Source organism: Taudactylus pleione, unplaced genomic scaffold, assembly GCF_031769625.1.
Source record: "Taudactylus pleione unplaced genomic scaffold, aTauple2 ptg000085l, whole genome shotgun sequence".
Taxonomy (NCBI): domain Eukaryota; kingdom Metazoa; phylum Chordata; class Amphibia; order Anura; family Myobatrachidae; genus Taudactylus; species Taudactylus pleione.
The window spans coordinates 7,943,695-8,015,783 of NW_028284487.1; the positions used below are offsets into that span (position 1 = coordinate 7,943,695).

At 45.8% G+C, this 72,089-nt stretch overlaps 1 protein-coding gene across 1 annotated transcript; it reads left to right on the top strand.

The window, feature by feature from the left end:
• Positions 1–22,791: 22,791 nt before the first annotated feature.
• Positions 22,792–39,836, top strand: LOC148530738 (transmembrane emp24 domain-containing protein 10-like). The gene is made up of 5 exons (XM_088468432.1): positions 22,792–23,158; positions 29,316–29,436; positions 29,540–29,613; positions 36,154–36,280; positions 39,045–39,836. Exons 1-5 carry the CDS (start codon positions 22,982–22,984, stop codon positions 39,164–39,166), a joined length of 621 nt encoding a protein of 206 aa, XP_088324558.1. The 5' UTR covers positions 22,792–22,981; the 3' UTR covers positions 39,167–39,836.
• Positions 39,837–72,089: the final 32,253 nt, after the last annotated feature.

The following is a 72,089-nucleotide window of genomic DNA, read 5'->3' on the forward strand; positions in this document are numbered from 1 at the left end:
TGAAGGTTAATACACATTTGGGGAAAAATCCTTTTTCATCCCCGTACATCCCCTTATGGGGTAATCCCTGTTTTCCCCCTTCACTTGACATTCCTCTTTTTAAAATGTGGAATCAAAAGGGAATCATGTCCATCAAAGATGTATTTGATCCGGGTGGCAATTTGCTCTCCTTTGTACAATTACAGGATAAATATGACATCCCTCGTACACAATTTTTTATGTTTCTACAAGTACGTCATTTCATTCAATCCTTAGATAATCCTTTATGGATCTCAATTAACACAGATACAATGGGTCGCATTCTACTCTTATGTCGCTCAACCAAATTCAGAATAGCTCATTTATATAAATACCTGATTGAAATTCCTATACATGCTTGGGCACCAGTTGCGGAAGCTTGGCACACAGAGATACCCGAATTATGTGACTTGGAGCCATTTGTTGCGAATCTGGATTGTGTTTTACCCTGCCTTAAGTCAGCGAGACTTCAAGAAATTCATCTTAGAATTTTAAATCGTACATATATGTCCCCGGCCCAACGGAGACATTTTGTGCCACTGGAGGAGGGAAATTGTGTGAAATGTGACTGCTCTAATGCCTCTCTCTCGCATAACCTCTGGTACTGCAGAAAGATCCATAGATTTTGGAATAAAATTTTGTGTTATCTAAATAATACGATACATCTTAAATTGTCCAAAAATGCGGCAGCTCTTATTTTCGCAGAATTTTCAATATGGGAGTCTGAGTCCTCCTTGGGCCCATGGAAACCTGCTCTGAGAGTCATGGTTACAGTAGCTAAACAACTTATCCTTAATTACTGGATCTCAAAATCAGCACCTACACTAATGGAATGGAAAACTGCGCTGCTGGAGGTAATTTATGCGGAGAGACGTATGGCTATCTTTAACATCGAAAGAGGGGTACGGATTTTTTCCAAAAAATGGGAACCATACATACAATGTTTACCGGTCCAGATTCAGAATAACATATGGAAAGTCTTTGATCACACGGAATGGTTTATGCTAAGAAATATCACTTAAAATGCCCCTATTTGTGCTATTTATATGTAGCTCTCTGTGAATCCCCCCAGACAAGGTATCTCTCACCTTCTGTCAGTGATTCCCCCTCTATTTCTATTTCACCTTTCTTTCTTCTTCTGTTTCTTTTATCATTTTATTCTAACTCTCCCCCCCTTTTTTCTAATATAATTCTGCATTGATGTAGATTATATTGACGCAACGATTGACTGATATACCGAAGTTGATGTGATAATTGGTTAACTCAAAATTCAATTGCTGCTTACACTGGCTCTATAAGTTGCATAGTCTGAGTGACATTGATTGTATATTTACTTGCATTTCTATACGGTGTACTATATTGATTTTTTTATACAGTATTTGTAATTTTGTAATTTTCTACATTATATTATATTCAAGTACTTTGTTTCTTTGTACTTTGACATAATTTCAATCTATATTTGTACTATTTTCCAAAAAAAGTTTGAAAAGATTAACAGTAGTTTGTATATTGTTTGTTCCAAGAAACAGACTAGTCGTTTATCAGACAATTTTATTTTCTCTAATTCTTGGATTGTGCAATGTATAACTGTTTTATTGCTGTTCAATAAAAAGATATTTAAAAAAAAAAAAAAAACATGCTTAGGAAAGTGGTCGACAAGGATGGTAGGGATTGGGATTACTTATTGCCGTATTTATTGTTGGCCATAAGGGAGGTTCCCCAGTCCTCCACCGGGTTTTCACCCTTCGACTTGTTGTATGGGAGACACCCAAGGGGGTTACTAGACATTGCCAAAGAGACATGGGAGGGGCAGTCTAGTCCTTACAAAACGGTGATTGAGCATGTTTCTCAAATGCAGGAAAGAATTGCTGCGGTAGTGCCGATAGTGAGAGAGCACCTGGAACAGGCTCAACAGGCACAGCAGAGGGTATACAACCGCAATGCTCGGTTACGCAGCTTTGCTCCTGGGGACAGAGTGTTAGTGTTGGTTCCCACTGTGGAAAATAAACTTTTGGCTAAATGGCAAGGGCCCTTTGAAATCTTAGAAAGAGTGGGACAGGTCAATTACAAAGTTTACCAGCCGGGGAAAAGAAAGCCGGAACAGATATACCATATAAATCTGTTAAAGCCCTGGAAAGATAGAACGGTACTGTCGGCCGTCCGAGCCCCTCCAGTAAATCCAGGGCCCTTAGTTCCTGAAGTGACAGTGGCAAAAAACCCTGTCGGCAATTCAACAACAAGAGGTCAAGGAGTTTCTGATCAGAAATAGGGTGCTGTTCTCTGACGTACCTGGGAAAACCTCGGTCATTAAACATGACATCATCACTGACCCAGGGGTTAAAGTTAATCTAAAGCCCTATAGGTTACCAGAAGCACAAAGAGAATCGGTGTTGAAAGAAATTAAAAATATGCTAGAGTTAGGGGTTATTGAAGAATCACATAGTGAATGGTCAAGTCCCATTGTGTTGATTCCAAAGCCCGACGGGAGTGTGCGTTTCTGCAATGACTTCCGAAAGTTGAACAGTGTTTCAAAATTCGATGCCTACCCGATGCCAAGAGTGGATGAACTGATTGAGAGACTAGGGATGGCAAGGTATTTAACCACTCTTGACCTAACCAAAGGGTATTGGCAAGTACCGTTAACCGAGAGCGCCAAACAAAAGACATATTTTTCAGCGCCAGAGGGCTTGTTTCAGTACAAGATGTTGCCCTTCGGGCTACATGGGGCACCTGCTACCTTCCAAAGAATGATGGACAGGATTCTAAGGCCCCATAGACGGTATGTGGCTGCTTATCTGGATGACGTGGTCATTCATAGTCCTGATTGGCAGTCTCACTTACCCAGGGTACAAGCAGTGTTGGACTCCATCTATAAGGCAGGTTTGACAGCCAACCCAAAAAAGTGTTGTCTAGGCATGGAGGAAGTAAAATATCTGGGATACACCATTGGCAGAGGCCTGATAAAGCCTCAGCTCAATAAGGTTGATGCCATACAAAACTGGCCACGGCCTCTGAATAAGAAGCAGGTGAGAGCCTTCTTGGGAATTACGGGGTACTACAGGAGGTTTATACCCAACTTTGCCACCATGGCAGTCCCACTGACTGACCTGACCAAAGGCAAACAAAAAGTCATGGTGGAATGGAGTCCTGAGGCAGAAAAAGCTTTTCAGGAGTTGAAAGTAGCGTTGTGTTCCCAACCAGTCCTGATGACTCCTAATTTTGACAGGGAATTCATAGTACAAACCGATGCATCAGAAGTAGGTATAGGAACGGTCCTATCCCAGAACAAGGAGGGTGAGGAACACCCTATTTTCTATCTAAGCAGAAAGTTGAATGTACATGAGAGAAACTATGCCACAGTGGAGAAGGAGGCGTTGGCCATAAAGTGGGCGTTAGAGGCTCTCAGGTACTACTTGGTCGGAAGAAAGTTCAAATTGATCACTGACCATGCCCCTCTGAAGTGGATGTCTGAAAATAAGGACAATAATGCGAGAATTAAGAGATGGTTCTTGGCGTTACAAACTTTTATATTTTCAGTGGAACACAGGCCAGGAAGCCAGCTGGCCAATGCAGACGCGTTGTCACGCGTTCATTGTTTGGGGGCTTCAGTTGTTCCGCCCCACAGGTCGAAACAAAGGGGGGGCATATGTGATAGGATCACTGGTAAAGTGGTCTGTGGCAGGTACATTTGTCCCAGATTCCTGTCTTATGTGTTTTAAACCCCCAGGAGAAAGTCTGCAGTGTAGCAGGCTTGAGTCTCGGCTTTTTGAAAAGCCGGTTTGGGACCTGGGGGTTGTGGGTGAGAGGAGAGGGAGGGCTGCACCCATGGCCACTCCAGGTTTTGGGCCTTGCAGCCTGGTAACAGGCTTGTTAGGGTTTCCGCCTGAGAGTGGCCAATATAAGCCTAGTGTGTTTAGGGCTGAGTGTCTCACCTGGGAGAACAGGCAGGGAGTTTGCTCAGAGACACTTGAAAAACTGATCTGTGAGTATTGTGCCAGATAAATGATTTTGGTCTCCCACCTTTGGCTCAAGCTTGCATACATTTTAAACATGTATATGGGTCCTGGCTCAAAGATACAGGACCACACCCATGCAGTTTGAAAAGCAAGTGAGTGCCGAGTTTGTATGATATTTTTTATGTAGATGGTGTGGTCACATACCAAGGGCACCCCAGATGGTTGAGTGCCATGGATTAAGCCTGTCATATATATATATATATATATATATATATATATAGTGTTCCCTCTAGCTCCGGCGGCAGGCAGGGCGCCGGAGCTAGAGAGGGCAATCTTCTGCGCGCGCCTAAGGCGCGCGCGTGTCCGAAAAGGGGGTGTGGTTATGAAAAGGGGGCGTGTCTATAAGACGCGTCCCCTTTTCGTCATACTTGGGGGCGTGCCCGGCGCTTACGGACATGCCGGGCAGCCCCCAAGCGCTGCAGAAAGGGAGAATAGATGCCGGGCGCATGCGCCCGGTGTCTATTCTCCTGCGGTGACTGGGTCACCGCTTGTTTGTCCACCCGCGGGACACTGCGTCCCGCGGGTGAGAACGGCTCCCGCAGGCTGTTAGGGCAGGGCGCTTTTTGCCCTCCTCCTGGAGGGCAGGGTGCTAAAACAGCCTAGCGGGAATGCTATATATATATATATATATATATATACACACAGTCAGGTCCATAAATATTGAGACATTGACAGAATTTTCAGATTTTGGCCTCTATTCACCACCACAATGGTTTTGAAATGAAACAAACAAGATGTGATTTAACTGCAGACTTTCAGATTTAATTTGAGGGTAATTACATCCAAATCGGGTGAACGGTGTAGGAATTACAACGGTTTCAATATGTGCCTCCCACTTTTTAAGGGGCCAAAAGTAATGGGACTATCAACTCAAAAGCTATTTCATGGACAGGTGTGGGCTATTCCCTCATTATTTCATTATCAGTTAAGCAGGTAAAAGGTCTGGAGTTGATTCTAGGTGTGACATTTGCATTTGGAATCAGTTGCTGTCAACTCTCAATATGAGATCCAAAGAGCTGTCACTATCAGTGAAGCAAGTCATCATTAGGCTGAAAAATCAAAACAAACCCATCAGAGAGATAGCAAAAACATTAGGTGTGGCCAAATCAACTGTTTGGAACATTCTTAAAAAGAAAGAACGCACTGAAGAGCTCAGCAACACCAAAAGACCCGGAAAATAACTGTGGTTGATGACAGAAGAATTATATCCCTGGTGAAGAAAAACCCCTTCACAACAGTTGGCCAAATCAAGAACACTCTCCAGGAGGTAGATGTATATGTGTCAAAGTCAACAATCAAGAGAAGACTTCACAAGAGTGAATATAGAGGATTCACCACAAGATGTAAACCATTGGTGAGCCACAAAAACAGGAAGACCACATTAGAGTTTGCCAAACAACATCTAAAAAGCCATTACAGTTCTGGAACAACATCCTATGGACAGATGAGACAAAGATCAACTTGTACCAGAGTGATGGGAAGAGAAGGAAAGGAACTGCTCATGATCCAAAACATACCACCTCATCAGTGAAGCATGGTGGTGATAGTGTCATGGCGTGGGCATGTATGGCTGCCAATGGAACTGGTTCCCTTGTATTTATTGAGGATGTGACTGCTGACAAAAGCAGCAGAATGAACTCTGAAGTGTTTTGGGCAATATTATATGCTCATATTCAGTCAAATGCTTCAGAACTCATTGGACGGCGCTTCACAGTGCAGATGGACAATGACCCAAAGCATACTGCAAAAGCAACCAAAGAGTTTTTTAAGGCTAAAAAGTGGAATGTTATGCAATGGCCAAGTCAATCCCCTGACCTGAATCCGATTGAGCATGCATTTCACTTGATGAAGACAAAACTGAAGGGAAAATGCCCCAAGAACAAGCAGGAACTGAAGACATTTGCAGTAGATGCCTGGCAGAGCATCACCAGGGATGAAACCCAGCATCTGGTGATGTCTATGCGTTCCAGACTTCAGGCTGTAATTGCCTGCAAGGATTTGCAACAAAGTATTAAAAAGTGAAAGTTAGATTTAGGATTGTTTAGTTTGTCCCATTACTTTTGGCCCCTTAAAAAGTGGGAGGCACATATAGAAACCGTTGTAATTCCTACACCGTTCACCTGATTTGGATGCAATTACCCTCAAATTAAATCTGAAAGTCTGCAGTTAAATCACATCTTGTTTGTTTCATTTCAAAGCCATTGTGGTGGTGAATAGAAGACAAAATATGAAAATTCTGTCAATGTCCCAATATTTATGGACCTGACTCTCTCTCTATATATATATATATATATATATATATATATATATATATATATATATGTAGAAGCACTGGAGAAGTCTGGGATGGCATATACAGTATGTGTGTCCCAGATTCCTATCATATGTGTTTTAAAAATCCCAGGAAAAGTCTGTTATGCCAAACAGGCCAGAAGTACAAGCCAGATAATGGGTCCTGGGGGTGTGGATGTGAGAAGAGAAGGGAGGGCTCCATCCACAGGCCATTCCAGGTGTTGGGCCTTTCAGTCTGAGAGCAGGCTGATTAGTAGTTGCACCTGGAAGTGGCTCATATAAGCTGTGTTAGGTTTTGGTTCAGTGTCTCACATACCCTGGGGAGAACAGACACTGAGGTTTGTTCATAGACACTGAGGTTTGTTCAGAGACACTGTGTTATTTGGAATTGCTGTGTTTGCGGTAAGGCAGTAGTCCCTGCCACTTGTAGAGAGGGAATAACCTGTCTAGTTAGTGCCCAGACGGGCTAGGATTTATTTTCATGTTTTGTATATTTTGTTGTTTATATTGCACAATAAAACTGGTTCTGACCAGCTTGCACGAAAACCCTGGACTGGTGTGCTGTTTCCTGGCTGCTGTGTGTAAGGAGGCATCCATCTACCCCAGGAGAGGGACCCCTACCCCGATCATATCACAATATATATATATATATATATATATATATATACACATACATACATATACACCCATATATACACACACACAATCGCACAGCGGATAGTGTGTACATATCTTTAAATCGCATCGCCTTGTCACTTGGTCGCCTGGTTGTCCAGGTGTGTACCGATTCATACATTGCAGCAAAACAATATCAAGAACTCTCAATTTAATTTTTTTATTTTTTACTTACAGTATACTAACATGATAAAGTATAAAACACTATAATTATATGAATAAATCTTTTTCTAACAATATTATATAAGTACCAAGGCCAACCAACTTCTGCAATTCATTAAGACTTAAATGTTAAGTTCAGCAGAGTTCAAAATGTAGGGTAAAACACACCTTAATATACCCGTGCCAACAAAATAATCTCATGCCAAGCTGTTATACCCACCCAGTTGGTTAATTACAAAAGAACTGAGTGTGACGCACGGTTTAACATGCAGATTGAGTAATAGAAACCTAAAAGTATTGTGAGTCACAGCGTAATAATGCTGGGTTCCTTATATGAAAATAACGGATGTACTTTAGTGGGAATGTGCATCATACATATGGCGTGATGCATGTTTACATTTTGTAATAATTCTTCAATATCTCTATTCACATAAGGTTTGCTGTAAAGGTCTGAAAGAAGTGAATAATGGCTGAATGAAGCTACGAAATCCCCTTTCTTTGTTTGGTCTGAAATAATCTATTAGAGGAATGCTAAATCCAAAGATCTAACATGTTTAGAGCTCTATTCATTATCACTTAATTTGTACAAAAGCAGGGGAAAATGAACATTATCACTTAATTTGTACAAAAGCAGGGGAAAATGAACATTATCACCGGCTTTTGTAGAAATTAAGTTTATGGGCCATTAATCAAAAAGGTAATGCAGGAGATATCACAGATATATCCTGCTTACCTTTCTCCCCCGAAATGGCCCGATGTCAGGGGCGTGCTATAAGGGAAGGCATTAATGATTAAAATAATACAAATGAGATACTGCATTATATTATTCTAATCATCTTTACAGTGGAAATAGAGTAAAATTTGTTTGGGAGGCACAGAGAGCGGTGCCTCTCGCTGAGAATAGTAAAGAAGATGAAGCGGGGGACAGGGCCAAGCCATGGACAGTAAAACCCATTGAAAAGGGCAGGAGAATTAGCACCTATACAAGTGCCTCATTGACAGGGACGTGCTTTCAGCCCCTGTCAGTGGGGCAGATGTGATTGGGCATTAGATCCAGCATTGACAGTGATTGTATCTGACTGCCACTCAGGGCCGATACAAGGTTTTTTAACACCCTAGGCATAGCTTCAGCCCAGCGCACACCCCCCCTCTCTTCCCTCGGATAGCTACACAAGGCCTTATACAGTGCCTCCAGCAGTGGTCCCCTCTATGAATTGCCCCCAACAGTGCCCCTTATACAGTGCCCACAGTATTGGTCCTCCCTATGCCATGCCCCTTATACAGTGCCCTATATAGTGCCCCCAGTAGTGGTCCCCCTATGCTGTGCCCCCAGTAGTGGTCCCCCTATGCAGTGCCCCTTATATAGTGCTACGCCTATGCTGTGCCCCCCATAGTTGTCCCCCTATACAGTGCCCCCAGTAATGGTCCCCCCTATACAGTGCCCCCAGTAGTGGTCCCCCCATGCAGTGCCCCCAGTAGTGGTCCCCCCTATGCAGTACCCCCAGTAGTGTCCCCAATACAGTGCCCCCAGTAGTGGTCCCCTTATACAGTGCCCCCAGTAGTTGCCCCCCTATGCAGTGCCCCTTATACGTGCCTCCAGTGGTTGTCCCGCCTATGCACTGCCCCTTATACAGTGCCCTCAGTAGTTGGCCCCCTATGCAGTGCCCCTTATACAGTGCCCCCAGTAGTTGGCCCCACCTATGCAGAGTACCTTATACAGTGCCCCCCCCTAGACATCACTGCGGGAGCCGGAAGGCGGAGCTAATGAGTGAGCTCCAGCCCGGCTTCGGCAGTGGGTGCAGCAGCCAATGAGAGTCTGTTTGACACTCATCAGCTGCTAAAACAAACACACAGCCGGTGGCGGTGAGTTTGTTACTGTGTAGTGCGGACCTCTGTTACTGTTGTCAGTAATAGGTGTCTGTGTCGGTAAGTGGTGTCTGTGTCAATAAGTGTGTTTGTGTCAGTAAGAGGTGTCTGTGTACATAAGTGTGTCTATTAGTAAGTGGTGCCTGTGTCAGTAAGTGTGTGTCAATAAGTGCTTATGTCAGTAAGGGGTCTGTGTCAGAAAGTGGTGTCGGTCAGCAGGGCCGCAACTGGGGGGGTGGGTGGCTAAGGGGCCACGTGACCTGTGTGCCGGACTTGAGGGGGTGCCAGGAAGAGGCTGCCGGGAGGCTAGGTTGCTGCTCTTGTGGGTTTGGTGCCGCAACCTGGCCTTGAGAGGCACAGAGACACATCCGTCTAATGTGGTGCCGGTCGCAAGCCAATCAGTACTCGCGGACCGGTAGTCAATCAGCAGAGGCTGCAAGTCCGTGAGCTCCAACTGGTTCGCTAGCGGCGCCACATTACACTGATGGCAGTACTGACAGTTCCCAAGCATGTGGCAGCCCTGTCCCACCCCACCACAAGCTCACCCACCACACAGCCCTGGCAGATAAGAGAAGGGAGATGGGGCCATACTGTGGCTTAATGTGTAAGGGGCCTTACAATGGCATAATGTGTAAGGGGCATTACTGTGGCATAATGTATATGGGGCATTGCTGTGGCATAAATGTATAAGGGGCATTACTATGGCATAATGTATAAGGGGCATTACTGTGGCTTAATGTATAAGGGGCATTACTGTGGCATAATGTGTTGTAAGGGGCATTACTGTGGTAGAATGTGTTGTAAGGGGCATTACTGTGTTGCATAATGTGTTGTAAGGGACATTACTGTGGCATAATGTGTTATAAGGGTCATTAATGTGTGGCATAATGTATAAGGGTCATTAATGTGTGGCATAATGTGTTATAAGGGTCATAAATGTGTGGCATAATGTGTTATGAGGGTCATTAATGTATCACAAAACCACACACACTTTTCGTCCTCTGTTGTATTTTTTTTGGGGGGTGACAAATTATGGCCTTACCCCAGGTGACAAAAATCCTAGTTTCGGCCCTGTCTGTCAGTAAGTGGTATCTGTCAGTAAGGGGTATCTCTGTCAGTAAGGCAGTGTGTGTGTGTGTGTGCAGCTATCGCTATGGGGGCAGTGTGTGTGTGTAGCTGTGGGGGCAGTGTTTGTGCGGCTACTGGGGTCGAGTGTGTGTATGCGGCTATGGGGACTGTGTGTGGCTATATACTTTACATGCACACACACACATAACTGTTTGGAGGCATGTCACTGGTACGTAGCAGCAGCATGGCAAACACGGAATGAGTATGTAATGCCGAATGTCGGGATGCCTCCTGTCAGATTACCAACAGCGGCATCCCGATGGTTGGTATCCCGACAGACTGGGTGAGTATACTTACCCTCCCCCCCCAGCCCTCCCTTTTAGTAGCCTAATCCTAACTCTCCCCACATCGCACCCTAACCCTCCCCCCTTCATGCCTAAACCTAGCCTATTCCCCCCCAGTGGTGCCTAACCCTCCCCCCTAGGGGTGCCTAACCCTAACCTCCCCCCAAAAAACCTAAATCTAATCCTCCCTCCCCCTGCGGCTAACGCTAAGGGCAGTCAGGCCTACAAAAGGGCATGCAGGACCCCTCCTGGGTATAACCAGCCCTGGCGCCAATACCCAATGCCCAGTGGGATTGAGGGTAGTAGTAAAAAATAAAATATTCTATTATACATAGAATCCAAACAGACAGTCCGCTTTCCCACCACATATAATAAATGCCCCGATGCCTTCCAATATGAAGTAGAATACAAATAGAGGTAGAGGCGGCACTCATTGGTCTTACAGTAAAAAAATGACACTGTAAACACAGTCTCTCTCTCTTCCCCCCCACCAAGTTCTAGCAAGTTGCCAAACAAGGTTGCCAGTGCCTACTGCATACTTCTCTGCACTGGACCAGTGAGGACCTGTACTTCTTAAATTTCCTGCACAGAACCAGCAAGGACCTGTACTTCTCAAATTCCCTGCACAGAACCAGCAAGGACTTATAATTTGCAAAGAACAATGTCAATAAAGACAGTATACTACAGTAGTTTTAGACAAAAAACATACTTTAAGAAATTAATGCATAAACAGTTTCGTTCAGGCATCTTTTGTTACCACTCAACCTGAAGTACTGTATAGTTGCTGAAATAACTTGAATAACGACCTGGAACTACTTCCATATGGTAAATATAACCTACTGTCTGATTGCCTGTAATGCCTGGATAGCTGTTGCAAAAAATTATGCATACTAAGTACAGTATAGCAGCTCCATCTGCTGTCTGAATGCCAGTATTGCATTTGCAAAATATATGTTTGCGCAGTAGTCTTGCCAAAGCACCATTTGCCGTCTAAGGCCCGTATTCAATTAGAAGCGAAAAGCCATAATCTGCAAAAAAGTATCGCCGATTGCGACTTTTCACCAGGCGGAAACTTATCTCCGTATTCAATTCCATCTGCTTTTCGCGTATGCGGAAACGCAATGCAATGTAATAGGCGAAAAATATATTCTTCTGAATAGCAGGAGTAAATAAGTGCATTTTTGTTATTTTGGGGTGCAAAGGTGGGGAAAACACTCAGAACCCTTGGAACAGGCCCCCAAAGGATAACTGCGTAAAAAAAAATCCATAAAAAAAAGTAATGAACACCCCTAAAAAGTATTTTGAATTTGGGGGCGAAAAAGTACAAAGTGGGGGTACAAACTTAAAAAGTAGCGAAATACTTTTTGGGTGTCTGCAAGTATGAGGGAGGTGTTTTTTTGATTGCAGGTGTTTGCTTTAGGGGGTTGCAATCGGGAAACCGGCTGACGTGATCCCGACAGCCGACTTCCCGACTGCTTTTTCCCGGCGTGGGTTAAATGACAGGCGTCTATATCTAGACGACTGTAATTTTTCCGACGCCGGCAGACAGGCACCCGGCATCCCGATCAAAGGGATGCCAGGTGCTGAGCGGACAGCCGCGGGGGGGAGGGTTAGGTTTAGCGCACCCGGGGGGACTTAGGGTTAGGCACCCCCCGGTAGGGTTAGGCTAGGGGGAGGGAGGGTTAGGCACCCCCGGGGGGACTTAGGGTTAGGCAGCGGGGAAAGGGGGGGGTTAGGCACTTACAGGGGAGATTAGGGTTAGGCACTTGGGGGGGAGGTTAGGGTTAGGCATCCCTAAGGAGGGTTAGGTTAGTTATTACTTACCTGAGGACGATCGGGATTTCCAGCGCTGTCAGGCTGCCGCTGCCGGGATCTGTTCAGCTGTCGGGCTGCTGCTGCTGGGAATCGAACCGCCGTCCATGCAGCCGGTGGTATTTCATACCAATTCCGCTTAAGATGCGTTTTTTTTATAACTTCACTTGAGCTACTTTTAAATATGCTTGCACCCATTTTCAAGTACCCCAAATTTGACAGGAGTACTTATTTTCACCAAAAAAACCTGCTCAATGCTATTCTTCACCACTTGTGCAAAGACACTAATTAGAGGCAATTGTACCACCTTAAGTGTCCCAAACAGTTTAGGGCTAATCGGGCACTACTACATTGATCCCCAATGTTTGTGCATCTTTTTGGGGGTTAAGGCTGATTTCCCTGCTTCTGACACCACTTTTCGCCCGTTTTTTGGAATTGAATAGGGCGAATCGCGGGTACGCTCACGATAAGTTTCCGCAAGTAAAATACGCAATGTAGGCAAAAAATCCGGCATGCTAAACTTTATCGCGTACTCAAAACTAACTGAATACCGGCCTATATCTTGTATTACTTCCCCACTCTTTCGGGAGACTGGAAGCTCCACCCGAATTTCGGAAGCCTCCCTGCCGTTCCAGGAGAGTAGGCATGTATGCCTTCATCACTCCTGGTGGCACTACAGCAGTGCTACTGGCTGCAGGGTGGCGTTTCAGGCTCCCTGTAAGCCGCATGCAGGTAATGTGGGGCAGAGACAGTGCCACCCCCAGGGCCCTACACTATGGGCAACGGCACAACCTGCACACCCCTACTTACAGCCCTGATGCCTGATATTCACTGTCAACAAACTTTTTGCATTCTATATTTAAGAACAGTTTTGAAATGACACAGAATTACTGCAGCTATAATCAGTGCTGTGCATGTGCTGCTTTTACAGATGTAACATCGCGTGCGCAGCACAGATTACAGCTGCGGTAAGTTAGAGCAGGCAGGGAAAAGTATCTTTTTTCTGAAAAGCCGTCATCGCAGCTTTTCGGAATAGATAGTTATGGAGAGGAGGAATGATGATGAATTCCTTCGGTAATTAGGTAGAACTCCATGCGCATTCTAAACCTAATTACCTCCATCCATTTATTAGTAATGATGAATAGGCCCCTATGGGTGATATAAATATATATATATATATATATCTTGATGTGTGTGTGTATATTATATATATATATAAATATATATATATATAAGCCAGAAATCCACTGTACTCACCACTCCCAGATTTGGGGTGCAACCCTGCACTCACCATTCCCAGGCCTGGGGTGTAAGTGGCTAGTGACCACATTGCTTAAATTAATCAAAACAGAAAACTCTGCACTCACCATTGTTAAATCACTCACCATAATACATAAATAATGGGGTTTTGGTTCATGGATTGATCAATGCATTTATAAGCCTGCAGCCCCTATCACGGGACCCCATTTCTCTGCAGGTCCTACACTATCTGTCATACTTATGGATTGTGTAGGACCTGCTGAGAAATGGGGCCCCGTGATGTGGGCTGCAGGCTTAAATGCATTGATCAATCCATGAACCAAAATTTATGTATTATAGTGAGTGATTTGACAATGGTGAGTTCTGACTTTTGTTTTTTGTATATATATATATATATATATATATACACACATATATATATGTATATATAAAATAAGCGAGAAAGTGTGTGTGTCACGGTCTGTTTGTTCTTTATGCTTGCCCGGATTTTGTACCTAGCTCCACCAAATTTGGCATGCTGGTGTAGTTTGACACTATCCCATGAAACTGGGACACTTTTAAATTACACAGGCTCTGGAGCTGAGGGGCTGGCTTCATACAGTACACACACTGCAAAAGACAAATCAGAGGTGCTTGCAATTGTGTGTGGATTTAATGTACGTGACTGTCCCATCCTGCTTATTGCACCTATATTCTGCATAGAACTTCATGCTTGCAATTGTGTGTGGATTTAATGTGCATGACTGTCCCATCCTGCTTATTGCACCTATATTCTGCATAGAACTTCATGCTTGCAATTGTGTGTGGATTTAATGTACGTGACTGTCTCTCTTGCAAAGATTTTTATTTTATTTATTTTTTATTTTTTTCCTGTATAGTCTGTATTGGTCAGTGAAGCATAGTTTATGGTATATATCTGGCCTGGTTTATGCTCCAACTCAGAGCAAGTTATCTCCTTTGATCAGCAAACCAATTGAGTCAGCTGTAGCCTGTCCTAATCAAGGGATACCACTCCTTATATTCAGTCTAGGGGCAGCTGGGGTTAAAAGCACCAAGTGTGATTACATAACAGTTAATCAAACAGTTGAACAAACATTGACCAACATCTAAGGTCATTTCAGATTAAGAAACTGATTGCTTTAAAATTTGTCTAAAAAAAACAAACCTAAAACTCCCCATGTACTACACATTTCTTTTTATCAACTCCCTCCTTTGTATTTTCTCTAAGGATATAACATCCCTAACTCTCCCTGCATCTCCCCTCTCTGGGCACACTGCCACCCTATTGAGTCACTCACCTCCTCTAAAAACTAATGAGCTTTCTTTTCATCAAAAATTGACAATTACAGCCTCATTGTGTCACTATAAAAAACTTTTACACACCTACAACTATATCTACTTCTCCATCCTCCTGCTTTTATTATCTGGTGACATATCACCAAATCCAGGCCCCACACACATACAGCGGATTTACTATGGAATAAATATCCTGCAAACCTCACATGTCTCCCATCACCCTCCAAATCAATAAATGTGCCTTATAGAATTCACAATTGATCACAACTTATTATTTTACATCTGAACATCTCTTTACAATAACTACTTTCACCAATTTCTACATTTACCTGAGACTGCTGGTTCACACGTTAACCAAACTCTCTAAATAGCCCTTCATGAAGTCGCTTCAGCCACCCGTCAGACTTCACGTAAACTGATATAACAGCCATGGCTTTCCACAGACACCTACGAAAACTGCCTCTTAAAGTAGAATGTCAGTGGCGTAAATCTTAATTCAAACGACTTCCTCACATACTGTAAAATAGGAATCCAGTCATCTGTCATCCTAACCCTCTGTCCCATGCTTAGTGTCTACCCCATCTGTGTCACCCCTGTCTGTCTGCCCATCCCCTTTAGAATGTAAGCTCTCACGAGCAGGGCCCTCTTTCCTCTTGTGCTTATCCTTTCTTTACTTATACTATCTGCTCTATACTCAAAAGCACCTAACCCATGACTTTTGCCATCCTGCTGCTGTTGCAGCAGTGTTTATATACCATGTACTTGTCTTGTAGTGTCTTAAACTGTATGACACTGTTTTCTTGTTCTGCTCAACTGTTTATGTACTATGTTTATGTACTATGTTTGTGCACTATGTTTATGTACTATGTAAGGCGCTGCGGAACCCTTGTGGCGCCATATAAATAAAGGATAATAATAATAACTCCAAATTACTAATTATATATAAATATATATAAACAAATATATATATGTAAACAAATCCAGAGCACAGGACACCCCCAAACCAGCTTAGCCGAGCCACCCCAGGGCTCCGCTCTAATGAGAAAGGTGAAGTGTAAAGTAAGATAGGTAAGAGCAGCTACAGCTGCATATATAGAATGGAGAAGTGAAAATAAAATATAATAAACAAACATTAGAGCGATGCCCTGGCGTGGCTCGGCTGAGCTGGTTTGGGGGTGTCCTGCGCTCTGGATTTGAACCCTAGTATTTTAGGGACCTACCCTAAAGAGGTTACCTGGATCTGGTGGGTAGGCCCATAACCTTGGCCATGATTATGCTAAAAAACTCTTTTTATTGCATAATGTATTTATAATCAGTAATTTGGAGTTGTGCACCTGTGATTTGTCTGTTTCTATGCCTGCATTAATAGTCTCAACAGGTAGCACCTCCCATTATATATATTCAGGGTGTGCAGTCTAGGGTCCCTTTCCTATACACTTCATACACACACTATCACACTCTCATCTTCCAAAGTGCTGTGTTATATCACTTTTCCAACAGCAGCATACATGGAACTCGTAGTAATCCTTCTGTTTGTATGATACATATTGACATTAAACAGTGTGTATTATTAACATTTCACTCACTGTCCCATCCTACAGCAGCCGCCCCAGTGGTCTTAGCAGAGTACCTGGCAGGCTCATGAGCAGCTCAGCACTCAATACATTAAGATTGTGCCAGACAGCATAATCAATCCACAATCTTTGATCCTGGCAAAGCTTAGCATACGAAGATTACAAACAGCAGGGGAGATTGATCACAGCTACACAGTGCCACTGCGGGTGAGCCCCCTTCTGTGTGGGAACAAGACCCCAGTTCCGGCATTCCCCCGATGGCAGCCCTGCTAGACACGGTCTTTAATGTTGGTCTGCAGAGTGATTTCAGGGAATGATTCAGCTGCGGACACAGTAAGAGATCAAGCAGATTCCAGATTATTGGGAATCTGCGCATGCGCCTGACCCATGCTCCGCATTTACAGTACTGGTCTGCAATCCCGCACACAGTCCGGCAATAGACTGTCAGTGATTAACAGTCTGCTGCTGTTCCTGGGCAGGGAGGGGGCGGCGACTGCCTAAGTTTCCCAAAACGGAGGTGTGTTGCCACTGTTTTTATATATATATATATATATATATATATATATATATATATATATAGAACAGCTTCACAATGGGGGTAAGGTGCAATTAGGGAGATTGCTAGACTTTCAGGGAGACAGGGAGATTGCTGCTATTTCAGGGAGTCTCCGTGACAATGAGGGAGAGTTGGCAAGTATTTTTTGGAAGCTATAATGATTTCTGTTCTTTAAGTCAGTCTGCTCCTGATATACTCCATTCCAAATGGTATGAGAATACGCCTGCTGTCATTTACTCCTAATATCCATCGTTATCCAGGTTATAGGAGAGTACAGTGTAAAAAAAAGAAAGGCTGCAGGTATACGTCAGGGTCCAAGTGCTTATTTATTACATGTCATTATGAAATAGCAAAATGCAGTGAGTAAGTCAGTTGGAATTCTGTAATAAACTACCAGACTAGTCTAAACTTGTTCAGCATTCATATTGTTTCCCTCTGGTGGTGAAAAGTGCAAATTGCTGGTCGTTCACCTTTTCAGTATCAGTTTCAATTGAAAACATGGCTCAGTAACAAAAATGAGATTTCATACTGTCATCTGCATAGATCACACATGCCTACTCCCCCGGAAGTCGCAGGAGGCTCCCATTTTTTTAGGTAACCCCACGCACCCCCGCTAGAGTAGGCCCCGTGGGCAGGATGGAGAGTTTTACAGGGAATGTTCGGGTCCGCGAATAGGGGGTGGGGCTAAAATGACGTGAATCATGTCATTTAGGCCCGCCCCCTGCTCGCGGACCCGCAAATCGTGGCCTTTTTTCTGGCGGGGCCTCATGATGTATACAGTCCGGCCCTGCCCCCCAAAGATGTCACAGAATCTCCTCTCCGGGGCTTCTCCCGGGAAGGGGATTTAGAATGTCGGCAAGTATGGCATAGATGTAGCTGCTCAACAGAGCGACTGGAACAAGTCATGTGTGCAGGTAGGCTGGATTAAGTCCAGGCTTGCCTACCCTCCCGATTTGGTCGGGAGCCTCCCGAATATCGGGTGCTGCTCCTGAACCCCCGGAAAGGTAGGCAAGCCTCCCAGCTGCTGCCTGCTCCCCCCCCCGGACTACTAACAGAAACTCCCGTAGTGGCGGGGACGATGGCGCTTTTTGAGCTGAATTGCGTCATCGTGGCTCCGCTCCCTGCTGCACAATGCCTTTAATTTCTGCATTGTGAAGAGGGGGCGGGCCACAATGATGCGATCGTGCGTTCCCGCCCCCAATACAGAGTCATTGCCCGGCCACGCTCCCCGCTGTATGCAGACATTCCGCTCCCTCCTGGAAGTAGGGAACTGAATGTCGGCAATTATGATTTAATGTGCCCACACACATTCCGATATACTTACGATCCGACGATATGTCCAATTTCCATTGAAATTCTCCCCGGCAGCTCAGCACACGATATGCTGTCCAATCTTCATACGATCTCCTGCAGCCAGACTTTTTTATAGTGCATTGTGTCCTAGATTGTCAGATCTGTCGTACTGCACGGCAGATCTGAAGATGCGATGTGCGACCGGCGGGGGCGCGCATCGCGATTGGGGACTCACGATTTGGGCATTTTTTACCCGATCTGTCGTTCCAATGTGTCGGAATTGGCCAGATCGGGGAAAAAAAAATCGCTATGTGTGTGGGCACCTTAAGGCCTCTTGGGGTCCCGGGGCAACTAAGATGTGGGAGCTCCCACCAATATAATTGACAACCTGCCCACTGCCACTACTAGTATGTCCTTTACCTTGAAATATATGAAAATGGGTATAATGGAAGATTAAAAATATATAATGAAAAATAAAAAAATATTATTCTTTTATAATCCAGTAAGTGGGGAGTTTAGAAGGGGTTGGGTACAGGATACCAGTGGTCGGGATACCAACAGCTGCATCCTGACACTCTAATCCACCTTTCCCACGGCCTAACTCTAACCCTCCCCCCTGCAGTCTAACCTTAACAGGAGGTGGGGGAGAAATGCCTACCCTTCCGGGGGTGCAGGGGGTTACCCCCAAAAATTGTGAGCCTCCCGCGAATTCCGGGAGGGTATGCATGTATGCTTTTGGTGCCTTTATTAAAACTTTCTTCACACAGGGCCTGATTCAGAGGTGGACGGAATTGCAGAGCCGCACACAAGCAGCTTTGCAGTTCCGTCCATCTTAATGCAAATACAGGAGATGTCAAACACCACCTTGCTGCATTTTCTAGCACTATTGTGACCGGGGAGGCGGTCTGCAAGCATAATCACAGGACCCATTCTGCACATGACCTTCTCACCCATTCTTATTTTAGCCAGAAATAGCAGTCCTCCATAGCTTAGTGCTCCTGACCAGTGTGTGTGACTCCCATCAGCTCAGCCTTGCATGCCATTAGAGCTCAGGGTCCCATTCAACAATGAGACATAACCCCTTTAGCAAGTGCTGAAGGGGTTATGTCTTCTTTTTAGTATTTAACAAACAGCGGTAAACTAAGATTTCTGCGGTTTGTCACTGTATCACTTATGCCAACTATAGATGGTGAGGGCGATAAGGTCCCCATTGACGGCAATGAGGACACAGCAACAGCCTTTCTGTCTTCAGCAAAACCCTCCAGGCATGGCCGAGTGCCTGCCGGGTGAAAGTGTCATACGCATGTGCAGACTGGCCATCGCACATGTGCATGACATAGTAGCCTGTCACTGGCACCAATAGGCTACCAGCAACAGCGAGGAGTATGCAGCTGAGGAGGGGGGCGTCGCTGGCCCTCGCTGGAGAAGTAACGCTGGTATGTACTTAGAATTGTGATTAAAATCGCAAAAGACAGCTCTTCCAAAAAAGAGCTATCCTTTGCGATGTTTGGACTTCTGGGTTATGACTTGGGAGTCCTTCTGCGCATGTGTCGTATGAGGCGGACGCCTCGAGGGATGCTGGGAGGATTCTGATTAGATCTCTCTAGGTGCACAATGCTGAGAAAAGCCCATAGGCTTCTATTGGGCAACGATGGCATTGCCCACTGGTTACAAGCTCTGGAAAGTAGCGCATTCCGGAGCTTGGTACATATTGAACATGCAGCCAAAACTCTGAAAACTGCAGCTTTTTTCGGATTTTTGCCCACAGTTTACCTTTACTACATACCACCCAGGGGGTGAGTCTTTTTTAAATTGAATGATATTATGAAATTATGATGCAATGTCATAGGAAAAGTGTCACTGATAATTATATATTCTTATAAATAGAGCACCTGGTTTAGAGATGTACGTAAATCTGATGGTTTATGTACATGTCCAATGGTGAGGTGTGTGCACATGTGAAGGACCCGTTCTGCGCATGTGCTGAACAGGACATGCGCGATCACAAGCAGTTCCTCCAAGCAGGGCCGCCATCAGGGGGGACTGCCGGGCCTGTAGTCCCGGGCCCAGAGAGAGAGGGGGCACGTATGTCAGCGGTGTGGATCAATCATTAATTTACCGGAAGTCAGTGAGAAGAAACGGCGCAGGCATCATTCCAAATAAGTTACCGGCCGCTCGCCAGTTAGAGCTCGCTCGTGATTGGCTGCCGATCCGCGAGCTATGATTGGCTCACGGCCAACGCCATATTTAAAATGACACCGGCGCTGTTTCTTCTCCGATTGCCGATGCAATCCACAACGCTGACATCCAGGTGCGGTTTTCTCCATGCCCGACTGGCTGCCAGTGACAGGTAAGCATACTGCCCCCTCTACTTCAGCCATTCTTTCCAGCCCTGTGACCCCCCCTAGTCCAGCCAGCCTTCCCAGCCCTGTGCCCCCCCCTAGTCCAGCCAGCCTTCCCAGCCCTGTGCCCCCCCTAGTCCAATCTTCCCAATCCTGTGCCCTCCCCTAGTCCAGCCAGCCTTCCCAGTCCTGTGTCCCCCCCGGCCTTCCCAGTTCTGTGCCCCCCTACTCCAGCCATTCTTCCAAGCCCTTTGCCCTCCCCTAGTACAGACAGCCTTCCCAGTCCTGTACCCCCCTAGTCAAGCCATTCTTCCCAGCCATGCGCCCCGTAGTCCAGTCAGCCTTCCCAGCCCTGTGCCCCCCCCTAGTCCAGCCAACTTTCCTAGCCATGTGCCCCCCTAGTCCAGCCAGCCTTCCCAGCCCTGTTCCCCCCTACCCCCAAGTCCAGCCAGCCTTCCCAACCCTGTGCCCCAAACAAGACATACATACATATATGAATGCACAGATTGATTTCAAGTCAAAGAAAATGATAGAGTCAGAATCCTAACTGATCTTATGGTGCATACACACGGTCAGATTTTTCCTTCAGATATGAACGATAACGATTTAAAAATAGTTCAGTCGTTCATATCTGAAGGAAAATCTGACATATCTGACATACCTGAACGATCGACAATCAACGATGCGCGTTCCCGTTTGTCAGATAACGATATCTGACATCTGATGTGTTTGCAGTCAGACTTGGACGATTCCATTCATTTTAATGCAGTCAAAAATCGTTCAATCGTTCAAAACTTTGGTAAAATCGTTCATCTGACAAATCTGACCGTGTGTATGCTCCATTACTCTGAGATCTTAGGGGATCTGTGTGTGGAGGGAGACCACAGATCCTAGCACTCCTAGTTCTCATCTATTCCCCTGAAGAGTGAACCACGTGAAACAGGGGTGGCTGGCTCTTATGGTTCCACAGCCCCCTCTCCCCCCAGCAGCCCCCACCCTTCTTGGGCTCAAAAGGCACTGTCATTTGTTCTACACAGATCTGTGTAGATGTAAACCAGGACTTATATATAATAATACACACACTTTACCCAGGGCACACAAAGGGCCTGATTCAGAGCCGAACGCTCTGACCAGAGCGCTCGCTCTGAATCAGTGCCCTCCTCCATGAAAATGGAGCGGCCTCCTGGCCGCTCGCATAGCTGTGGGTGACCACCCACAGCATATGTGAGCGTCCATGATGATGGTCGCGATGGTCTTGACCATCAGGCTTGCGACGGAGACCCTGCGGTAGGGTCTTGCTGCCGCAAGCCCTGGAGTGATTTTGGCTCTGTCAGAGCCAAAATCACTCCCACTGACATCACTAGTGATGTCAGTAGGGCCGGCTTCAGACGGTAGGCGTTCCCATGGGAACGCCTCTGTCTGGCAGGCACGCCCACCAAAAGGGGCGTGCTGTCAATCAACATCGACAGCACGCCCCCTTTAGTGCGAGACCCGGAGCGATGGAGAGTCCTTCGCTCGCCGGGTCTCGTGCATGCGCACAACGGAGCTCCCTCCGTCGTGCGCATGCGCAGTGGGGGAACATCGACCCGCTTGCGAGCGTCCTTTGCTCGCAAGCGAGTCTGAATGACCCCCAAAGTACATAGTCATGACACGTGGCTTTGATGAATCGCCGTTACCCATGGCAATGGTCACACTGACAGGAGGTGACTTTTTCCCTCAAGACGCCTCCTGCAGCATTAGCAATTAGCATATGTATACATCGCTGCTGTGTCCAAAGACGCTGCAACGAGGTCTTCTGCGTCCATCTCTGAATCGAGTCCTCTGAATCAGGCCCAGAGCAGTGGAAAATGGAAAACATTTGATGATTATCAGAACCATCGGTCAGATGTTGACCCAGCGTTAGTGAGAATCCAATGTTTTCTCACCATCGCTTGGTTTTCCACCATATGTGCTTCCCGAATTTATTATTTTTTTTTTTAACTCTGTGTGGCTGTGCTGTCTGCTGCACTCACTGTGTGTGGCCTTGGGCTGGCTCTCCCCGCCTTTTGTTTCCATTTCCAGGAGACTGACACGGAGAGCACTGACTGAGCATGACTAGGGTGCAGCCCTCATCCCCGGGAGCTTAGGCATGCCCCCATAGTAATGGAACGGGGGCGAGCCAAAAAGCCACGCCCACCCCGCCCGGCGTAGGGGGAGCACGAGCACCACAACAATGAAACGTCAGTGCTGCAGACACAGATGGCCTATGGGCACCATGTAATTGAACGGCGTCAGATGTGATGGGCGGGGGCAGGATGGGAACGCTGTAGTGTTACACGACATCGGAAGTCGGGCTCCTGTATCTTCTATCTTGTTACCCTAGCAACAACCTGGCTGCTCCTCCGTTTCTGTAGGAGAGACTGTAAGTATGATCTGGTTCCTGCTCCTTAGCCCCATCTGCCTCCTCCTGCCCGGGGCCGGGGCCATCTCATTCTATCTGCCTGCTGGGAGCAAGAAGTGCCTGAGGGAAGAGATCCATAAAGATGTGCTGGTGACCGGGGAGTACGAGGTGGCGGAGCAGCCAGCACAGATCACACACCTCAAGGTATATATTATATTATACTAATCCCATGATGTACCATGCATCCAATCCCTGCTGTTGCTGGTAACCTATATACTCCCATGGTGTACCATGCATCCAATCCCAGCTGTGGCAGGTTACCTATATACTCCTATGGTATGCCATGCTGCCAATCCCTGCTGTTGCTGGTAACCTATATACTCCCATGGTGTACCATGCTTCCAATCTCTGCTATGGCCGGTTATTATATACTCCCATGGTGTACCATGCATCCAATCTCTGCTATGGCCAGTTATTATATACTCCCATGGTGTGCCATGTATCCAATCCCTGCTGTGGTCGGTTACCTATATACTCTTATGGTGTGCCATGCTGCCAATCTCAGGTTACTATATACTCCCATGGTGTGCCATGCATCCAATCCCTGCTATGGCCGGTTACCTATATACTCCTATGGTGTGCCATGCTGCTAATCTCTGCTGTGGCCGGTTACTATATACTCCCATGGTGTGCCATGCATCCAATACCTGCTGTGGCCGGTTACCTATATACTCCTATGGTGTGCCATGCTGCCAATCCGTATTGTGTAATGTTACCTATATACTCCCATGGTGTGCCATGCTGCCAATCCTTGCTGTGGAATGTTACCTATATATTCCATGGTGTGCCATGCTGCAATCCCTGCTGTGGAAGGGTATTATATACACCCATGGTGTGCCATGCTGCAATCCCTGCTGTGGAAGGTTAACTATATACTCCCATGGTGTGCCATGCTGCCAATCTCTGCTGTGGCAGCTTACCTATATACTCCCATGGTGTGCCATGCTGCCAGTCCCTGCTGTGGAAGGGTATTATATACACCCATGGTGTGCAATGCTGCAATCCCTGCTTTGGAAGGTTACCTATATACTCCCATGGTGTGGCATGCTGCCAATTGTGTTGTGGAGTTCTTTACAGACAGTGCCAGTTTAAGGTCCACATGGGCCTGGAGCTGAAACATAAGAAGGGCCTATTGTGTGCCGCTGCAGGGGGTGTGACAAGTGCTTTGGCGAAACCCATGTAAACGAACATGGGGGACATACAAACTACACACTGATCCACCATAACTCATAATTCATGACCTCTGTGCTGTGAGGCGGATGTAGTCGCCTCCCTCCCCGGTGCCTGACCCTAACCTCCCGCCTAGTGCCGAAACATAACCTTCCCATCCCCGCACCCTAAACCTAACCCTCCCCCCTTAGTGCCTAACCCTAACTTTCCCCCTAGTGCCTAACCCTCCCCCTAACCCCAATACTTACCTTTGGGATCCCAGTGGTCGGGATGCGGCTCCGGTATTCTTATAAGTGTCGGGATTCCGGCATCGGCATTCTGATGACCGGAATCCCCGCTGACAGGATACTGAACATATCCCTATATATACAGGCATACACACAAAAATTCACATATACATACATATATACACACCTATTATATATAAATATATACACACACACACACACACACACACACACACACACACACACACACACACACACACACACACACACGTGCATAAATATTGGGACATTGACAGAATTTTCATATTTTGGCCTCTATTCACTACCACAATGGCTTTGAACTGAAACAAACAAGATGTGCTTTAACTGCAGACTTTCAGATTTAATTTGAGGGTAATTACATCCAAATCAGGTGAATGGTGTAGGAATTACAACGGTTTCTATATGTGCCTCCCACTTTTTAAGGGGCCAAAAGTAATGGGACAAACTAAACAATCCTAAATCTAACTTTCCCTTTTTAATACTTTGTTGCAAATCCTTTGCAGGCAATTACAGCCTGAAGTCTGGAACGCATGGACATCACCAGACGCTGGGTTTCATCCCTGGTGATGTTCTGCCAGGCCTCTACTGCAAATGTCTTCAGTTCCTGCTTGTTCTTGGGGCATTTTCCCTTCAGTTTTGTCTTCATCAAGTGAAATGCATGCTCAATCGGATTCAGGTTAGGGGATTGACTTGGCCATTGCATAACATTCCACTTTTTAGCCTTAAAAAACTCTTTGGTTGCTTTTGCAGTATGCTTTGGGTCATTGTCCATCTGCACTGTGAAGCGCCGTCCAATGAGTTCTGAAGCATTTGACTGAATATGAGCTTATAATATTGCCCGAAACACTTCAGAATTCATTCTGCTGCTTTTGTCAGCAGTCACATCATCAATAAATACAAGGGAACCAGTTCCATTGGCAGCCATACATGCCCACGCCATGACACTACCACCACCACCATGCTTTACTGATGAGGTGGTATGTTTTGGATCATGAGCAGTTCCTTTCCTTCTCCAAACTCTTCTCTTCCCATCACTCTGGTACAAGTTGATCTTTGTCTCATCTGTCCATAGGATGTTGTTCCAGAACTGTAATGGCTTTTTTAGATGTTGTTTGGCCAACTCTAATCTGGTCTTCCTGTTTTTGTGGCTCACCAATGGTTTACATCTTGTGGTGAACCCTCTATATTCACTCTTGTGAAGTCTTCTCTTGATTGTTGACTTTTATACATATACACCTACCTCCTGGAGAGTGTTCTTGATTTGGCCAACTGTTGTGAAGGGGTTTTTTTTCACCAGGGAAATAATTCTTCTGTCATCCACCACAGTTGTTTTCCGTGGTCTTCCGGGTCTTTTGGTGTTGCTGAGCTCTCCAGTGCGTTCTTTCTTTTTAAGATGTTCCAAACAGTTGATTTGGCCACACCTAATGTTTTTGCTATCTCTCTGATGGGTTTGTTTTGATTTTTCAGCCTAATGATTGCTTGCTTCACTGATAGTGACAGCTCTTTGGATCTCATATTGAGAGTCGACAGCAACTGATTCCAAATGCAAATGTCACACCTAGAATCAACTCCAGACCTTTTACCTGCTTAATTGATAATGAAATAACGAGGGAATAGCCCACACCTGTCCATGAAATAGCTTTTGAGTTGATAGTCCCATTACTTTTGGCCCCTTAAAAAGTGGGAGGCACATATAGAAACCATTGTAATTCCTACACCGTTCACCTGATTTGGATGTAATTACCCTCAGATTAAATCTGAAAGTCTGCAGTTAAAGCACATCTTGTTTGTTTCATTTCAAAGCCATTGTGGTGGTAAATAGAGGCCAAAATATGAAAATTCTGTCAATGTCCCAATATTTATGCACCTGTCTATATATATATATATATATATATATATATATATATATATATATATATATACACACACACACCTTTCCTCAATGCGCAGGGCTTGCTTTTTTCATAATACCTGTACCCAGGTGTCAACTCAGTTGCTGCAGGTGGGGGCCAAGGGGGGTGAATGGACAGGCTTTAGATGCTAAGGGCACCGGAGCTTCTGGTGACGCTGGGAGAGGAACACTTTGGATGCGCCAGAGTTGCTTTAGAATGGCATGGGGCAGAGGTTCGGGCAGCAAGGAGAGTATGTGGAAGACCAAGAGGCAGAGCTTCAGATGGTCCAGGGCGGGAGGAGGACAGGGTGAACCGCCAGAACTTCGGATCCTTCAAGTGCAGTGCAGACAGTTTTGACAGGTATTTTTTTCCTCTCAACACTGTCTGCACTGCAGGCAGGTGCGGATTGGGGACTAAAAGTAGCCCTGGAAAAATCTCTGGAAGTGGCCTCACTTGGGCCGCACCCAATCTACTGTAGGGTGAGCCAACACCAGAGTCGGCGGGACTCCTACTTCACTATAACTGGAGACATCGATTAAATCATCAACATTAAACTTTCCTTCTGTGTTTGTTGATTGGGCTTTAAGATGTGGGTGGAGCCTGCATGGTTTTGAGATACAGTAGGCTGGTCTCTATGTGGATTATGTGCAAGCAAGTTTATATTGCATGGTTTCATTAAATCCTTACTTTATGGCATTAATCTGATTTTTATGGTAAATTTATGTGGGAATGACAATGGTTTTGCATTGTCATTAAAAAGAAAACAGGTATTTTATTCACGATGTAATGTGCAATCACATATGTGAGGTATGTTAATAGCAAACTTGGACAAGCTGTGACTTTTTGGCTAGCAGGGATTGCTGGGCCTTGCAGTTCCACAGCAGCTGGTGACCCACAGTTTGCCACCATCTACTTACCAGGAGACATTTGGTGCCTGATTCATAGGTGGATAAATCGCAATAGTGGCCGCTGGTGAAACACAGGGAGCGATAAAATGCAAAATGCTAATCTTTGCCTTCCCCATGTGCAACGAAGAGTACAAGTGCTGAAACGCCAGTTTTTTGTTTCTGTGGACAGTGCAACTGGGTCAGTGCTTCTGAACATCCTCCATCAACGCTTGTGACAGCCTAAGAGCTGCTCAGTGTTTCCTACTCAAATTTGTGTTAACGTGGCCTCTGTGGCTGTGGATCTATATTTGTAAATGCAGCTGCACTCACTGACATGTCCATGACACTACCGTAGCATGCCCATGAGACAGTGTTTATTTTTTTTTGCCAACACTTAAGGCCACCTCTCAGTCACCGCCCAGGAACGCCCAGAGTAGTGCGCCTCAAGCCCTATTGCAAGCGTCTCCGTATGCAACAGTGATGTCTGCATCAAGTCAGGGTAACACGCGCCCAAGGAGGTACTGGCGGGTTGCGCCAGAGTCCGCTACATGGGTATGATCACAAATGAAATGGGGAGGATAAGCATAAAATCGGTGCCATCTGGCATCCCAGGCATTGAGGAAGTGTGGCAAAAAAGAAAATGCACACTTTTTTTTACAATTGGTTATGTACGTTATTTTAATAATGAATACATCATTTAATTTCATGGATATATATGTTTAGTTGTATTATTCCCATGGTGTAAAAACCATATTGATATCAATAAAAATGATGCTCCACCCACCCCTGTAGTATATGCTGTTGTCTGAGAGACAGGGAAAACTTACCACAGTATATACACTATCACAGTTTAAAACGCAATGTAGGTTCAGTGTAAAAACGAATAATAGTACTATACTGCATACATTTTACTTGGCAATAAAAATACACAGAGAATGTACATCCATTTGCTGCCAGTCTGCCACCTGTCAGTACTTTTTTTGGCCCTCATGACAGTGAAAAATAAATGATTTGACACTTACCCCTGAGGCGCTGCGCTGATCGCTCTGCTGCTGTGGGCCGCGGCTCTCTGCTGTGTTTCCGACCCCTGTCTGAGCGAGCTGTAGCATAGTTCTCTCTAGGTGGAAAGCTGTGACTGGAGGAGCTCAGCCTCAGCATCGCGAGAGTACAGCCTCTTCTCGTGAAGCAGAGAGCTCCTCTGAGCCGCAGCTTGCTGACAGGTGCTGGCGGGTTGCCAGTGCCTGTAATAACAGAGTTGTGATGGGTCGCGGCCGAGCTACTGGGCGTGGGGCCACATACAGCAACCGGCCCCATAGTTCCATCAGCCTCCGGGGGGTGGGGCCACATACAGCAACCGGCCCCATAGTTCCATCGGTTGAATTTAACTTGCAATCCGCCCCTGACTGCATTGGATGCTGTGGGCCTGGAGCTGTAGCTCCACCTGTCCCATTACTAATCCGGCCCTGTTTACAGATAATATTTGTCCATTCACATCAGTTCCTGCCCCAGTGGAGCTTACAATCTATATTCCCCATCACATGCACACAGACATCCACACTACGGTTAATTTTTTTGGGGGGAGCCATTTAACCTACCAGTATATTTTTGGAGTGTTGGAGGAAACCGGAGTACTTGGAGGAAACCCACTCAAGCACAAGGAAAATATACAAACTCCACACAGATAGAGCTGTAGTGGGAGTCAAACCCACAACCTCAGTGCTATGAGGCAGTAATGCTAACCATTACACCATCTGTGCATGTACGGGATGCGGTTAAAATGCTGACTGAGGGGATTTCGACGGAGAGAATGCCGTTATCCCGGCCGCTGGAATTCTGAAGGTAAGTAGTGGGGTTAGGGGGAGAGTTCTCATCATGACGATGGGCCAATTTTTATGTGGAGGCCTGGAGCTGTAGCTCCATCTATCCCAATTGTTGATCTGGCCATGACACAATTATATTATTATAGACCGAATTGGCAAATATTTCAGCATATAATGTCTGATAAAAAGTGTGGTTATACAGTGTCCACAATATCAGGGTGTGTGCCCAAACTGTCTAATTGATGCCTCTTATTATTTTCCAGGTTACAGACTCGGCAGGACACATTCTGTATTCCAAGGAGGAGGCAAAGAAGGGCAAATTTGCCTTCACTACAGATGATTATGAAGTTTATGAAGTTTGCTTTGAAAGCATCAGCTCATCTGGTCAGTCCTCATCTTGTCACCCATGTCAGAGTTAGTCCTCTGTTCATCAAACGTATGATTGAGCTGTCGTGTTTACCCCGCAATTTATTTTCTGTATCCCCAGATGCAGTGAGATCTCCAGATCAGATAATTGTGCTGAATGTGAAACATGGTGTGGAAGCTAAAAATTATGAGGATGTAAGTGTTTGGCTTTGTTTTTTTTTTACAGTATATTAAAGCCTACAGGCATTCTTAGTACAGGTCATCCATGTCATGATATCTACTTTGTTTGCAGCGCGCATTATATACTGAATTCAGTTAGCTGTGAACTAGGTCATGTGACTGTGACTTTTTGCTGTTTATTTTTTTGTATATTCTGTTTTTATTAGAATATTTAGAAAAAAATTACAATTGATATAAACATTTCACATCTGATAAACCTGAAGCAGATAATAATTAAACATTCGTTTTCTTAGAAAAATCAGGCTAATAGCACAAATAACCAATCTATATCAGATATATAATATATCAAAAGAGAAAAATCACATAACAAACAAAAATAGATTATTAAAAGGAAAACAAATAAAAAGACAATCAATAAAAAAAAATAAAAAAACAGAGAGAAAGAGAAGGACAAGAAAAGAAAAGCAGAGAAGGGAAGAGAGGAGAAGAAAGAAGAAAAGGAGGGACTATCGTGTGTATAAGAGTAATAATAGTTGTTATTCTAAGGATCATAATTTATATTGTGGACGAGGTGGAAGACATATAATTCCTGTATGTATCTGAAGACTTATAGTCTAGCCAAGGAGACCAGGTATTAACAAATTCAGATGGCTTATCTAGAGAGGAATATAAAATATCCTCCATTGACATAAAATAATCAAGCCTACAAAACCAGTCTTTACGTGTAGGAGGAGTAGCAGATCTCCAGAGTACAGGTATCACAGCACGAGCTGCGTTACTCAGATGGCGAAGTAGGGATTTCTTGAACTGGGACAATGGGACCGACAAATGGTTAATTAACCAGAATTCAGGGCCTGTGGGAACGGGAAAGCCTAAAATTTGTTGGGAGATAGAGATAACATCGGACCAAAAATTTGATAGTGAAGAACAATCCCACCAAATATGTCGGAGAGAGCCCACAGCGGAAGAACATCTCCAACAAGTATTGGGAACTGATGGGAACATGGAATGTAATATGACAGGATGACGATACTATCGCATTAGAATCTTATATTGTGTTTCCCTAACGGTGATACAAATAGAGCTAGTGTGGGTTTTAAGAAAGATACTCTGCCAGTCCGAGTCAGAAAGAGTTAGATTTAAATCTCTCTCCCAAGCCTTAGCCCAAGGTGGAATACTAGACACTTGACTGGATAATAGTTGATAAAGGGCAGATATTGTATGTGTGTTGGATAGTGGGGTGACACACAATTTCTCAAAGTTAGTGAGGTCCCTTTTTGCTAAGGTAAGCCTATTATCTGAGGTAAGGAACTGGCGTACTTGCAAAAACTTCCAGAAATCCGACTGAGGAATGTTCCATCTCTCCCGGATCTCTGAGAACTGTTTAATGCCAGAAGCATTTACCAGCTGACCAACTCTGAAGAGACCCGCCTCGGTCCAGTTGGGAAAATGGGAAGGGTCAGTACCTGGCGGGAACCTTGGATTAGCCAGAAACGAAGTGAGAGGGCCAAAACGTGAGGAGATGTTAGGGATAAGCCTTAAAGTCTTCCATAAAGAAAGGGTGGGAGAGATAGTTGGGTGAGGAGGGGAAGAGTCGGCAACCATGGAACTATCTCAGGGTGTTGTTTCATGAAGCAGCCTTCAATGGCATTCCATTGTTTAATATCTCTGTCTCTGGTCCATTCAAGGATTCTTTTTAGATGGATGGCATGATAATAGGATTTAATGTCTGGGAGCTGAAGACCACCTAACTGTTTTGGGCGTGATAGTAAGTCACGTCTGATTCTAGGTCTCTTTCGGGACCAAATAAATTGACGGATCAGTAAAGTAAGTGATCGAAACCAAGATTCCGGAACAGCAATTGGCAACGTCTGGAGAACATAGAGCAGTTTGGGTAGTGTATTCATCTTCACCACATTAATCTTTCCTAACCACGAAAGCTGCTTCAGGTGCCATTGGGAATAATTCGAGCGGATTGAGGAAAGAAAGGGGAGAAAATTTGTTTGGAATAATTGTGACAGATTTCCAGTAAGTTTAATCCCTAAATATGTGATATGGGACGGGTGCCAGGTAAATGGGAAGGAACCTTGTAAACTCGCTATTGTAGGGGAAGGGGCAGATAAATTAAGGGCACTGGATTTCGAAAAATGTATTTTAAAATTGGATAATTTCCCAAACTTTTCAAATTCCAACATCAAGTGCGGTAAAGATGTGACCGGTTGAGAAATAATAGCTAGGAGATCGTCAGCAAATAATGCGAGTTCATATTCTATCCCGCCAGCCTGAACGTCTGAGATATGAGGGTTGGTCCTAATAGACCTCGGCAGAGCTTCCATGCAAAGCACAAAGATTAGCGGGGACAATGGGCATCCCTGTTGAGTACCATTACTTATTAAAAAGGGATCTGATAAGGTGCCATTGACCCTCACTCTTGCTGATGGAGACTCATATAGGGCTAAGATCCTCTGTATAGCGAGAGGACCCAATCCCACGTGAACAGACCTCATAAATAGCCAACTAATCATGTCAAACGCTTTTTCAGCGTCAGTTGATAGAAGAATGGTAGGTACATTTGTCTGCGACACTAACTGAATCAGGTTGAGAATTTTAGTTGTATTATCACGAGCTTCTCTGCCCCTGACAAACCCTACTTGATCGTTGTGAACCAATTGTGGGAGAAGTGGATGTAATCTATTGGCTATGAGTTTGGCGTATAATTTAAGATCAACATTAAGGAGTGAAATGGGTCTGTAGCTCGGACACAGGGAGGGGTCCTTGCCTGATTTAGGGATTACCGAAATATATGCTTCTAGAGATTGTCTAGAAAACTGAGAGTCTGTGGAAATTGTGTTTAAAGGCATTTAAAAGCATAGGGGCCAGTTTATCCTTAAAAGTTTTATAGTATGCCATGGTTAGACCATCTGGGCCAGGGCTTTTACCTGAAGGGGAAGAAGATAAGACAGAATTGAGTTCTTTCATTGTGAAGGGATGCTCTAGGGCGTCTCTATCTGAAGGAGACAAGGTGGGAAAGGTGGCTGTGGAGAGGTAGTCTAATATGTCTTGGGAAGAAACAGGAGGTGATGATGTAGAAGAGGAACCTGCCAGGTTATAGAGAGTCGAATAATATTGTCGAAAACAGGAAGCAATTTTAGATGACAATGAGTGAGATGTGCCTTGAACTATCTATAATAGTTGAGATAAATCCAGATGCTCGCTAAGTCCTCAGAGCCCGTGCTAAAAGCTTCCCTGGCTTATTACTCCACTGATAAAACCGGCTCTTACATTTCCGTAAAGATACTTTTTGCTGTTTAATTAGAAATCCAGATTAAGTTAACACAGGTCTCATTGAGCGTTAGCCCGGCTTTTAGCTCGTACATCCAGGCCAGATGAAGAGCAAGGAAAAATCCTAATTTTTATTTTAAAAGTATCCATGTTACACCCCTTGCACTGAGTAATAATGTATTTAGTAGTAGGAAAATATAGGTAATAAAGATATGTAATTTTCTCTAAATAGTAGAAGAATGGGTTAAATGACGTGGGACATGTATGTTGAGTTGTTTTGAACTTGCAGATGGGAGTTACAAGTGTTTTTTTGTTTTCCAATCTTTTATATAAACACTAAAAATCACTATAGAACAGTGTTTCCAGGGGAGTATCTATAATGGGTGCACCCATTTATTAAATATTTGGTTTTCTGGAGTCCCGCGTCGGCATAGCAACGCTGTACATATCACCGGCAAAATGTAGCAATTTTCCTGGCGTCATGCGCAGTAGGGAAATCGCCCGGGGAAATAGCTGCCTGCACATGCGCAGTAGGGAAATCGCCCAGGGAAATAACTGCCTGCACATGCGCAGTAGGGAAATCGCCCGGGGAAAATAGCTGCCTGCACATGCGCTGTAGGGAAATTGCCCGGGGAAAATAGCTGCCTGCACATGCGCTGTAGGGAAATCGCCCGTGGAAAATAGCTGCCTGCACATGCGCAGTAGGGAAATCGCCCGTGGAAAATAGCTGCCTACACATGCGCAGTAGGGAAATCGCCCGGGGAAATAGCTGCCTGCACATGCGCAGTAGGGAAATCGCCCGGGGAAATAGCTGCCTGCACATGCGCAGTAGGGAAATCGCCCGGGGAAATAGCTGCCTGCACATGCGCAGTAGGGAAACCGCCCGGGGAAATAGCTGCCTGCACATGCACAGTAGGGAAATCGCCCGGGAAAATAGCTGCCTGCACATGCGCAATAGGGAAATCGGCCAGGAAAATAGCTACCTGCACATGCGCAGTAAACTCTGGTACAGCACTAGAGTCTACCAGTGCCCGGAGTCTTCTGCTGCACTCAGCCGGGAAGAAAGGAGGGGACCCTGAAAGGAGACTGCACACGGGGTCCCTCCTTTCTTAATACGCCCCAAACACGAAGTGTTTCTCAAACTCATTCCTCAGAGAGCACTAACAGTACATGTTTTCCAGGTCTCCTCACAGCATCACAAGTTAAATAATTAGCTCCACCTGTGGATCTTTTCAAATGTGTCAGCCAGTAATGACTACAAGTGTGCATCAACTAGGGAGGATGGAAACCATGCACTGTTAGTGCTCCCAGAGGAATGAGTTTGGGAAACACTGCTATAGAGACTTTGGGCCTGATTCAGAGCCGGACGCTATTTGCGCTCGCTCGTTCAGAAAAAAGGGGTGGCTATTCAAATGAACCGTTCGCTCTTTGCGGTCTGTTCACACCTCTAGGTCTGAACGAGCGAACAAAACATGCGGTCGTTTTTTGGAAAACTACGCCCCCTGGCCGCTCGCATCCTACGTCATGTCCGCTATTTATTAGATTAATCGAGTACATCGACCAGCGTATGAATTGCTCGCTATTCTTGTGGTTGGTTTTTCCTACCGCAATCATGCGAGCAGTTCTGACTATAAAATAACCCAGTGACGTGGTCAATGACGCTGCTGTATTAATTATGCACACCCTTAAAACGCCCGTTTTGACCTTTAAGCACGCCTGCGTTCTGATCTCCACTCCCCGTTTTCAAGCACCTTCCCCCGTTACCACCCACATACGCCTCCTCCTGTCACTCATAATAGCAGGCATTCGCTATTTAGCGAACAAACGATTTTCGGCCGCACTGACTGGTTCGCGCATGCGTATTACGATCCGTACGCATGCGCAGTTGGACAAACATTGTTCGGAACGAACGAGCAGCCGCTTACGAGCGGCTCTGAATCAGGCCCTTTGTTTCTTCTCTTCTCTTCTTCTTTTTTTTTTAAAAAAAAACAAAAAACAAAAAAAAGTACAACTTTATATTTTGGAGGTCACAAGCATGACTTGGAAACACGACAAAATGTACAGTGCTGTCCATTTGTGTAACAGCAATATATAAACATGCAAAATAAAGTACTGTGGGGAAGTCAGGACACAGGGGAAAGGGGGAGGGAATGGCTGGGGTGGAGTGGGAAAGAAGCAGGCATGGAGTGAATCACAGGTGGTAAGACGTGGGGAAGGGAGGTTAGCCTCACAGAAGGGGGAAGAAGAGCCATTATGGAGGAAGGAGGGACAGTGTGGACGGCTTTCTCTGAGCTGCCAGGGGCCATAGTGTGGTGAAGAGATTGAGGGGTCTATTTACTAAGCAGTGTTAGGAGCCAGAGTGAAAAGTGATAAGGTGCCAGCCAATCAGCTCCTGTCATGTTACAGGCTGTGTTTTGAAAATGACAGTTGGGAGCTGATTGGCTGGCACCTTATCACTTCTCACTCTGTCTCCTAACACTGCTTAGTAAATAGACTCAGGGGTCTATCATGTAGGTAAGAGGTAATCTTTTCACAATAGTCATTTTATTGTATCACAAAATACTCTTGACAATCTTGTCTGCTGAAATACATTTGCTGGCTATTATTTTTTCACCATGCCTCCTACACTGTCCTGCTATTTTATGTTTCACCATTTTTTGGGGTACAGTGATTCCCCTACTCCTACAGTACATGTGCTTCACATAGGCCGCACCCTGCAAGGTTCATGTGCGAAATTTCTGTGCTGCTTGCAGGGTCGGACTGGCCCACAGGGGTACAGGGGAAACCCCCGGTGGGCCCCACTGCCTGAGGGCCCACCTCCTCCTCTAGGGAATCAGGTTCTAGACTGTGCACAGGTTCTAGACTACTGCACAGGACTATTGTGTATTTTTAATGCACTACTGTTATTAATCTGGTACATTATCATACATTCACTAGCAGTATTTACTAGATATATGTATAAATTTAAAGAGGCCCAGACCCACTCTGGAGGCTGGCTACACCCAAAAGTATGGGCCCCTATCACTGCATTCCCCCGGTGGGCCCTTCATGCCCCAGTCCGACACTAGCTGCCTGCGACTTGCCATTTCAGAATGAATGGCGCGGGTATCGGCACCGTGCTTAAGGAAAGTATTTAGCGAAATGCGCATTCATGTAACAGAAAATGTCACACTTTGAAACTCGCTGCTAGTTGAATTCGGCCTTATATGTCCAGTGAAGATAGTAGAGTGCCATGTAGTAACTACGTGCGGCTTTCTTCCTTTCACGTTTTAGCTGGCTAAAGCAGAGAAACTAAAACCGCTGGAGGTGGAGTTAAGACGTCTTGAGGACCTGTCAGACTCTATTGTCAAAGACTTCACTTACATGAAGAAAAGAGAAGAGGAAATGAGAGACACAAATGGTAAATGAATGTATAGGATTAGAGGCCAGTAAGGTAGGGACAGTAAATTGGTAGAATGTAGAGGATTGTTCAGGGTGCAGTTAACACTTGTTAGAGTATTTGGCAGATTTAGAGCTACAGGCTCCATTAATGTTACAGTAGGTTTATATTGTAGCAAAATTTTACTATTAATACCGTTTTTCAATAAAACTTTATTAACCATTGCAAATCCCCTCAGTTTGGTAGGTAAATACAGTACGTCCCTGTTTTATATACTTATGGCAATATGTGATCCCAAACTATTAACTTCCTGGGTGGTAAATATAAGTGGGATAAGGGTGAGTCCCAGTGTCTCTTACAGCAGATTTTGGACTGAGGCACAGAAAAATATACATATATTTAGGACTTTGTTACAATGAATAGATAATTCCCATCTCTAGCACATTCCCGCAATTTCTGCACCTAGTGTTTCTTAGGATAACTATTCATGTGGTCACTGGTCGTCTTTAAAAACATTTGCAACTCCAGTTATCTGCGTTCTGCTTTGTACCATTGTCTATTTGTTACAGTCTCGAAATGGCCACACATGGGGAGTGACTCTGTTTTACACTTCTGGTGGCCAAGCTGAATGGCTTTTTCATATGGGATCCAAGCCTAATGAGTGACTGACCCAATTATCAGCTGACCACATGTACCGTAAAGCCCAGTGAAAATCCATTGTTTTCTGTTTATTAATGACACTTGTCTGTGAGAGCTGCCTTGTCTTCAAAAATATCTAATTTGTGGCCCTTTCTCTGGTACTTAGGCCCCCATTTACTAATGAGTTTTATCACCAAAACGAGTGATAAATGTCACTGTGTATGATAAATGTTGCTCCAGCCAATCAGCTCCCAACTGTCAACTGTTAGAAAAATGACAATTAGGAGCTGATTGGCTGGAGCACCATTTATCATACACAGTGACATTTATCACTCGTTTTGGTGATAAAACTTGTTAGTAAATGAAGCCCATAATACTTACGAGATTCTCAGTCAGTATGATGCAATGGCTTCAGCATTACAGTATTAAACTCTTGAAAATAATTTATATACTTAAAACAAAACCTGTTGTGCAGGAAATGTTGCCAGCTTTGGTCAGTCTTTGGTTGAACGGGATAGTTTCAGCTATATAACCGTCTGTAGTTACACTCTTTATGTAAGCTGAAAGGTGCTCTGATGGCAAAATGTAACTTACAGATAATGGCACCAAAAATGATTTTTTTAAATCAACATCCAAATTGTACTGTTTGGTTCTAACACAGGGGTAAATGTAATAGCCCTGCCAGGTTGGGTTTGCCTTTTAAATGATTGCTCTCACCGTTTAGACTTGCCGGGAACTTGCTGATGCCTGCAGGTCTCAGGTTATTATATTTACCCTACAATTGGTGACTGAACAAGGCTATGACACTGCCCTGTCTGTCCTTATTGGAAGCTTACTGCAGTTCTGTATGCACCTTCCTTTCTGATCATTGTCTGTAGGGGACAAGCACTAGTGATAGTATTGGGGAGTTCTTCCAAACCGCGACTTCCTGGTTTGAAATCTTCACCACTCTCATAAGCTTTTCTCATAGGCGGGGAGGCAGATATTAGCTCAGAAACAATTGTGGAATTAGCCTATTAAGTGTTATTGCACTGTATACAATTATGTTCTCATGATAAATGTTAGATTTATATTCAAATAAAAGATTTATAAGTTATATTTTTATTGGATAGTTCCCCATGTCACCACCTTTTCACCTCTATCTTAAATCAGCATCTTTCTCTGCAATCTCACTGCATGCTATGGGCTTACCACGGAATAGTTATAGTATAACTATGTACTGACCAGAGGGGATCGTCCCATTCTGACCAAACCAATTTTCATGGTTTCCTCAATGCTTTGATTTTGGAAATAACTTTTTTTTTTTAAACCTTTATTTGGGTCAAATTGAAAATGACTAATGACCGGTTACAACAGGGGCAGAACTATGGGAGACAATGGAGGCGCCTGCCGCCGGGCTCCAGCTCTGAAGGGGCACCTCCTCCATTGTCCACATCATAATCACCCCACTTAGGGCTGTACCTGTGTTCCCGGAGTGTACCGTTACGGCCGCCCAATACACGGCACCCCTTCCCAGCACCTGAGAAGCCACCATACACTAGTGGAGAGCTCCATGTCAGACCATCAGCTGCTGCCTTCGTCTATCTATAGCCTGTCTGTATGTGAAATGCTACATTACAGTCAGCGGCTGAGACTGGGGGGCACCAAATTATAACTTGCCTCCGGGCATCTGGGATGAACTTACGCCACTGGGTTACAATATGGTTGTCATAATCAGCCATCATAAGGACGGTCTGGTTACGGTGCAGGTAAAAGCCTCTAGTTAACCTGTTATTGGAGTTTTCAGGTGGAAACAGCAGGGTCACTTATACTTGAGACATTCAGTTGACACCAAATCATTTGGCCATTATACTAGCTGGACAAATAGCATAATTCACAAAATGTCATCACACTATAAACTTTGTATTGATAAATTAATCAGTCACCATTGATGGATGGTCCCTGGAGCATGATCTGTCCTAGCAGGCCTTTACAATATAGTACAATGCACGCATAAATTACAAGTGTAACACCATATTTAATGCTGAAACTGTGCATTTATGGAGGCTGAATTGTACATCATGCTGGATCAGAGCGGTAATGTTTTATACGCCCATGTCCATTGGTTCTGTGTCTATCCACACTGACCACATGTTTCTCTCCTCAGAGTCAACCAGCCTCCGAGTCCTCTACTTCGGTGTGTTTTCCATGTTTTGTCTTGTTGCTCTTGCTACCTGGCAAGTCTTTTACCTAAGGAGATTCTTCAAGGGTAAGAAACTCATCGAGTGATTTGTGGAGTCCGATGAGATCTTAATACCGGGTACAAAGATCTGAAGTGCAGGTTCTTCTTATATGAATTGGGGTTCTTTATAGTCATACATACATTACCTTTAATTAAAGTGAAGATAATGGGAGGGGGGTGCTTCGGGAAACCAGGTGCACAGATAGCGCCAGAAAAATGTGTAAATTGTAGCGGTCTGATAATACGTTACTTTATTTAGTGCAGTGGAGTTGCTCTGGCTACGTCATCTGTTTAGCACATACATCAGTTCCCTAGTTTCACGTAGGCCAGGGAGTATATACTGAAATACGTGAGATCCCTAGTTATGTAAATTTGCAGTGAGGTCAGAATAGTCTGATCTGTTACAGAATAGACATGCGACACCTGGAATCTTTCCCTCCTTGGGGTATTTATAAACCAGTAATACCAGTGTCCCACTTGGGAGAAGTGGGAAAAAATGGTGCTTCTAATATTGACATGCCCTTGTGTAATGTGCTGTGTTTTTTACAAGAACCATCTCTATAATGTATTCTCGCTTCTGTGAGGCTGAAATACACAAATGATAGGGGACGATCATCCAGACAACCTACAATAAAATCTGCCTGGTATTTTCAGTGAACTTTATTTGTTATGAGCTATTTATACTGTACAATAAAACGGTTTCTTTTCTGAGCTGCATCTGCAGAAAACAGCCCTTGTGTTATTGCTCGGTGAACCCTGTTAAACATCAGTTACTTATGTTTTAAACAACAATCTGCATTTCATGTAACACGTGTGATCTGTAGCTATGGACACAAGATCAGCTTACTGCTATCATCCTACCAACAACTAGTAAAGTATGCTTTTTTATGTCTGTTTTTTATTTTTTAATTCAGATTTTTAATGAAGATCTAATGCTGGGCATACACTATACAATTATCTGTCCAATCTGGCTGGCTGGAATGAAAATCTGCAATGTATGGGAGCCAATGACCATCGACCATATGGTCTTAAAAACTGGAAAATGGGCAAAAATGATTGGTTAAATCAAATGAAACCAATTTGACCAATCATTTTGTCCATTTTCCAGTGTTTACGACCATATGGTTGACTGTCATTGGCTCCCATACATTATCAGATTTTCATTCCAACCAGACAGATATCTGACAGATAATTGTAGAGTGTATGCCCAGCATAAGTAAGATCACAGAAAGAAACACAATTACAAATCCATACAAAGCAACAACTAACAGTGCATAACATGGAATGTGAAAACTTTATCGTAAAATAGACTTATTATAGCACAAACAATTATAGAAATGGAGCAATAATCGCCCACAGAAAAATGGATTTTTACTCATTTAGTCTGTTCAGTTATTTTTCTCATACCTCAGAGCAGGGGTTCCCAAACTTTGAATTGCGGCCCCCTAGACTATAAGTATTTTGTTCATTGCACCCCAAGGCCAAAAGTTTCCTATTAAGAAATTCAGCACACATGATTAAATCAAGTAAATTGTACTTACCTGTCATCCTTGGGTTCAGTTATGTGGTGCTGCACAGGGTTGCGCTTCTGTGTGGTCACATTTTATAATTGGCAGCCACCAACACTGTTTTTGCCTATCACATTGACCATAGATAATTTAATTTGGTCCTGGATACCAACCCATGGCACCCCTGCAAGTCCTGTGCGGCACCCCAGCTTGCCACTTCGCCCAGTTTGGGCACTGGTGCCTTAGAGCCTAGACACTATTTGTTCAGATTTAAATTTTCTGCCTGTCCCACAAATAATTAATTGCCCATACTGTATTAGCCTTTAACATGGCGGAGGGCAATTATTTCAGCCAGGGCCACATAATAGGTTTTAGTAATCTGTTAAGGGCCACACACTAAATATTTTGTATTTACAGTACCTAGCAACTAAATTGTAATTGTATTTATTGTAAGAACCAGTGGTGGCTCCTCTCCTCTAGGTCCAGGGGGGCTGTCTGTGCTGCGGTCCACAGTCCCTGCGCAATTGAACTGGCCGGCTCCGTGACCGGCGCATGCGCACAAGCAGTGTCCTGGAAGGATGAGGAATCCTTCTGGCAAGGCAGAGGAGTGGCAGTCCCAAGCGATGTCTCTGTTAATCGCAGCCCGTACTGGCAGTCCCTTGGGGGAGAAAACACCTACCTCTGGGACTGCCTGTCCTGTGTAGCAGGTAGCGCTTTCGATTGGAACACAATAACTAGAAAGGTTTAAAAATTCATTGTGCACAGGCGATTGTTCCCGTCTGAGAGCGCGTCTTTGCTTTAATTTAGGGGGAAGGATCTCAGCCCTTCATCCTGATGCCAACCTGCACTGTGACACTGCTGAAAGTCGAGCTGCGCTGATGTCACAGTATTGTCACATCTTCCATCCCCTCCTGAGTATGACACAAGTACTGGTTATCACAAAGTTTGCTGTTTCAGTGTTATTAGACCTTTGTCAGATGTTACTATGGTATACTGAAGTAAAATTACAAGCATTTCATAAGTGTCAAAGGCTTTTATTGACAATTACGTTAAGTTTATGCAAAGAGTCAATATTTCAAGTGTTGACCCCTCTTTTTCAAGACCTCTACAAATCACCCTGGCATGCTGACAATCAACTTCTGGGCCACATACTGACTGATGGCAGCCCATTCATACCTAATCAATGCTTGGAGCTTGTCAGAATTTGCTGGTTTTTGTTTGTCCACCTGCCTTTTGAGGATTGACCACAAGTTCTCAATGGGATTAAGGTCTGGCTAGTTTTCTGGCCATGGACACAAAATGTTGATGTTTTGTTCCCTGATCCACTTAGTTATCACCTTTGCCTTATGGCATTGTGCTCCATCATGCTGGAAAAGGCATTGTTCATCACCAAACTGTTCTTGGATGGTTGGGAGAAGTTGCTCTTGGAGGATGTTTTGGTACCATTCTTTATTCATGGCTGTTATCAAGGGCGAACTGCAGAGGTCTTGATAAAGAAGGGTGAACACTGCAAATATTGACTCTTTGCATAAACTTAATGTAATTGTCAATAAAAGCCTTTCACACTTATGAAATGCTTGTAAATTTACTTCAGTATACCATAGTAACATCTGACAAAGGTCTAAAAATAGTGAAGCAGCAAACTTTGTGAAAACCAATACTTGTGTCATTCTCAAAATCTTTGTCCATGGCTGTACAGTATGTGCTGGCAATAGCTGACCATTGGCAACAAGGATGTGTTGGTGAGGGTCTGCTGGGTGAGTGTGAGTGCCAGGTGGTAGGGGATGCGTTATTGGGAGTGCTGGACGGCATGGGGTTTCTTGCCGGACAGACTGCCCGAAAAAGCAGCCTGGGGAAAACACTGGTACGAGATGGTTAGGCTGCAGCTGAAGAGGGTTAGGGTAGGATAGGATAAGGCTATGGTAGGAGAGGGTTAGAGTTAGACTGCAGCAAAGGAGGCTTAGGTTTCGAGAGGGGAGGTTTGGATTATGCATTATGGGGAGAGTTAAGGTAGCAATTCTCGATGCCAAAAGACCTGCAGTATCCACTGGAAGTCATCAGGACGACACTGCTGGAGCCACCATACCAGGTAAGCCACAACTAGACCACCAGGGATGCTATTTTGACATTCTAATCTATAGTGCAGTGAAAGAACACTGAAATGTAGAGGATAAATGGCTATGGCATTCATATTTAGGCTATAATGTTTCAAACAGATTTAATATTTGCATAAGTTACAGACAACACAATCACAACTTTTGGCTTTCCCAGTTACTGTTCTTTTTACCATTTGCAAATGATGACTGAGAGGTGCTACACTTATTGCGCACATTTACAGTGCAGTAGGTATCTACTTGGCCTACCCCCGCTCTAACACCTCTGATGTGAGGCTATTCTACCTATCCACTACCCTTTTGGTGAAGTAATTATTCCTCATATTTCCCCTATACCTACTAGTCTCTGGTTTTAGTGCATGTCTTCGTAGTCTAATACTTCTCTTCTGCTATAGGATGCTCTTGTACATTGTTAATACTTTTCATATATTTGATAGCTTCTATAATATCTCCCATCTACTCTTCTCTGCTCGAAGCTAAACCTGTTTAGATCTTTTAGTCTTTCTTGGTCAGGTTGACCATCCCTAGTCTTAAATCGCTAATTGGTGGTCCCGTATCAACATTTTGGATCAATATGGCGTTGCCAACTTTAATACAGAGAATAATTGAAAAAATAATACTGATCTTTAGGATCAATGTCCTTTTCGTGCATGCGCAAGGGAGTCGGGAAGGTCGCATATGCGCAATTGGAGAATCAGGTCAAGGTTGCGTATGAGCAGATAAAAGAAAAAAAAAGTAGGTAAAAAAACAAATGGTCACATATGCGCAGTAGATGAATAGATAGCAGGGAACAGGTAAGAAGATTGCATGATACTGAGAGGTCTATTTACTAAGCCTTGGATGGAGATAAAGTGAATGGAGATAAGGTCCCAACCAATCAGCTCCTAACTGTCATGTCACAGGCTGTGTTTGAAAAATGACAGTAGCTGATTGGTTGGGACTTTATCTCCATTCACTTTATCTCCATCCAAGACTTCGTAAATAGACCCGAGTGTCCGACTGATGGGACATTCTATTTCTGAAGTTTTGTGGTTATTCAACATTTCTCGATCCATGGTGTCACGTGTGTACCGGGAATACCTCATGGAAGGCATTACCACCCACACTGAACCGCGCAGTGGCCGACGGCAGGTGCTTAATGATTGTGACCAGTGGCGTCTGGCTAGAGTTGTCCATGGTAACAGATAAGTGACACTGGCTCAAATCACATCCACTTTCAATGCAGGAGGTACCAGGCGCATATCCAGCAGGTCAGTGCAACATTCTTTAGCTTCCATGGGAAATGGGAGTAGAAGACCCACCATAATGCTCCTCTTAACACTACGACACTGAACACAGTGCCTCTCCTGGTCTCGTGATGTTGCTAATTTGACCCTGGAGGACTGGCAACATGAGGCGTGGTCAGATGAATCACTGTTCCAGTTCTTTCGGGCTGATGGTAGAGTTTGGGTGTGGTGCAGACTCAATGAGGCCATGGACCCTAGTAGTCAACAAAAGGCACCATGCAGGCTTGGAGTTTTTCCCTAATGGTGTGGGGGCTGTTCACGTGTAATGGGTTGGGTCCGCTGGTCTGTCTGAACAAGCCATTGACCGGTAAACGTGTGTCTGCCCATCCCCCTGTAGGAGCAAATTGAACACATAAATGGATCAGCAATGTGTGTTTTACTAAGCACCTTAAGGCCTGTATACAGGGACTCAGAATGCTGGGATAAAACTATATTACCAAAAAAATCAAAGCGGAACAATGATTATAGGGCCTGATTCAGAGCTGGACGCTATTTGCGCTCGCTCGTTCAGAAAAAGGGGCTGGATATTTAAATAGAGCGCTCGCTCTTTTGCGGTCTGTTGACGCCTCTATGTCTGAACGAGCGAACGAAACATGCGCTCGCTATTTTGTAAAAAACGCCCCCTGGCCGCTCGCATCCTACGTCATCTGCGCTATTTATTAGATTAATCGAGTACATCGAAAGGCGTATGAACTGCTCGCAGTACTTGTGGTTGGATTTTCCTACCGCAATCATGCGAGCAGTTCAGGCCAAAAGTGAACCAAGTGACGTGGTCGATGACGCTGCTTTGTTAATTATGCACACCCTTAAAACGCCCGTTTTGACCGTTTGGCACGCCTTCGTTCGGATCACCACTCCCCGTTTTCAAGCACCTTCCCCTGTTACCACCCACAAACGCCTCATTCTGTCACTCAAATTAGCAGGCATTCGCTATTTTGCGAGCACACAATTTCCGACCGCAATGACTGGTTCGCGCATGCGTATTACAACCCATACGCATGCTTAGTTTTGCGAACATCTTTCGGAGCGAACGAGCGGCCGCTTACGAGCGGCTCTGAATCAGGCCCATAGTTCAAAAGGGAAGTGTGTCACCAACTGTCCCTATTAATTGATGTTGATGGAGGGACACTTACTAATTAATACCTATTTCATGTTCTCATTATTAAGTGCTTAGTGGCAGTATATCTGGGTCACTATATGAATAGTGCAAGACATATATTATTGAGAACATAGGGTTAAGCTTACTGTAAATGAAACATGACCATTATAGTACAACAATATCAGATAGCCTTAATGTTAAATCTAGTGCTGTCTGCCTCCATCAGGATTATACGGCTAGAGACAGCTCCAGAGGTGGGACTGCAGCACAGTCCAATATTCAAATAGGGGAGCCACACCAACTGCCAGAGATGTTTGGCAGTAGTTGGGGTGACAGTTGGCATGGCTCCCATATTTGAATATTGAACTGTGCTGCAGCCACGAAGAGTCAGTCAGTCAGGACATTGCAAATTTTACCATTTTTCACCCCCTTAGGAGTCGAATTTTTAAAATCCCTGCTTAGTGGGTGCCTACATCATGGAAGGTATATACTCCCCAAATTACATGTTTCTAGGTCCAGGGGTTTGGACTAGGTGTTGATGAGTCAGTCAGTCAGGACATTTGTATATATATATATATATATATATACACTAATATTATAAGAACATTGTGTCTGTCCCAAGTTGGTGCAAACACTACTGAACAGATTGTCATGAAATTGCATAATTTTGTAGTAGAAACAACCTGCACTTTGTATCATCTCAATTCGTCAAGTTAAAGATGAGAAATAACAAAGACATTTCATTTAACATTTAAAAATGTATTGACATCAGTGCAAGAGATAGGTATGGCACAATGCGTGCGGCCGGTAAGGGGTGCGAAAGAGGTGCTTTGGGCCTGCATTCGCCTGAATAGGATAGGCTACATAACAGTCTGTGCACAAGGCACACAGTGACATTGGTGTGAGCGGTGGGTTTGTTTGTGTGTGTATGTATGTATGTATGTATATATATATATATATATATATATATATATATGAGTTCCAAAAGTCATGGGATAGAAGCCTAGTATCATGTAGGACCCCCTCTAGAAGTGCAGCAACTCAACGAGGCATCAATTCCCCTCCACAGCAAGCCCGCAGTCCCACGAGTATAAATCAGTATAACAAGAAAAAAGAGAGGGGACGCTCCACAGTGCATAAATGTTTTAATAGCATAAAAACATTAAAAGGACACTTGGTTAAAGGTGTATGAACACTAAGTATAAAACAGTGTGGGCTGGTTACCACATGATTCAATACAACAACTCCGTTGACAATACAGCTGACCACCCGCTCCGGGATAGACTCGAGTCCACCATCCACATCGCTCACCGATAGTTATAAGGTGCAGCGTGTCGGACCACGCTATTCTCGGGTTAGACTGGGCACCAAGGAGGAAGCAGGAATTCAAGCAATGCTCTAACGCGTTTCGTCATCAACTTCGTCAGAGGGCTGCCTAGGTGACGCCGGACAATCCATTTACAAGGCTAAAGAGCCAATCACATCAAGAGAACATTCATTAACATTCACAAGATCGCTTGGAACCAATTAGCCGCTGATTGTTACTAACCGTGCTTGGTGACTTCCTGCTTCCTCCTTGTTGTCGGGTGACCTACAAGGCTAGAGGGGGTAGTAAACATACCAAGGCACCAAAGGGTACAAAGTAATTTTAATGAAAACGTAAAAAGAAACATTCTTCAACAAACATTATTTAGAACAATATAGCAGGGCATACATTTTAACCTGAGAATAGCATCAGCAAATAAACAATAGAACATGGAGAAGAAACAAATCCAGCAAAGGGACCTAGTTACCAATCAGGAAAAAATTCTGAATGACAAGTGAGGGCAGTAGGGGGATCAGGTCACTGCAGCAGATTTCGGCCTAGTGCCAACAGTGTGGCAATCATTTTTTGGAGCATTCTGAGGGAAGGGCCTCGCATCATTCTCTGGAGAACCAGGGGATCTATGAGATCTAGGCCTCGTGTAATCTTTGGGAGAACCATTGACGGGGCCTGGAAGATGTAATTGTGAAAGCAGATGTAGAGCTTCATCAGGAGACCGAGCAGTAAGGAACTTGTCGTCCGATCGCAACTGCAAGTTGAAGGGGAAACCCCAGCGATAACTAATGTTATGGTCACTTAAGGTTTTGGTGATATCCTTCATCTCATGCCTCTTCGCCAGTGTGAGGCAATGTCGGGAGAGCGCCTGGCTCAGGAGTAGACCTGATCTTTGGCCGTGAAATGGAAGGATTACATTTCTTGGTGAGTAGAAATCTTGGGAGCGAGGTCGGAGGGCCCGATGAGCTCTATCGAGGAGAAGTATGTTGTCAGGGATGACAGGAGCAAGGGTGCAGAAGAGGCATAAAAGAATCTTTTAAATGAACGGACTCCACAGACTCAGGAATATTGCGAATCCTGAGGTTATTTCTTTGCCCCCTGTTGTCAAGGTCCTCCTGTTTATCAGTGAGTAGCACAAAGTCCTGAGTCATTTGAATAGTGTCTTGTTCAGACATCTGTTGAAAGCTGATGATCTCCTCCTGTTTCCTCTCAAGAGAGTCCACATGGGAGCCTAGGTCAGTGATCTCGTTTTGGAGGCCAGAGATTGCTTTGTGAACCTCATCATGGATAGCCAGACGGAAGCTTCACATCTCTGCGAGAATGGCAGCAATATCAGCTTTGGTAGAAGGGGCCGCCGAGTCTTCAGCTTCTGATTCCACGTCAGAAACACCACCAAGGAATGGGGTGGCAGGCCGTCTCTGGTAGTCAGTGGCGTGGGTTGCTTTAAAGTTGGAAACAAAGCCTTGAGAACTGGATTTCTTGTGTTTAGGCATGATGGTGGAAGAGGCCAAAGAGAATAAAGCTATGTAGGAAGTTGAAAAGAGGCAGTTGTAACTTCTTATCAGCGAAACACACCTGGAACTTGTGTTGGTAGGAGTTATCCCATATAGGAGAGAACTACATTTATCTTGAACTGGAGTATCAAAGTAATTGAGTTAGAGAATATTTATTTATTTTATTTATTAACAGTTTCTTATATAGCGCAGCATATTCCGTTGCGCTTTACAATTGTCAACATTGATAGAACAAAACTGGGTAATAACAGACAGATATATAGGTAGGAAGGCCCTGCTCGCAAGCTTACAATCTAAAGGGAAATAGGCAGTAATACACAAGGATAGGTGCTATATATTGCATCTTGGTCCAGCCACAATGCACAGTTTCTTGGTTGGCTGCATGATCCAGTCACACAGGAATGTCGGCCAAATGTCATGAGGATGTGAGAGAAAGACGATGTGTGAGGTTGTGTGTGGACTGTAAAAGGGGATGTAATTAGATATGGAAACTATGAAGGCTGTGTGGGTGGTTCTGGGATCTGATAAGCTTGCCTGAAGAGGTGAGTTTTCAGGGATCGCTTGAAGGATTGGAGACTATAGGAAAGTCGTATTGTGCGTGGTAAGGCATTCCATAGAGTGGGTGCAGCCCGAAGAAAGTCCTGTAACCGTGAGTGGGAGCAAGTAATGCATAGGGATGAAAGACGCAGATCTTGTGCTGAGCGGAGAGGTCGGGTAGGGCGATATTTTGAGATGAGTGAAGAGATGTATGTTGGTGTGGTTTGGTTAATAGCCTTATGAGTAAGTAAGAGTATTTTGTATTGAATACGGTAGAAAACCGGCAACCAATGGAGGGACTGACAGAGCAGGGCAGCAGACGAGGAATGTTTGGCAAGGAAGATAAGCCTTGCAGCTGCATTCATAATTGATTGTAATGGCGATAGCCTGTTTTTGGGAAGACCAGTAAGGAGACTATTGCAATAGTCAAGGCGGGAAATAATAAGTGCATGGATTAGAGTTTTTGCAGTGTCTTGTGTGAGATATGGTCGAATTTTGGATATGTTTTTTAGATGTATGTAACATGATTTAGAGACAGATTGAATGTGGGGAACAAAGGACAGTTCATAGTCAAGGATGACACCAAGGCAGCGAGCTTGTGGGGCAGGGTGGATTGTCGACTTATCAACTGTGATAGAGAGATCAGGTTGGTAACTGTTGTTGGCTGGTGGAAATATAATTAATTCTGTTTTAGAAATATTAAGTTTCAGGTGGCGAGATGACATCCAAGATGAAATGGCAGAAAGACATTCAGTGACACGGACCAGTACAGTTGGTGATAAATCTGGGGAAGATAGGTAGATTTGAGTATCATCCGCATACAGATGGTACTGAAATCCAAAAGAGCTGATTAGTTTGCCAAGAGAGGAGGTATAGATTGAGAATAACAGAGGCCCTAACACAGAGCCTTGAGGTACTCCAACTGATAGAGGTAGCGAAGAGGAGGCAGAATCAGAAAAACGAACAGTGAAAGAGCGATCAGATAGGTAGGAAGAGAACCAAGAAAGAGCAGTGTCCTTAAAATCCAGGGATTGTAGTGTTTGTATGAGAAGAGAGTGGTCAACAGTGTCAAAAGCAGCAGAGAGATCTAGAAGAATTAGGAGTGAGTAATGGCCTTTAGCCTTGGCAGTGACCAGATCATTTACTACCTTAGGCAGTGCTGTCTCTGTGGAGTGTTGGGAACGGAAGCCGGACTGAAGTGGGTCCAATAGGTTGTGTGAGTTAAGAAAGTGTGTGAGGCGGGTGTAGACAAGTCTCTCAAGTAGCTTGGAGGGGCATGGGAGCTGGGAGATAGGACGGTAATTTGAGAGAGTGTTGGGGTCAGAGTTTTGTTTTTTCAGAATAGGAGTAATCACTGCATGCTTGAACAGTGATGGAAAGATGCCAGTAGAGAGAGAGAGATTACAGATTTTAGTTAGGGTTGGGATAAGCACAGGAGACAGAGCTTTACTGATTTGTGAGGGTATAGGATCTAGAGGAGAGGTAATAGATTAGGAGGATGAGAAGAGGGAAGATACTTCATCTTCATTTGTGAGATCAAATGAAGAGAATGTGCCAGAGGATACAGGTAGCGAATTGAGCAGGTCACTAGCTGAGGAAGAGCATACCATTTCATTTCGGATCTCATCAATCTTGTCCCTAAAATAGGAAGCAAAATCTTGTGCACAGATAGTAGCAGGTGGTTTGGGTGAGGGAGGGGTAAGAAGCAGTTTAAATGTATTAAAAAGTCGCTTGGGGTTAGAGGCTTGAGCAGAGATAAGAGGTTGGAAATATGTTTGTTTTGCAGTGTCCAGAGCAGTACGATAAGAGTTGTAGATAGTCTTATATGTGAGGAAGTCACTTGGAGTATGAGACTTTCGCCACTGACGTTCAACTTTACGTGAGAGTTTTTGTAGATGCCTTGTAAAGTTAGAATGCCACGGTTGACGTCTAAGTTTACGTGGTGTGTGATGGGTAGCTGGAGCTACTTCATCGAGGGCTTTTTCTAGAATCTGGTTTAGGTGTGATGCAGCGGTCTCAGGAGAAGTGAATGTAGAAATTGGTGAGAGTTGTTGTTGTAGAGAGGTAGATAGTTGATGAAAGTTAATAGCATTAATATTTCTGCGGGTTTTAGGAGGTTTGGTTGATTTCACTGACGTTGAGGTTGATGTAATTGAGGAGAGTGTGCAGGTGATAAGGTTGTGATCTGAGAGAGGCAGAGGAGCATTAGTGAAATCAGAGACTGAGCATAGTCGGGTGAATACAAGATCAAGGCAGTGGCCCTCCTTATGAGTAGCGGAGTCAGTCCATTGGGAGAGGCCAAGAGAGGAGGTTAGAGAGAGTAGTTTGGAGGCATGAGGAGATTGTGGACTGTCAATGGGGATATTGAAATCACCCATAATGATGGTGGAGATGTCAGAGGATAGGAAGTGAGGGAGCCAGGCAGAAAAATGTTCCAGAAATTGTTGAGGTGGCCCAGGTGGGCGATAGATAACAGCAACTCGCAGAGAGAAAGGGGTGAAAGTCCTGATAGAATGTACTTCAAATGATGTAAATGTGAGTGAAGGTACCTGTGGGAGAACTGTGTATGTAAAAGATTGGGAGAGTAATAGTCCTACCCCACCTCCTTTACAATCACCAGGCCTGGAGGTGTGTGAGAAGTGTAGGTTACCATATGAAAGTGTAGCAGGGGAGACAGTGTCTGATTGCGTGAGCCATGTTTCTGTTATCGCCAGAAGGTTGAGGTTAGTTGAAATAAAGAGGTCATGGATGGATGTTAGTTTGTTGCAGACAGAGCGTGCGTTCCATAAGGCACATTTTAGTGACTTGGAGGGTGAGGGGAGGCACGCAATGTTTATAAGGTTAGCTGGATTTATAGCTCGTTGTGGGTGTGGCATGTGTGTTGGGCCTGGATTTGGTGATATGTCACCAGCTAATAGAAGCAGAAGGAGAGAGATATAAATATATTGGCGGGATTTGTATGATAGATGTTTTTGGCGACAGGTGGTGGATGTCATTGTCAATGTGTATAGATAAGATAAAAGCTCATGTGTGTTTGTATGTGGAGAATGGATTAATGAGGCAGCAATATGTACAGAAGGATGAGCTGCAGGGAGAGTAAAAGATATAGTAGCCTTAGAGATGATTCCATGTAGAATATAATAGAGAAGCAGCAGGAAAGGGGGATCAATCCACATAGACCATGCAGCTGGGAACCACAGGTGGGAAAAGTCAAATCCAATGGTAAAGGTAATACTAACAATAATAGGAAATTGCATATGGAGTGTGAGAGTAGTAGTGGCCAACAGGTGGAGCTCCAGCACAAGGAAAAGGTAGCAACCGTAGATAAAGAGATGTGTGAAGGAAGCAAGTAGTAATATATATAACAGGCAGTATTACTGATAGGCTCCACAGAATAAACTTTGTGCCCATTAAATTACTGTGTTGGAGATGGAGGAAGGGCACTGTGAGCAGCTGGGAAGGGGGGGGAGGCAGAGCAGAGAGGCATGCACATGGGGGCATAAGCCCATGAAAGTGTGAAAGTACCTGCTGGCGAGCCTGGGTCTCTAAGTTCAGTCCTGCAGCTAAAAGCAGTGAGGTACCGGGCGGTAGGTAGTCTTCAGCGGCAGGGTCCCGGGCAGGAGGCCGACTGCTCATATGCAACAGTGATCACGCGGTGGTTAGTCCGAACCGTGGAGTTGGAGGGTGACAGGATCCGGCAGCTGAAGGGAAGAGGAGGAAGCACCACAGGACTTCCAAGGCGCCTGGTAGGTATATATGTCGCCCCATCGGTGTCGCTGGAACGTTTAGGCTCGGAGAGCAGAGAGGCTCCGTAAGGGAGTGCAGCAGCGGGAGGGAGCTGGGATCAGGGAGATGGTGGCAGGGGACTCCTGGGGAAGGCCCCTGCAGACGGGAGCTCACCACCAGGGTCAGAAATGCAGCCGTAACCCCATAGGTTTGCTCATCAGGCTGCCCCACTGCAGATAGGGAAAGGCTCAGTTAACGGAGAGCCGGCATGGAGCTCAGGAGAAAGCGTCCACCATCTTGGGCCACCAAGCCACACCCCTAGATGATGATGTATTCTTTTTATGGGACGGACCAGAAACAGAACTAGAAAAAATTTATCCAATACATTAACAGCACTATAATTAACCTGGAATTCACAACATCAATAAGCAAACCTCAATCCGCTTTTTAGACCTCTTGCCCCCATACATTAGCAATTGATTGTGGCAATTCTGCAATTTGCAATCGATTGTGTATAAAAATCTGCAATGTATGGGCTTCACAGATCGCAGATTGCAACCAAAAAGTGATGGGAATTGTTAAATCAGATTGTCCAACATGTTGGATTTCACAGATCGATTGGGGCTGCAGATTGCTAGTGTATGGACATGATCAGCAGATTTGCAGGCCTTTACTAGTAAAATGATGGAGCCTTTCAAGATTGGCAGATCTGTGTTTGCTACAATCGATCTGCAAATCACTGAAAAAGATCTGTAATGTATGAGTGCAGATTGCTAGATTGGGAAATCCTAAAATCGGGCAATAAATCTTCAAATTGTTCAATTGTGGTTTTCAGATTGCTGATGTATGGGGGCCTTTAGAAATCTATATACAAGGGAAAATTCAAACAAGAACTACTATAAAAACAGTTAATGGAAATAACATGCTACCAACATCCAGCAACCATCACTGGAATTGGATAGTGAATATCACTGCTGGACAAAACAAAAGGGCACCGTTATTGCTTGAACTGTAATGATTGAAAAATTCTGGAACTATTACAACAAAGCCCATACAAAATGTTTAAGTCAAACAAAACTAAAGAATCAAATCACCTGTAAACAGAACAAGTAATTTACCTGCTAGAGTGCCTATGTGGGTGACAATACTTCGGACAGACAAAAAGGAAGATGAAAACAAGAATATCCGAGCACATCTATAACATCAAAAGAGGACTAAATACATACAGTGTATCAAAACATTTTCTAGAGATCCATAATAAAAACTCTTCACAGCGATACAAAAGGTGGAAAAAAACTGGAAAGGAGGTGACATAACAGTAGACCTGAGAAGGAATGAGACAAAATGGTTCTTCGAACTACAAACTGTACAACCAACTGGACTTAATATTGATATTGAATTGATTGTCTTCCTATAAACAAATTACACTAATACAATTTCACCCATGCACCATAAGCCTCTAACATTTTATTTGTTTTATTTATTTTAGTACCTTTTATAAATTTTTAATTTTCATACCCCCCTTTTTTTTTTCACGCAGAATTACAGCACCTCTGACCTGTTTCAGAAATTGCAAGTCTTATCGTACGCAGTGAGTACTCAAGCTGCGAATGTCATTGCAGTGGCTAATTTATGCACGCCAATGCAACGACGTTCAAATAGACAGGCACGTCTGCGTTTCTCCTACCACTCCCCTGTCACCACCCACAAACGCTGACGACCCGTCACTTATTCTGCAGTGGCATTCTATTTGCGTGCGTAGTTGCAATTGCGATCTGTAATTAATGAGGCCCAAAATCCTGAGCCACCTGTGGCGCAAGCAACAAAAAATACATCCATATCTGGTGCCAAGAATAAAATCCTGAGCCACCTGTGGCGCAAGCAACAAAAAATACATCCATATCTGGTGCCAAGAATAAAATTCTGAGCCACCTGTGGCGCCAGCAACAAAAAATACATCCATATCTGGTGCCAAGAATAAAATCCTGAGCCACCTGTGGCGCCAGCAACAAAAAATACAGTCATCTGGTGCTAAGAATAAAATCCTGAGCCACCTGTGGCACCAGCTACAGAAAATACAGCCATATCTGGTGCCAAGAATAAAATCCTGAGCCACCTGTGGCGCCAGCTACAGAAAATACAGTCATATCTGGTGCCAAGAATAAAATCCTGAGCCACCTGTGGCGCCAGCAACAAAAAATACATCCATATCTGGTGCCAAGAATAAAATCCTGAGCCACCTGTGGCACCAGCTACAGAAAATACAGCCATATCTGGTGCCAAGAATAAAATCCTGAGCCACCTGTGGCGCCAGCAACAAAAAATACAGTCATATCTGGTGCCAAGAATAAAATTCTGATCCACCTGTGGTGCCAGCTACAGAAAATACAGTCACATCTGGTGTCAAGAATATTATTCTGATCCACCTGTGGCACCAGCTACAGAAAACACATCCATATCTGGTGCCAAGAATAAAATCCTGAGCCACCTGTGGCACCAGCTACAGAAAATACAGCCATATCTGGTGCTAAGAATAAAATCCTGAGCCACCTGTGGCACCAGCTACAGAAAATACATCCATATCTGGTGCCAAGAATAAATACCTGATCCACCTGTGGCGCCAGCTACAGAATTTACAGCCATATCTGGTGCTAAGAATAAAATCCTGAGCCACCTGTGGCGCCAGCTACAGAAAATACAGTAATATCTGGTGCCAAGAATAAAATCCTGAGCCACCTGTGGCGCCAGCTACAGAAAATACATCCATATCTGGTGCCAAGAATAAAATCCTGATCCACCTGTGGCGCCAGCTACAGAATTTACAGCCATATCTGGTGCTAAGAATAAAATCCTGAGCCACCTGTGGTGCCAGCTACAGAAAATACAGTAATATCTGGTGCCAAGAATAAAATCCTGAGCCACCTGTGGTGCCAGCTACAGAAAATACAGCCATATCTTGGTGCCACCTGTGGCGCCAGCAACAAAAAATACAGCCATATCTGGTGCCAAGAATAAAATTCTGATCCACCTGTGGTGCCAGCTACAGAAAATACAGTCACATCTGGTGTCAAGAATATTATTCTGATCCACCTGTGGTGCCAGCTACAGAAAATACAGTCATATCTGGTGTCAAGAATAAAGTTATCAAACACATCTGTTGCCTGCCACAGAAAATACAGTCAAGGATAACATACAATTGAGCAATATCAGCTATAACAATGATGTTTGCCTGCAATATAAGGGTTCAAAAAAATCTCTTTTGTATTTTAGGTTGCATTTGGCTGTACAGATTTTTTTCTCTGTCTGGCAAATCATTTTCACACTAGTAATTGTGCAAAGCCGCAAAAAACTCCATATATTAGTAAATGTAAACTACGCTATTACCCTGCAATATAAGGGATAAAAAAACAATCTCTTTTTTGTTTTTTAAAGTTTATTCTCACTCTGAGGGCCTGATTCAGAGATATAAGCTAATGCAATCACAACTACATTCTCTCACGTATCGTAGTTGCTAAAATATGTAAATGCCTTCCAAAGTACAGCCGAGCATTGGGACGCCCACTGCTGCTTTCTTATATAACATCGGAATTGTACGCAAACCGTTGGGTTTGTGCTCAACTCTGAATCAGGTCCTTAATACACAGAATATTTATGAAAATAATATAAATAATTTCCAGGGTTGATTTTAGTTTTTCGAATCCCGCAGTTGAGAAGTTAGAGAAAGGCTACACCTGTGCAGTTGGGGAGTTAGGGAAAGGCTACACCTGTGCAGTTGGGGAGTTAGGGAAAGGCTACACCTGTGCAGTTGGGAAGTTAGGGAAAGGTTGCGCATGCACAGTTGTGTAGTTAGGGGATGGTTATGCATGCACAGTTGTGTAGTTAGGGGATGGTTATGCATGGACAAGTTGGGTAGTTAGGAAAAGGTTATGAATGCGCAGTTGTGGAGTTAGGGAAAGATTGAGCATTCACAGTTGCAGAGTTAAGAGATGGTCACGCATGTACAGTTGGAGAGTTAGGGAAAGGTTACACATCTGCAGTAGATGAGATGGGTAAAGGTTGACCATTTGCAGTTGGGGAGTTAGGGAACGGCTACACCTGAGCAGTTGGGGAGTTAGGGAAAGGCTACACCTGTGCAGTTGGGGAGTTAGGGAAAGGCTTCACCTTTGCAGTTGGGGAGTTAGGGAAAGGCTACACCTGTGCAGTTGGGGAGTTAGGGAAAGGCTTCACCTGTGCAGTTGGGGAGTTAGGGAAAGGCTACACCTGTGCAGTTGGGGAGTTAGGGAAAGGCTACACCTGAGCAGTGTGGGAGTTAGGGAAAGGTTACACCTGTGCAGTTGGGGAGTTAGGGAAAGGCTACACCTGTGCAGTTGGGGAGTTAGGGAAAGGCTTCACCTTTGCAGTTGGGGAGTTAGGGAAAGGCTACACCTGTACAGTTGGGGAGTTAGGGAAATGTTATGCATGCACAGTTGTGTAGTTAGGGGATGGTTATACATGCACAGTTGGGGACTTCGGGAAAGGTTACACATCTGCAGTTGATGAGATGGGTAAAGGTTGACCATTTGCAGTTGGGGAGTTAGGGAAAGGCTACACCTGTGCAGTTGGGGAGTTAGGGAAAGGCTACACCTGAGAAGTTGGGGAGTTAGGGAAAGGCTACTCCTGTGCAGTTGGGGAAAGGCTACACCTGTGCAGTTGGGGAGTTCGGGAAAGGCTACACCTGTGCAGTTGGGGAGTTCGGGAAAGGCTACACCTGTGCAGTTGGGGAGTTAGGGAAAGGCTACACCTGTGCAGTTGGGGAGTTAGGGAAAGGCTACACCTGTGCAGTTGGGAAGTTAGGGAAAGGTTGCGCATGCACAGTTGTGTAGTTAGGGGATGGTTATGCATGCACAGTTGTGTAGTTAGGGGATGGTTATGCATGGACAAGTTGGGTAGTTAGGAAAAGGTTATGAATGCGCAGTTGTGGAGTTAGGGAAAGATTGAGCATTCACAGTTGCAGAGTTAAGAGATGGTCACGCATGTACAGTTGGAGAGTTAGGGAAAGGTTACACATCTGCAGTAGATGAGATGGGTAAAGGTTGACCATTTGCAGTTGGGGAGTTAGGGAACGGCTACACCTGAGCAGTTGGGGAGTTAGGGAAAGGCTACACCTGTGCAGTTGGGGAGTTAGGGAAAGGCTTCACCTTTGCAGTTGGGGAGTTAGGGAAAGGCTACACCTGTGCAGTTGGGGAGTTAGGGAAAGGCTTCACCTGTGCAGTTGGGGAGTTAGGGAAAGGCTACACCTGTGCAGTTGGGGAGTTAGGGAAAGGCTACACCTGAGCAGTGTGGGAGTTAGGGAAAGGTTACACCTGTGCAGTTGGGGAGTTAGGGAAAGGCTACACCTGTGCAGTTGGGGAGTTAGGGAAAGGCTTCACCTTTGCAGTTGGGGAGTTAGGGAAAGGCTACACCTGTACAGTTGGGGAGTTAGGGAAATGTTATGCATGCACAGTTGTGTAGTTAGGGGATGGTTATACATGCACAGTTGGGGACTTCGGGAAAGGTTACACATCTGCAGTTGATGAGATGGGTAAAGGTTGACCATTTGCAGTTGGGGAGTTAGGGAAAGGCTACACCTGTGCAGTTGGGGAGTTAGGGAAAGGCTACACCTGAGAAGTTGGGGAGTTAGGGAAAGGCTACTCCTGTGCAGTTGGGGAAAGGCTACACCTGTGCAGTTGGGGAGTTCGGGAAAGGCTACACCTGTGCAGTTGGGGAGTTCGGGAAAGGCTACACCTGTGCAGTTGGGGAGTTAGGGAAAGGCTACACCTGTGCAGTTGGGGAGTTAGGGAAAGGCTACACCTGTGCAGTTGGGGAGTTAGGGAAAGGTTGCGCATGCACAGTTGTGTAGTTAGGGGATGGTATGCATGCACAATTGGGGAGTTAGGGAAGTTTACACATCTGCAGTTGATGAGATGGGTAAAGGTTTACCATTTGCAGTTGGGGAGTTAGGGAAAGGCTACACCTGTGCAGTTGGGGAGTTAGGGGATGGTTATGCATGCACAGTTGGGGAGTTAGGGAAAGGTTACACATCTGCAGTTGGGGAGTTAAGAAAAGATTATGAATGCGCAGTTGAGGAGTTAGGGAAAGGCTACACCTGTGCAGTTGGGGAGTTAAGGAAATGTTGCGCATGCACAGTTGTGTAGTTAGGGGATGGTTATGCATGCACAGATGTGTAGTTAGGGGATGGTTATGCATGCACAGTTGGGGAGTTAGGGGATGGTTATGCATGGACAGTTGGGTAGTTAAGAAAAGATTATGAATGCGCAGTTGGGGAGTTAGGGAAAGGCTACACCTGTGCAGTTGGGGAGTTAGGGAAATGTTATGCATGCGCAGTTGGGGAGTTAGGGAAAGGTTGCGCATGCACAGTGTAGTTAGGGGATGGTTATGCATGCACAGTTGGGGAGTTAGGGAAAGGCTTCACCTGTGCAGTTGGGGAGTTAGGGAAAGGCTACACCTATGCAGATGGGGAGTTAGAGAAAGGCTACACCTGAGCAGTTGGGGAATTAGAGAAAGGCTACACCTGAACAGTTGGGGAGTTAGGGAAAGGCTACACCTATGCAGTTGGGGAGTTAGGGAAAGGCTACATCTGTGCAGTTGGGGAGTTAGGGAAAGGCTACACCTGTGCAGTTGGGGAGTTAGGGAAATGTTATGCATGCACAGTTGGGGAGTTAGGGAAAGGCTACACTTCCGTGGTTTGGGAGTTAGGGAAATGTTATGCTTGCACAGTTGTGTAGTTAGGGGATGGGTATGCATGTACAGTTGGGGAGTCAGGGAAAGGTTACACATCTGCAGTTGATAAGATGAGTAAAGGTTGACCGTTTGCAGTTGGGGAGTTAGGGAAAGGCTACACCTGTGCAGTTGGGGAGTTAGGGAAAGGCTACACCTGTGCAGTTGGGGAGTTAGGGAAAGGCTACACCTGTGCAGTTGGGGAGTTAGGGAAAGGCTACACCTGTGCAGTTGGGGAGTTAGGGAAAGGCTACACTTCCGCGGTTGGGGAGTTAGGGAAATGTTATGCTTGTGCAGTTGGGGAGTTAGGGAAAGGTTGCGCATGCACAGTTGTGTAGTTAGGGGATGGTTATGCAAGCACAGTTGGGGAGTTAGGGAACGGTTACACTTCTGCAGTTGATGAGATGGGTAAAGGTTGACTATTTGCAGTTGGGGAGTTAGGGAAAGGCTACACCTGTGCAGTTGGGGAGTTATGGAAAAGCCACACCTGTGCAGTTGGGGAGTTAGGGAAGGCTACACCTGTGCAGTTGGCGAGTTAGGGAAAGGCTACACCTGAGCATTTGGGGAGTTAGGGGAAGGCTACTCCTGTGCAGTTGGGGAGTTAGGGAAAGGCTACACCTGAGCAGTTGGGGAGCTTTGGAAAGGCTACATCTGTGCAGTTGGGGAGCTAGGGAAAGGTTATGAATGCGCAGTTAGGGAGTTAGGGAAAGGTTATGAATGCGCAGTTGTGGAGTTAGGGAAAGATTGAGCATTCACAGTTGCGGAGTTAAGGGATGGTCACGCTTGTACAGTTGGGGAGTTAGGGAAAGGTTACACATCTGCAGTTGATGACATAGGTAAAGGTTGACCATTTGCAGTTGGGGAGTTAGGGAAAGGTTATGAATGCGCAGTTGTGGAGTTAGGGAAAGATTGAGCATTCACAGTTGCGGAGTTAAGGGATGGTCACACATGTACAGTTGGGGAGTTAGGGAAAGATTACACATCTGCAGTTGATGACATAGGTAAAGGTTGACCATTTGCAGTTGGGGAGTTAGGGAAAGGCTACACCTGAGCAGTTGGGGAGTTAGGGAAAGGCTACACCTCTGCAGTTGGGGAGTTAGGGAAAGGCTACACCTGTGCAGTTGGGGAGTTAGGGAAAGGCTTCACCTGTACAGTTGGGGAGTTAGGGAAAGGCTACACCTGAGCAGTTGGGGAGTTAGGGAAAGGCTACAACTGAGCAGTTGGGGAGTTAGGGAAAGGCTACACCTGTGCAGTTGGAGAGTTAAGGAAAGGCTACACCTGTGCAGTTGGGGAGTTAGGGAAAGCTACACCTGTGCACTTGGGGAGTTAGGGAAAGGCTACACCTGTGCAGTTGGAGTTAGGGAAAGGCTACACCTGTGCAGTTGGGGAGTTAGGGAATGCCTACACCTGTGCAGTTGGAGAGTTAGGGAAAGGTTGCGCATGCACAGTTGTGTAGTTAGGGGATGGTTATGCATGCACAGTTGGGGAGTTAGGGAAAGGTTACACATCTGCAGTTGATGAGATGGGTAAAGGTTGACCATTTGCAGTTGGGGAGTTAGGGAAAGGCTACAACTGTGCAGTTGGGGAGTTTGGGAAAGGCTACACCTGAGCATTTGGGGAGTTAGGGAAAGGCTACACCTGTGCAGTTGGGGAGTTAGGGAAAGGCTACACCTGAGCAGTGTGGGAGTTAGGGAAAGGCTACACCTGTGCAGTTGGGGAGTTAGGGAAAGGCTACACCTGTGCAGTTGGGGAGTTAGGGAAAGGCTACACCTGTGCAGTTGGGGAGTTTGGAAATTATTATGAATGCGCAGTTGAGGAGTTAAGGAAAGGCTACACCTGAGCAGTTTGGGAGTTAGGGAAAGGCTACACCTGTGCAGTTGGGGAGTTAGGATAAGGCTACACCTGTGCAGTTGGGGAGTTAGGAAAAGGCTACACCTGTGCAGTTGGGGAGTTAGGGAAAGGCTACACCTGTACAGTTGGGGAGTTAGGGAAATGTTATGCATGCACAGTTGGGGAGTTAGGGAAATGTTATGCTTGCACAGTTGTGTAGTTAGGGGATGGGTATGCATGTACAGTTGGGGAGTCAGGGAAAGGTTACACATCTGCAGTTGATAAGATGAGTAAAGGTTGACCGTTTGCAGTTGGGGATTTAGGGAAAGGCTACACCTGTGCAGTTGGGGAGTTAGGGAAAGGCTACACCTGTGCAGTTGGGGAGTTAGGGATAGGCTACACTTCCGCGGTTGGGGAGTTAGGGAAATGTTATGCTTGCGCAGTTGGGGAGTTATGGAAAGGTTGCGCATGCACAGTTGTGTAGTTAGGGGATGGTTATGCAAGCAGAGTTGGGGAGTTAGGGAAAGGTTACACATCTGCAGTTGATGAGATGGGTAAAGGTTGACTATTTGCAGTTGGGGAGTTAGGGAAAGGCTACACCTGTGCACTTGGGGAGTTAGGGAAAGGCCACACCTGTGCAGTTGGGGAGTTATGGAAAAGCCACACCTGTGCAGTTGGGGAGTTAGGGAAGGCTACACCTGTGCAGTTGGGGAGTTAGGGAAAGGCTACACCTGAGCATTTGGGGAGTTAGGGGAAGGCTACTCCTGTGCAGTTGGGGAGTTAGGGAAAGGCTACACCTGAGCAGTTGGGGAGCTTTGGAAAGGCTACACCTGTGCAGTTGGGGAGCTATGGAAAGGTTATGAATGCGCAGTTGGGGAGTTAGGGAAAGGTTATGAATGCGCAGTTGTGGAGTTAGGGAAAGATTGAGCATTCACAGTTGCGGAGTTAAGGGATGGTCACGCATGTACAGTTGGGGAGTTAGGGAAAGATTACACATCTGCAGTTGACATAGGTAAAGGTTGACCATTTGCAGTTGGGGAGTTAGGGAAAGGCTACACCTGAGCAGTTGGGGAGTTAGGGAAAGGCTACACCTCTGCAGTTGGGGAGTTAGGGAAAGGCTACACCTGTGCAGTTGGGGAGTTAGGGAAAGGCTTCACCTGTACAGTTGGGGAGTTAGGGAAAGGCTACACCTGAGCAGTTGGGGAGTTAGGGAAAGGCTACAACTGAGCAGTTGGGGAGTTAGGGAAAGGCTACAACTGAGCAGTTGGGGAGTTAGGGAAAGGCTACACCTGTGCAGTTGGAGAGTTAAGGAAAGGCTACTCCTGTGCAGTTGCGGAGTTAGGGAAAGCTACACCTGTGCACTTGGGGAGTTAGGGAAAGGCTACACCTGTGCAGTTGGAGTTAGGGAAAGGCTACACCTGTGCAGTTGGGGAGTTATGGAATGCCTACACCTGTGCAGTTGGGGAGTTAGGGAAAGGTTGCGCATGCACAGTTGTGTAGTTAGGGGATGGTTATGCATGCACAGTTGGGGAGTTAGGGAAAGGTTACACATCTGCTGTTGATGAGATGGGTAAAGGTTGACCATTTGCAGTTGGGGAGTTAGGGAAAGGCTACAACTGTGCAGTTGGGGAGTTTGGGAAAGGCTACACCTGAGCATTTGGGGAGTTAGGGAAAGGCTACACCTGTGCAGTTGGGGAGTTAGGGAAAGGCTACACCTGAGCATTGTGGGAGTTAGGGAAAGGCTACACCTGTGCAGTTGGGGAGTTAGGGAAAGGCTACACCTGTGCAGTTGGGGAGTTTGGAAAATATTGTGAATGCGCAGTTGAGGAGTTAAGGAAAGGCTACACCTGAGCAGTTTGGGAGTTAGGGAAAGGCTACACCTGTGCAGTTGGGGAGTTAGGGAAAGGCTACACCTGTGCAGTTGGGAAGTTAGGGAAAGGCTTCACCTGTACAGTTGGGGAGTTAGGGAAAGGCTACACCTGTACAGTTGGGGAGTTAGGGAAATGTTATGCATGCACAGTTGGGGAGTTAGGGAAAGGTTGCGCATGCCCAGTTGTGTAGTTAGGGGATGGGTATGCATGTACAGTTGGGGAGTCAGGGAAAGGTTACACATCTGCAGTTGATAAGATGAGTAAAGGTTGACCGTTTGCAGTTGGGGAGTTAGGGAAAGGCTACACCTGTTCAGTTGGGGAGTTAGGGAAAGGCTACACCTGTGCAGTTGGGGAGTTAGGGAAAGGCTACACCTCTGCAGTTGGAGAGTTAAGGAAAGGCTACACCTGTGCTGTTGGGGAGTTAGGGAAAGGCTACACCTGTGCAGTTGGGGAGTTAGGGAAAGGCTACACCTATGCAGTTGGGGAGTTAGGGAAAGGCTACATCTGTGCAGTTGGGGAGTTAGGGAAAGGCTACACCTGTGCAGTTGGGGAGTTAGGGAAATGTTATGCATGCACAGTTGGGGAGTTAGGGAAAGGCTACACTTCCGTGGTTTGGGAGTTAGGGAAAGGTTGCGCATGCACAGTTGTGTAGTTAGGGGATGGGTATGCATGTACAGTTGGGGAGTCAGGGAAAGGTTACACATCTGCAGTTGATAAGATGAGTAAAGGTTGACCGTTTGCAGTTGGGGAGTTAGGGAAAGGCTACACCTGTGCAGTTGGGGAGTTAGGGAAAGGCTACACCTGTGCAGTTGGGGAGTTAGGAAAAGGCTACACCTCTGCAGTTGGAGAGTTAGGGAAAGGCTACACCTGTGCTGTTGGGGAGTTAGGGAAAGGCTACACCTGTGCTGTTGAGGAGTTAGGGAAAGGCTACACCTATGCAGTTGGGGAGTTAGGGAAAGGCTACATCTGTGCAGTTGGGGAGTTAGGGAAAGGCTACACCTGTGCAGTTGGGGAGTTAGGGAAATGTTATGCATGCACAGTTGGGGAGTTAGGGAAAGGCTACACTTCCGTGGTTTGGGAGTTAGGGAAATGTTATGCTTGCACAGTTGTGTAGTTAGGGGATGGGTATGCATGTACAGTTGGGGAGTCAGGGAAAGGTTACACATCTGCAGTTGATAAGATGAGTAAAGGTTGACCGTTTGCAGTTGGGGATTTAGGGAAAGGCTACACCTGTGCAGTTGGGGAGTTAGGGAAAGGCTACACCTGTGCAGTTGGGGAGTTAGGGATAGGCTACACTTCCGCGGTTGGGGAGTTAGGGAAATGTTATGCTTGCGCAGTTGGGGAGTTATGGAAAGGTTGCGCATGCACAGTTGTGTAGTTAGGGGATGGTTATGCAAGCAGAGTTGGGGAGTTAGGGAAAGGTTACACATCTGCAGTTGATGAGATGGGTAAAGGTTGACTATTTGCAGTTGGGGAGTTAGGGAAAGGCTACACCTGTGCACTTGGGGAGTTAGGGAAAGGCCACACCTGTGCAGTTGGGGAGTTATGGAAAAGCCACACCTGTGCAGTTGGGGAGTTAGGGAAGGCTACACCTGTGCAGTTGGGGAGTTAGGGAAAGGCTACACCTGAGCATTTGGGGAGTTAGGGGAAGGCTACTCCTGTGCAGTTGGGGAGTTAGGGAAAGGCTACACCTGAGCAGTTGGGGAGCTTTGGAAAGGCTACACCTGTGCAGTTGGGGAGCTATGGAAAGGTTATGAATGCGCAGTTGGGGAGTTAGGGAAAGGTTATGAATGCGCAGTTGTGGAGTTAGGGAAAGATTAAGCATTCACAGTTGCGGAGTTAAGGGATGGTCACGCATGTACAGTTGGGGAGTTAGGGAAAGATTACACATCTGCAGTTGACATAGGTAAAGGTTGACCATTTGCAGTTGGGGAGTTAGGGAAAGGCTACACCTGAGCAGTTGGGGAGTTAGGGAAAGGCTACACCTCTGCAGTTGGGGAGTTAGGGAAAGGCTACACCTGTGCAGTTGGGGAGTTAGGGAAAGGCTTCACCTGTACAGTTGGGGAGTTAGGGAAAGGCTACACCTGAGCAGTTGGGGAGTTAGGGAAAGGCTACAACTGAGCAGTTGGGGAGTTAGGGAAAGGCTACAACTGAGCAGTTGGGGAGTTAGGGAAAGGCTACACCTGTGCAGTTGGAGAGTTAAGGAAAGGCTACTCCTGTGCAGTTGCGGAGTTAGGGAAAGCTACACCTGTGCACTTGGGGAGTTAGAGAAAGGCTACACCTGTGCAGTTGGAGTTAGGGAAAGGCTACACCTGTGCAGTTGGGGAGTTATGGAATGCCTACACCTGTGCAGTTGGGGAGTTAGGGAAAGGTTGCGCATGCACAGTTGTGTAGTTAGGGGATGGTTATGCATGCACAGTTGGGGAGTTAGGGAAAGGTTACACATCTGCTGTTGATGAGATGGGTAAAGGTTGACCATTTGCAGTTGGGGAGTTAGGGAAAGGCTACAACTGTGCAGTTGGGGAGTTTGGGAAAGGCTACACCTGAGCATTTGGGGAGTTAGGGAAAGGCTACACCTGTGCAGTTGGGGAGTTAGGGAAAGGCTACACCTGAGCATTGTGGGAGTTAGGGAAAGGCTACACCTGTGCAGTTGGGGAGTTAGGGAAAGGCTACACCTGTGCAGTTGGGGAGTTAGGGAAAGGCTACACCTGTGCAGTTGGGGAGTTTGGAAAATATTGTGAATGCGCAGTTGAGGAGTTAAGGAAAGGCTACACCTGAGCAGTTTGGGAGTTAGGGAAAGGCTACACCTGTGCAGTTGGGGAGTTAGGGAAAGGCTACACCTGTGCAGTTGGGAAGTTAGGGAAAGGCTACACCTGTACAGTTGGGGAGTTAGGGAAAGGCTACACCTGTACAGTTGGGGAGTTAGGGAAATGTTATGCATGCACAGTTGGGGAGTTAGGGAAAGGTTGCGCATGCCCAGTTGTGTAGTTAGGGGATGGGTATGCATGTACAGTTGGGGAGTCAGGGAAAGGTTACACATCTGCAGTTGATAAGATGAGTAAAGGTTGACCGTTTGCAGTTGGGGAGTTAGGGAAAGGCTACACCTGTTCAGTTGGGGAGTTAGGGAAAGGCTACACCTGTGCAGTTGGGGAGTTAGGGAAAGGCTACACCTCTGCAGTTGGAGAGTTAAGGAAAGGCTACACCTGTGCTGTTGGGGAGTTAGGGAAAGGCTACACCTGTGCAGTTGGGGAGTTAGGGAAAGGCTACACTTCTGCGGTTGCGGAGTTAGGGAAATGTTATGCAAGCGCAGTTGGGGAGTTAGGGAAAGGTTACACATCTGCAGTTGATGAGATGGGTAAAGGTTGACTATTTGCCGTTGGGGAGTTAAGGAAAGGCTACACCTGTGCAGTTGTGGAGTTAAGGAAAGGCTACACCTGTGCAGTTGGGGAGTTAGGGAAAGGCTACACCTGTACAGTTGGGGAGTTAGGGAAAGGCTACACCTGTGCAGTTGGGGAGTTAGGGAAAGGCTACACCTGTACAGTTGGGGAGTTAGGGAAAGGCTACACCTGAGCAGTTGGGGAGTTAGGGAAAGGCTACTCCTGTGCAGTTGGGGAGTTAGGGAAAGGCTACACCTGTGCACTTGGGTAGTTAGGGAAAGGCTACACCTGTGCAGTTGGGGAGTTAGGGAAAGGCTACACCTCTGCAGTTGGAGAGTTAAGGAAAGGCTACACCTGTGCTGTTGGGGAGTTAGGGAAAGGCTACACCTGTGCAGTTGGGGAGTTAGGGAAAGGCTACACTTCTGCGGTTGCGGAGTTAGGGAAATGTTATGCAAGCGCAGTTGGGGAGTTAGGGAAAGGTTACACATCTGCAGTTGATGAGATGGGTAAAGGTTGACTATTTGCCGTTGGGGAGTTAAGGAAAGGCTACACCTGTGCAGTTGTGGAGTTAAGGAAAGGCTACACCTGTGCAGTTGGGGAGTTAGGGAAAGGCTACACCTGTACAGTTGGGGAGTTAGGGAAAGGCTACACCTGTGCAGTTGGGGAGTTAGGGAAAGGCTACACCTGTACAGTTGGGGAGTTAGGGAAAGGCTACACCTGAGCAGTTGGGGAGTTAGGGAAAGGCTACTCCTGTGCAGTTGGGGAGTTAGGGAAAGGCTACACCTGTGCACTTGGGTAGTTAGGGAAAGGCTACACCTGTGCAGTTGGGGAGTTAGGGAAAGGCTATACCTGTGCAGTTGGGGAGTTAGGGAAAGGTTGCGCATGCTCAGTTGTGTAGTTAGGGGATGGTTATGCATGCACAGTTGGGGAGTTAGGGAAAGGTTACACATCTGCAGTTGGGGAGTTAGGGAAAGGCTACACCTGAGCAGTTGGGGAGTTAGGGAAAGGCTACACATCTGCAGTTGGGGAGTTAGGGAAAGGCTACACCTGAGCAGTTGGGGATTTAGGGAAAGGCTACACCTGTGCAGTTGGGGAGTTAGGGAAAGGCTACACATGTGCAGTTGGGGAGGTAGGGAAAGGTTACACCTGTGCAGTTGGGGAATTAGGGAAAGACTACACCTGTGCAGTTGGGGAGTTAGGGAAATATTATGGATGCGCAGTTGGGAAGTTAGGGAAAGGTTGCGCAAGCACAGTTGTGTAGTTAGGGGATGGTTATGCATGCACAGTTGGGGAGTTAGGGAAAGGTTACACATCTGCAGTTGGGGAGTTAGGAAAAGATTATGAATGCGCAGTTGAGGAGTTAGGGAAAGGCTACACCTGAGCAGTTGGGGAGTTCGGGAAAGGCTACACCTGTGCAGTTGGGGAGTTCGTGAAAGGCTACACCTGTGCAGTTGGGGAGTTAGGGAAAGGCTTCACCTGTGCAGTTGGGGAGTTAGGGAAAGGCTACACCTGTACAGTTGGGGAGTTAGGGAAATGTTATGCATGCACAGTTGGGGAGTTAGGGAAAGGTTGCGCATGCACAGTTGTGTAGTTAGGGGATGGGTATGCATGTACATTTGGGGAGTCAGGGAAAGGTTACACATCTGCAGTTGATAAGATGAGTAAAGGTTGACCGTTTGCAGTTGGGGAGTTAGGGAAAGGCTACACCTGTGCAGTTGGGGAGTTAGGGAAAGGCTACACCTGTGCAGTTGGGGAGTTAGGGAAAGGCTACACCTGTGCTGTTGGGGAGTTAGGGAAAGGCTACACCTGTGCAGTTGGGGAGTTAGGGAAAGTCTTCACCTGTGCAGTTGGGGAGTTAGGGAAAGGCTACACCTGTACAGTTGGGGAGTTAGGGAAATGTTATGCATGCACAGTTGGGGAGTTAGGGAAAGGCTACACCTGTGCACTTGGGGAGTTAGGGAAAGGCTACACCTGTGCACTTGTGGAGTTAGGGAAAGGCTACACCTGTGCACTTGGGGAGTTAGGGAAAGGCTACACCTGTGCAGTTCGGGAGTTAGGGAAAGGCTACACCTGTGCAGTTGGGGAGTTAGGGAAAGGTTGCGCATGCACAGTTGTGTAGTTAGGGGATGGTTATGCATGCACAGTTGGGGAGTTAGGGAAAGGTTACACATCTGTAGTTGATGAGATGGGTAAAGGTTGACTATTTCCAGTTGGGGAGTTAGGGAAAGGCTACACCTGTGCAGTTGGGGAGTTAGGGAAAGGCTACACCTGTGCACTTGGGGAGTTAGGGAAAGGCTACACCTGTGCACTTGGGGAGTTAGGGAAAGGCTACACCTGTGCAGTTGGGGAGTTAGGGAAAGGCTACACCTGTGCAGTTGGGGAGTTAGGGAAAGGCTACACCTGTGCAGTTGGGGAGTTAGGGAAAGGCTACACCTGTGCAGTTGGGGAGTTAGGGAAAGGTTGCGCATGCACAGTTGTGTAGTTAGGGGATGGTTATGCATGCACAGTTGGGGAGTTAGGGAAAGGTTACACATCTGCAGTTGATGAGATGGGTAAAGGTTGACTATTTCCAGTTGGGGAGTTAGGGAAAGGCTACACCTGTGCAGTTGGGGAGTTAGGGAAAGGCTACTCCTGTGCAGTTGGGGAGTTAGAGAAAGGCTACACCTGTACAGTTGGGGAGTTAGAGAAAGGCTACACCTGTAAAGTTCGGGAGTTATGGAAAGGCTACACATGTGCAGTTGGGGAGGTAGGGAAAGTTTACACCTGTGCAGTTGGGGAATTAGGGAAAGACAACACCTGTGCAGTTGGGGAGTTAGGGAAATGTTATGGATGCGCAGTTGGGGAGTTAGGGAAAGGTTGCGCAAGTACAGTTGTGTAGTTAGGGGATGGTTATGCATGCACAGTTGGGGAGTTAGGGAAAGGTTACACATCTGCAGTTGGGGAGTTAGGAAAAGGTTAATAATGCACAGTTGTGGAGTTAGGGAAAGGTTGAGCATTCACAGTTGCGGAGATAAGGGATGACCACGCATGTACTGTTGGGTAGTTAGGGAAAGGTTGCACATCTGCAGTTGATGAGATGGGTAAAGGTTGACCATTTGCAGTTGGGGAGTTAGGAACAGGCTACACCTGAGCAGTTGGGGAGTTAGGGAAAGGCTTCACCTGTGCAGTTGGGGAGTTAGGGAAAGGCTACACCTGTGCAGTTGGGGACTAAGGGAAAGGCTACACCTGTACAGTTGGGGAGTTAGGGAAAGGCTTCACCTGAGCAGTTGGGGAGAAAGGGAAAGGCTACTCCTGTGCAGTTGGGGAGAAAGGGAAAGGCTACTCCTGTGCAGTTGGGGAGTTAGGGAAAGGCTACACCTGTGCAGTTGGGGAGTTAGGGAATGGCTACACCTGTGCAGTTGGGGAGTTAGGGAATGGCTACACCTGTGCAGTTGGGGAGTTAGGGAAATGTTATGCATGCGCAGTTGGGGAGTTAGGGGAAGGTTGCGCGTGCACAGTTGGGTAGTTAGGGGATGGTTATGCATGCACAGTTGGGGAGTTAGGGAAAGGTTACACATCTGCAGTTGATGAGATGGGTAAAGGTTGACTATTTGCAGTTGGGGAGTTAGGGAAAGGCTACACCTGTGCAGTTGGGGAGTTAGGGAAAGGCTACACCTGTGCAGTTGGGGAGTTAGGGATATGCTACACCTGTGCAGTTGGGGAGTTAGGGAAAGGCTACACCTGTGCAGTTGGGGAGTTAGGGAAAGGCTACACCTGAGCAGTTGGGGAGTTAGGGAAAGGCTACACCTGAGCAGTTGGGGAGTTAGGGAAAGGCTACACCTGTGCAGTTGGGGAGTTACGGAAAGGCTACACCTGTGCAGTTGGGTAGTTAGAGAAAGTCTACAGCTGTACATTTGGGGAGTTAGGGAAAGACTACACCTGTGCAGTTGGGGAGTTAGGGAAATGTTATGCATGCGCAGTTGGGGAGTTAGGGAAAGGTTACACATCTGCAGTTGGGGAGTTAGGAAAAGGTTATAGATGCGCAGTTGTGGAGTTAGGGAAAGATTGAGCATTCACAGTTGCGGAGTTAAGGGATGGTCACACATGTACAGTTGAGGAGTTAGGGAAAGGTAACACATCTGCAGTTGATGAGATGGGTAAAGGTTGACCATTTGCAGTTGGGAAGTTAGGGAAAGGCTACACCTGAGCAGTTGGGGGGATAGGGAAATGCTATACCTGTGCAGTTGTGGAGTTAGGGCAAGGCTACACCTGTGCAGTTGGGGAGTTAGGGAAAGGCTACACCTGTGCAGTTGGGGAGTTAGGGAATGGCTACACCTGTGCAGTTGGGGAGTTAGGGAAAGGCTACACCTGTGCAGTTGGGGAGTTAGGGAAAGGTACTCCTGTGCTGTTGGGGAGTTAGGGAAAGGCTACATCTGTGCAGTTGGGGAGTTAGGGAAAGGCTACACCTGTGCAGTTGGGGAGTTAGGGAAATGTTATGCATGCGCAGTTGGGGAGTTAAGGAAAGGTTGCGCATGCGCAGTTGTGTAGATAGGGAAAGGCTACACCTGTGCAGTTGGGGAGTTAGGGAAAGGTTGCGCATGCACAGTTGTGTAGTTAGGGGATGGTTATGCATGCACAGTTGGGGAGTTAGGGAAAGGTTACACATCTGCAGTTGATGAGATGGGTAAAGGTTGACTATTTCCAGTTGGGGAGTTAGGGAAAGGCTACACCTGTGCAGTTGGGGAGTTAGGGAAAGGCTACTCCTCTGCAGTTGGGGAGTTAGGGAAAGGCTACACCTGTGCACTTGGGGAGTTAGGGAAAGGCTACACCTGTGCAGTTGGGGAGTTAGGGAAAGGCTACACCTGTGCAGTTGGGGAGTTAGGGAAAGGCTACACCTGTAAAGTTGGGGAGTTATGGAAAGGCTACACATGTGCAGTTGGGGAGGTAGGGAAAGTTTACACCTGTGCATTTGGGGAATTAGGGAAAGACTACACCTGTGCAGTTGGGGAGTTAGGGAAATGTTATGGATGCGCAGTTGGGGAGTTAGGGAAAGGTTGCGCAAGCACAGTTGTGTAGTTAGGGGATGGTTATGCATGCACAGTTGTGGAGTTAGGGAAAGGTTACACATCTGCAGTTGGGGAGTTAGGAAAAGGTTATGAATGCGCAGTTGTGGAGTTAGGGAAAGGTTGAGCATTCACAGTTGCGGAGTTAAGGGATGGCCACGCATGTACAGTTGGGGAGTTAGGGAAAGGTTACACATCTGCAGTTGATGAGATGGGTAAAGGTTGACCATTTGCAGTTGGGGAGTTAGGAACAGGCTACACTTGAGCAGTTGGGGAGTTAGGGAAAGGCTACACCTGTGCATTTGGGGAGTTAGGGAAAGGCTACACCTGTGCAGTTGGGGAGTAAGGGAAAGGCTACACCTGTGCAGTTGGGGAGTTAGGGAAAGGCTTCACCTGAGCAGTTGGGGAGATAGGGAAAGGCTACACCTGTGCAGTTGGGGAGTTAGGTAAAGGCTACTCCTGTGCAGTTGGGGAGTTAGGGAAAGGCTACACCTGTGCAGTTGGGGAGTTAGGGAATGGCTACACCAGTGCAGTTGGGGAGTTAGGGAATGGCTACACCTGTGCAGTTGGGGAGTTAGGGAAATGTTATGCATGCGCAGTTGGGGAGTTAGGGAAAGGTTGTGCATGCACAGTTGTGTAGTTAGGGGATGGTTATGCATGCACAGTTGCAGAGTTAGGGAAAGGTTACACATCTGCAGTTGATGAGATGGGTAAAGGTTGACCATTTGCAGTTGGGGAGTTAGGAACAGGCTACACCTGAGCAGTTGGGGAGTTAGGGAAAGGCTACAGCTGTGCAGTCGGGGAGTTAGGGAAAGGCTACACCTGTGCAGTTGGGGAGTTAGGGAAAGGCTACACCTGTACAGTTAGGGAGTTAGGGAAAGGCTACACCTGAGCAGTTGGGCAGTTAGGGAAAGGCTACACCTGTGCAGTTGGGGAGTTAGGAAAGGCTACACCTGTGCAGTTGGGGAGTTAGGGAAAGGCTATACCTATGC

Excerpts from the sequence above, each read along its gene's own strand:
- LOC148530738 (XM_088468432.1), top strand. The coding sequence starts at position 22,982 with ATGATCTGGTTCCTGCTCCTTAGCCCCATCTGCCTCCTCCTGCCCGGG. Across the intron at positions 23,159-29,315 it reads CACAGATCACACACCTCAAG|GTTACAGACTCGGCAGGACA; the intron begins GTATATATTATA and ends ATTATTTTCCAG. Across the intron at positions 29,437-29,539 it reads TGAAAGCATCAGCTCATCTG|ATGCAGTGAGATCTCCAGAT; the intron begins GTCAGTCCTCAT and ends CTGTATCCCCAG.